The sequence below is a fragment of the Megascapheus bottae genome, chromosome 13, assembly GCF_031878675.1.
Source record: "Megascapheus bottae isolate mThoBot1 chromosome 13, mThoBot2.hap1, whole genome shotgun sequence".
In the NCBI taxonomy this organism is placed as follows: domain Eukaryota; kingdom Metazoa; phylum Chordata; class Mammalia; order Rodentia; family Geomyidae; genus Megascapheus; species Megascapheus bottae.
In genome coordinates, this window is record NC_143521.1 from 35,695,711 (window position 1) to 35,767,799 (window position 72,089).

At 34.8% G+C, this 72,089-nt stretch overlaps 1 long non-coding RNA gene and 1 other non-coding gene across 2 annotated transcripts; both read left to right on the forward strand.

The window, feature by feature from the left end:
- Positions 1-19,596: 19,596 nt before the first annotated feature.
- LOC150055814 (uncharacterized) lies at positions 19,597-24,927 on the forward strand. Its single transcript, XR_016537466.1, has 4 exons — positions 19,597-19,670; positions 20,162-20,211; positions 21,339-21,465; positions 24,767-24,927. It is a non-coding gene; the product is annotated as an uncharacterized LOC150055814 (long non-coding RNA).
- A 15,162-nt stretch (positions 24,928-40,089) lies between these two features.
- LOC150055815 (U6 spliceosomal RNA) lies at positions 40,090-40,196 on the forward strand. The gene has a single exon (XR_016537514.1). It is a non-coding gene; the product is annotated as a U6 spliceosomal RNA (small nuclear RNA).
- Positions 40,197-72,089: the final 31,893 nt, after the last annotated feature.

A 72,089-nucleotide genomic window follows, 5' to 3' on the forward strand; every position in this document is an offset into this window, starting at 1 on the left:
ATACTATGGGCAATTTCAGGATTTTCTTTTCAAATAGAAAGGACTAAATATGAAATTAAAGAGTTCAAAGACTGAACCAAGTTGTTCTAAAGAAAACTGAATTGTTCCACTTTATCTCACCTATGGCTATCTGGGGATGATTTGAAGTGCTCTATCAAACCTGCTTAAGAATCCTTCAACAAATATTCAATAGAATTTGTTGGTGATTCCTGAGAGTGTCCGAATAGAAGACACATACCAGACTGGATTATGATGATTATTCATTGATTATAAGAAAATCAGCATTTTCAATTTTTTGGTGCCATATGTTTTTTTAATTACCTTGGTATTTAGGTAAAAAAATATAATTTTCATCCTTTTTTTTGTCGTTTGTATGGTTTGGGCTCTGGGGCTGGGCCCTGTCCCTGAGCTCTGCAGCTCAAGGCTACTGCCTTACACAGGAGCCACAGCTCCAATTACCATCTTCTAGTGATTAAATTGGAGATAAGGGTCTCACAAACTTCAGTGCCCTGGCTGGCTTTGAACTGTGATCCTCAGATCTCAGCTTCCTGAGTAGCTAGGATTACAGGCGTGAGCCACCACACCTGGCCTCATCCATGTTTTTTTCTTTTTCTGTGTTTCTGTAATTTTCTTTGCCGCTTTGTTATATTTCTCTCTCTCTCCCTACCCCCCCTCTTTTTCATTTATTTATTTATTGACAGTCCTGGGTTTGAGCTAAGGGCCTGTACACTGTCCTTGGACTTTCTCAAGGCTAGAGCTCTACCACTTGAGTCTCAGCACTACTTAGCACTGCTTCCAGTTTTTTTATTTTTCTATGTATGTGGTACCGAGGAATCGAACCTGGGTCTTCGTCCATGCTAGGCAATCACTCTACCACTAGGCCAAACTCCCGGCCCTATTTCACTTTATTTTTAATAAGATATGCTGTCTGTTTTTCATCTTAAATTGTATTTTATCTTTGTTCTGCCTTGTAATTGTTATAGATTCCTTCTTCACATCTGTTGTCTATTTTTATTTTTCTCAAACATATCAAAGCTCATTTAAAATTCTTTTTTGTTCATTGTATTGTATCCTTTCTTTGTTTTGCTGAGTCTCACGTGAGTTATTCTATTTTTCTTTTTTTAACTTCAAGGAATAAAGCATTTGTTAACTTTTTATCTAATATTTTAAAGTGGTCATTAAGGATTGTGTTTTGAATACTTCCTTAGAGAGATTTTTAAAATTTGATTTTCTGGGCCGGGAATTTGACCTAGTGATAGAGTGCTTGCCTAACATGCACAAAGACCCGGGCTTGATTCCTCGGTACCACATACATGCTGGAAGTGGTGCTGTAGCTCAAGTGGTAGACTTCTAGCCTCGAGAAATCACAATGACAGTGCTTTGGCCCTGAGTTCAGTCTCTATGACTGGCAAAACAAATGGATTTTCTAAGACTCCTGAAATTAACAATAAAACCATTAAGTTAAATTTCCAGTATCTGTTTGGTAACATAGATTATATGTATCACATTTAGATTTGTTATTGGGACAGCAGAGAAAATTTTTTCATATTACTGTTTCATAGTTTTCAAGACTTTTATGGAAAAGTATTTCCTACCTACTCTCTCTCCAAGGAGAGAATGATGTACCCTTCCCTCCCCAATGTAAGATTTATGATAACGAGGTATTCTTTTCTTTTTGATTAATTCTTTTTGACATTTGGGGAATTAAAATTTAGGTTTCTGCATCTATTACAGTAAAAAAAAGGCTCTATTTTGTTTCACTGGATGAACATTTTATTATGTTTACTTCCCCAAAATATTCAACATTTTAAGAGGAAGCAGTTGTTCTCAACATGGGAATTTACTATTTGATTGAGCACAATTAATACAAATTACAAGTGTAGTTAGAGATTGCTCACTGGTGAGAAAGGCGATATCTAACATGATTGTTTACACTTTAAGACATTTAATAGTTTGGTTTCTTTCACAATAATATTATTCTAACACTTTCAGGCGTGATTGTGAATATCCTCTCATTGATTATCTCATGAATGCGTAATGAATTCTAATGTATGTTTAATTGTGGTTTCATAGTTTTAAAACCACAGTTTTACCTGTATGAAAACAGTATCAGGTATCACAAGATTTAGTTAATTTTTGTTCTTGTAAATACCAGCAGTGTCTGGTATTGCTTGTCAATCCTACAATGGTTTCTCAAGTAACACTTTATATTTCCTTATTTAATTAATAGTTCAGCTCACTCCTTCTGTATGTATACTATTTACAGTCAAGTTGTAAAGCAGAGTTAGAGTAACGAACACACCTTGGCTTTATGATTGCTATTCAGATGTTATGTTCAATATTTTAAAAATACTGAGTCTAGATTTATTGGAAAGTATAAAACTGCTACATTTTGATCGTATTATTCTCTGATGAGATGCTTCATAACAATACTGTTGAGTATTGGTTCCATGGATGCGGGAAACAGAATCTAATTTTGAGCAATGCTTGTTTCTTTGAAAGGAAATATTTTAAGTCAGCTCCATAAGAGGTTACTGTATATTAAGGGGCACCCTTTGGATTCTGCCTTTTCTACTTTAAATATATATATATGTAAATATATATATATATGTCAATCTCTGTCAGCCAGCACCCTGATGCACTTAATGCATCAGGAATGTTAAAATGTTTAAGTCTAAATGAGAGTTACAACTGGTTAGTTCAAAGCAACTGTTGCAAATTTTATATCGTCTTTTTTTAAGGAAGATTTATTGAACTGAATAGGAAACTTGGCACAAAGACACTTGAATGCATGGATTCAACTTGTATGTTAAAAGTACATGTTGGAAGACATTTTAAAGTATATTTTATATAAAAGCAAATAAAACTCAAAAACTTACATAACACTTTCTACCTATGTGACTCATGGAATGTAGTTTGCCATATTTGTTTGGACAAATGTAGCAGTAAGTCACAGGCTTGTTAGGATTTTGTTTCATTAATTGTTTTACCTGAGCTTCATTTACATCTCTCTTTCTGTCCAGTGAGCTTTGTTATCACTCTGTCACTTCTATACTTTCTGCAAAATATGTTCATCATGTTTCATCACCCTGATTTGTTTTACCCTTCATGTACCGTTTCCCTACTTAACAAATATTTTGTTTTAGCACAACAATGGTCAAGACACTTGTTTCTTTAAATATTTGATTAAAAGGCAGAACGAGAATGTCACGAATAGAGAACAAAAATTTTAAAAAATGTAAACGTATTTACAAAAGTAAACACATAAATCACAGATTCCTGAGCTTAAACCCTACAAGTGAGAAAAATCACAAGGTGATATATTTGAATGCCTTAGGGACAACAACAGCCAAAGAAAAAGACTATATCTAACAATTTTGATAGAGAGAAAATCTCCAGGTGAGGAATAAAGTTGACATTTTAATTATGATGTAACATGGAGTTGTAATTCAAGGCTCATGCCTGCTTGGAATTTGGAATCCATTCTGTACATGGTTGCCAAAATCATTAACATGGTTTGGAAATTACTATCTTTCACTGAATGAATATCCTAGGCCATGAGTATGCATTTCTTCTCTTTCTTTGATTCTATGAAATTTAATACCTGGTCTTTTAATGATTTTTTGCTTTTCCCTTATTGTTGTCTAGCACAATAAATTCTTCATTCTTATCATCCATCTCTAATGATCTTCCATTTCATTTAAGCTGCTCATAATACTAGCCAAAAGTGGCTTTTATTGGATTTATTAAGCTTTTTTCTTTCTAACATTTCTGTTTATTTTTTCACAATTTCCATTTCCAGGCTGAAGTTCTCATCCATGTTTTTGACTTTCTTCTCTAATCCAAGGGTAGATTCGCTGAGTTGTATTTATCTATTTATTTGGCTCCTAACTTAATGTCATTGATCATTTTGAAAGTGGAATTTTGAATTCCTTCACTTAAATTTCAGCCACTTTCTCATCTTCTGTTACTGAGTTATGAAGTTTTGGAAATGTGACATTACCTGCTTCTTCATATTGGATGCATTGCTTCATTGCCCTTCCTGTATCTCTCTCTCCACATACATGATATCTATCAGATTCTGAAAGGAATGACACACAGCAGAGGTCAGATCCCACCTTGGTGATTAAGAAAAGCAAAAGCTCTTAGAATGTAGAGAAGAATTAAAAATACAATATCATTACCAGGAATATATTAAATTATATAGGGCAGTGGGCTGGGAATCTGGCCTAGTGGTAGAGTGCTTGCCTAGCATGCATGAAGCCCTGGGTTCTATTCCTTGTAACTACATACACAGAAAAAGCCAAAAGTGAAGTGATACTGTGGCTTAAGTAGCAGAGCTCTAGCACTGAGAAAGCTCAAGGACAGTGCTCAGGCCCTGAGTTCACCCCCAGGACTGACCAAAAAATTTACATAGGGCGTAGGAACAGAGGAGATTCATTTTCTAATATGCCACACAATTTCTGGATATTAAATTCAAGAACGGGATAACATTTAATCAATAATGTACAAGGCATTGTACTTAATGCTTATTGGATTATTTCCTGTCTGCTTACCTCAAATTCCACATAACGAGATTTTAAATACAGTTTCATTATATCTATCCCCTTGACTTGCTTAGAAATTTAAATTTAATTCCATTTATCACTGAGTTAAAAGTATGATCGATTGTTGATCTTGGTTTGCAACTTTTCCTTAATTCACAATGTCAACATTTCTAAAGATAAAACTCTTTATTATCTTTTACCCTCGCCCTTTATGTCAGGGTTGACAACAATTAACTGGCACGATTATTTCTACTTAATTTTCTAATTTCAGTCAAGATCTCTTATAGCCTGCCAGTGCCAGAAGCCAAGGCAGTTACTTATGAGCAGAAAACACTTGTAGTAGTTGTTTTACTACCTTCTGGGAGAAGAAACCTCTTCGATATTTTATATAGATTTATTTATAAATTTACTAGAACAGAAAGCACATGTGCCCAAAAGAGTACGTGCCACTAAAATGTTATCAATGTCTAAGAGTAACAGAATGAAAGTTAGTACATCTATATACTTATTTATGCAGGCTGTGACATTAAAAATCAAAGGGAGAGCTTGCAGCAAAACAGACATAAACAGAATATGACCAAGCTAAAATGGGATTTATAGTTATGCAAAAGAAGAAATATATTATAGGTATATATGTATACTTTATATGGTTGTCTGTTCCTTTGGGTATAGTTTACTTTACAGAACTTAAGTAATTACTTAATATGGACTATTCCATATAGAGTTACTACTAGAAACTGTAAAACTCAAAAAGTAACCTCTGAGATAATCAGGTTCTCAAAATCAGCTCGAAAGTTGTTCTCCAGGATTACAATGATCATTGTGAAAATTCTTCATGATAATTGATCATCATGGCATTATGTCTGATTAACTGAAAATTTGCTACGATTTACCTTAATTATAGAAAACTTGACATTTGCATCTTTGCAAAGTAATGTCTCAGGAAATTAGATAATATAAAATTTCCAAACTATCCACAGTATATGTCCATGCTTAGTTAAACTAACTTGACAATAGGTTTCTAGCGGATTTATAATCAAATTATTCAGAGAAGGAACTCTTCCAGTTGAAAAGCATATTTAATCTCCCACAACACATGTTTTGTTTGAGGTCTTTATCTGTCAATATATTTTTTCCCAAGAAAAATAACATATGCTTCTTGGAGTTAATTCTTGATTTATTTTGAAATTATTTTTGTTTTCTATGACTTACACATTTTCTGAATGTGTTTACCAGTGTACTTTGAGGATTGTGTTGAATTTGAATTGAAATATTTGAGTAGACAATTAGTTTGTAGCCATTTTGGTGAGATGCAGCTTGGGTGTTATCTAATTAATGAACAATCTATAACATTGATTCCTGGAGGAGAAATATAGCAAAATAATTCTTTAACTCTTGAGGCTTTAAAAAGTACTAAATTATTATTAGCATGATTAAAAAAAGCATTTGAAATTTTACCACCTGCACTGCATAGTAACAATTTCAAGTGGCTCCCATATTTTGATTGGTAATAGAACATTAGTAGAATTACCAGGAACACTAAAAACTTATTTTGAATAATCAACAGTTATCAGAATGTGTTCATACTTTCTTTTATTTATTTTTTAATATTTTTATTGTAATTAATAAAAGGGTTACATGATATTTGCCAGATAGAAGGTGCATTAATTCACATACATTGATACCCTTTCACAAGTCTTGGTCCCCATTACCCTCCCCCCCACCCCTCATCTTGTTTTCCCCCCTTCCCTATCCAATTTCAAATAACCACATACAAATATATCTAATATATCAGATAACAAAGTGAGATACTGTAACAATATGATATAACCAAGGGACAGCAAAAGAGATGAGAGATAACATAGTACATTAAGAACAACAATCATTCATTATATGGCTTTTGTTTCAATATCCTGGAGGTCCTTTCAATTGGCTTCATACTAAATGGCCTTATGTATCAACGTTTGGTTCTATTGCAAATCTCTGCTAGTAGAGCCCAAGGTTTCTACTTTTATGACAAATGAGGGAAACCATTGAGCCTATTTTGTCACCCTGCACTAGAATTAACTCCAAATGGATCAAAGACCTGGAGGTACAAGCTGACACACTGAAAACTTCACAAGAAGGAATAGGAGATACACTAGGCCTTCTTGGCACAGGTCGAAACTTTCTTAATAAGGACCAAGAATCACAACAAATCAGAGAAAGGCTGGATACGTGGGACTGCATTAAACTGCAGAGCTTTTGTGTGGCAAAGGACATAGCTAGTAAATTAATTAGGAAGCCTACAGAGTGGGAGAAGATCTTCACCAACCAAACAACCGACAAAGGCCTCATATCTAAAATATATCAACAGCTCAAAAAATTGAATCAATCCAAAACTAATCTCCAAAGTAACAACCATCCCATTAAAAAATGGGCCAAAGACTTAAGAGAGTCTTCTCTGAAGAAGAAACAAAAGTGGCCTATAGACACATGAAGAAATGCTCAACATCTCTGGTCATATAAGAAATGCAAATCAAAACAACGCTAAGATTCCACCTCACTCCAGTTAGAATGGCCAGGATCAGGAAAACGAATAGCAGATGCTGGAGGGGATGTGGCCAGGAGGGATCCCTACTACACTGTTGGTGGGAGTGCAAACTCGTTCAACCACTATGGAAAGCAGTATGGCAGGTCCTCAAAAGGCTAAACATAGAGCTCCCCTATGACCCAGCAATTCCACTACTTGGCATTTACCCAACCACCCAGAAACAAGGACATACTAAACCCACTAGCACAACAATGTTCATTGCAGCACTATTCACCATAGCAAAGATATGGAACCAACCTAGATGTCCCTCAGTTGATGACTGGATCAACAAGATATGGTATTTGTACACAGTGGAATTCTATGCTGCTGTCAGAAAAAACGACATCGAGCCATTTGTTAGGAAATGGAAAGACTTAGAAAAAATCATATTAAGTGTGTTAATACTTTCTGTTCTCAAGTACCACATTTTTTTTTCAGTCTTGATTCAGTTGACAAGATGCGTCCATTGTATATAGTGGCCTTATTTTAGAAAATAGACCCTTAAATTCATTGGTAAATAATCTTCATAGAGAAACTTATTCTGATATCTCATTTTAATGATTAATTTCTTCTCTCTCTCGACAGATTATATACTATTATTGTAGTAAAAGCGTGAAAACATCTCGCAGTCATATTCTTTATATTCTTTTTTTCTTTATTTTTTTTTTTGGCCATGGGACTTGAACTTTGCCTGAGCACTGTCCCTGGGCTCTTCCACTCAAGGTTACTGCCCTACCCTTGCACCAAGCCCCATTTCCTGTTTTCTAGAGGTTAATTGGAGATAAGAGGGATAAGATGTCGTTTTGTGCCCGGGCTAGCTTTGAAACTTGATCCTTAGATCTCAGTCTCCTGAGTAGCTGGGATTACAGGTGTGAGTCCCTGTGACCAGCTGAAGGGTATATAATATATATAATACATGTTTACATACAATATATGCTATATATACATATATACTGTACATATATACATATACATATTCATATGTATTATATACGTGTGTGTGTTTGTGTGTCTGTCTGTGTGTGTGTGTGTGTGTGTGTGTGCTTTGCTTGGCCTAAAACAAATAATATAAGCTAAGAAATTCTGAAATGATTCTGTATTCACAAAGCTTTCTTTGTGTAGGAGAAGTTATGAGAGATTTTAGTAAATAAAATACTCAGTGAAATAATAGATAATCCTGTCATTAGAATAAATATTTAGGTAATGGCTATTGCTTAATTTAGGAGGGAAGGTGCTGGTGGTCCTCTAATCCATCCATATGTACCCAAATCCTTTGGAAAATTAATTTTTGTATTAATCACACTCAGTTTTTTGCAACTGCCAGCACAGGATGGACTTTCCTCTAACAGGCTGGATGAATGTCCTCTCACTTAGAGCTGGGTTTCCATGGCAACATTTTCTGCATGCATTCAAATGAAGCTTTCCTTCAAGATTTTTTTCTCCTGTTCTACATGGTAGACTAATCATTTCTGTATGAAAAACACATAACTTGATCTTTCAAAAGCTAAGAACTTGTAGTAGTCTCCAGTTGTCCATTTTGTACTATGTTTAATAATACACACACACACACACACACACACACACACACACACACAGATACATGCTAATAATGTATTCAGATTTTCCATATTTCACAATAATCCTCAACATCTATATATTGCCAATTGAAGTTATAAAGAAAGTTTTCCAAATTCCATGACAAAATAAACAGTCTTAATTAATCATGAAGGAATAAAGACAATTATCTTTCTAGTCTCTGTAGATAATGATATCATAAAAATTATTGCCATTTGGAAAGACAGCCAAAACAACCAAATGAAGGGAAAACACCATAGAGAGACAAAGAATAAACAAAATAACCATCTCTGGATTTTATTTATTTATTTATTTATTTATTTATTTTATATTTTAGTGGGTCATGGGGCTTGAAGTCCTTCTGGGCTCTGTCCCAGAGCTCTTCAGCTCAAGGCTACCGCCCTACCCTGGAATCAAAAATAATGCAATTAGAGATTGCCATAGCTCTCTAGATCATTTTTGAAAGAAAACAAGAAGAATTCAGTGTCTAGTGTGTTGTTAGCATGTCTTCAAGAGAATTAACCCTTCATCTTTCCTGGAAAACATCAGATTCACTTGCTCATGAGAACAAGGAAGACAGAGCTGAGGATGTGCACAATTTTGAGGATTGATGCATTTAGTCACATAAATATACATCCACACATATAGACACATGTGTCTGTACATATGTATGTATGCATATATATCCACATAAACATTCTCTCTTTTTTCCCTTATTAATGGTTATTAATGTGATTTACCCTAGACCATGCAGACAGGAGCAATACTTTAAAACATAAAAAAATAGAAACCCCTAGAACAACATGCTATCTGCTCTTTTGTACAATCTTAGGCTGTTATACAAAAAACAAGCAAACTTTCTCTGACTAACATATCTATAATAATTTCTATGTGAATTTATAGCATATATTCTACTCCAAAAACATTTATGATTCAGATTAAATACTTCTATAATGTATTTAATTGTCATGTCATAAAAAGGGATTCTTGGGACAATCTCATATATTTTGAGCCAATGTGTCCAACTTTCTTGGACTTTGCAACAATGAGAAATCTGAAATGTTAGTTAATATTTATGAAAAACTATGATAAACTCTTTCAAAACATTAACAGTCAATCCAGACAGCAATCCTGAGGCATAAAAATTGTAAATATTCCTACCATAAGTAAAATCAAGAATTATTTGAGATTGTGGAGTTCCTCAAGTTTGATCCAATATTCCCATGCTGGCTTGGGTCTGGAGGCCTTCTGTGTTCTTACAGTGATACCCCGTTTTTTTTATCTTACTTCATTTGATTTTGACTCTTTCTGAAGTATATTTCTACATTAGATTTAAATTAGATTGTAAACAAATTTGGATTCTATAAAGGCAGCTTGTACATTTATTGAAAATATATATGTAATGGTTGATGCTTAGAATATAATGAACACTGTACATATATTATTTCAATGGTGATTGGCAGGTTCGAGGCAGATCACGTGTCCAAAACCCAACTGTGTGACCGTATTTTTTCCCAACACCACATTAATGTCAGTAAAACTAGAATTGTTACTTGAAATGTGCCCATGTGGGAATATTTATGTTTCAGAAACAGATAAAAGCCAGCAATCAGGCCTTTTGTTTGTTTGAGAGAAACAGCAATATAATGCCACTTTTCAGAAAAGTAAAAGCAAATTGTATAATCCATTTGTATACAGAAGGATCAAACGCTGTCTGAAGATACAAACATGAAAATGAAACTGTAACACAGGATAGAATAAGAGTGTTATTAGCAATCATGAAGTTATGGTTAAAACATTGCTGGTCAATTTAGTTTACTTTTGCAAAAGACAACAAAAATAAAAGTGAAGTATTGCCTTTAATCTAGAACTCTACTCCCAGTTAATATGATAGCCTGGAATAAAATTGTATGTTTTTGATAAAATGACCTAATACAAGGAAGGCTTCAATTATTTGTTCTTGTTCACATGTTATCTGTGATAAATCAAACTACACATGGAAAATAACTTGGTAGTGTACATGACAGTGAAATAAATCAAGAAATGATTTATATGGTAAATTTCTTAGTAAAGACTTCTTACTCATACCTTCAGTCTTGTAACAGTAATTATTGATTTTGTATAGTACAGGAATTTGCTCTTAATAAAATGCAAATATATTTGAAAGTAATTTCTTCTGTTGTATCTTATCTATGTTTATTTTTTATAGATTAGCATGATTAATAGTCCATGTCTTGATCAGCATTATAAATTTTGGTTAATAAGCACTTTAGAAATAATACACATAGAGCAGAAGATGGCTCCGAGACAATAGGGATGCTGCCTAGCTCTCTCTCACAAAAAGAGAGAACCAGGGAGTCCCACGAGCCCATTACCTTAAGAAATCCACAACAACAAACTCAAAAAGCAACGGAGAAGGACTCAAACCGGAAAAGAAATCCGGATAAAGCTCATATCCAACTTTCTCAAAGAATTCAGAGTGCGAGGACCCCTCCCCCACCCCTTGCCGCCAGCGGCTCCAAGCCACAAAAAGCCCTGGCGCCCTGGGCCGGGCAGCCCCGACCACTGCAGAAACCAGCATAGGACCGGGCCAGCGAGCCACAGAAGCAGCGGAACCCAGACGCAGAACCAGAACAGCAAGCAGTGGAACCCACACGCAGACCACAGGCGGCGGACATCCCAGGGGAGTGAAAGACTCCCCAACACTGTGGAGCACCCACAGCCAAACGCAGAGGCATGAGTAGCGCAGCGGGTCCCCAAACCCATCGGGAAAGCAGAGCTGGTGCCAATCAATAGAACTTAACTCAGACCCCTCCACCCCGCCCGAGAAAGACTGGCAGGAGCAGCTGGGCAAGGAATTTAGAATCCTGTCGCTTCCCTCAACAGCCCCCTCCCCCAGGGCATTGACTGGAGACTGACAGGCCGGCGGACTAAGACCCACTACCCTACCAGGGGAGTGGGAGCTATCCCAGCTCCCACCCGCCCACCAGGATCCTCTCCCAGGCCACAGGGTCTGGAGAGTGGGGGGCGCTGAGACCCTGACTTACAACAGCTAGTGGGGTGTGGGAAATAGGAGCCAGCATCTGTCCCCCTCAAATCTTGACCGGGCATCCTCCAGCTGGGAAGCCTGAGCAAGACAGGACCAAGGGGACCCCACAGTCACAGACTCCTGGCCAAAGTGGCAGAAACACAGCAGGGAACTGAAAGGCCAACGAGCAGCCAGGCTCACCTTCTGAGAATCAGAAAGGCCTGGCTCTGCCCTTGGAGCCCACATCCTCCACTGGGCCGCGCCCCTGGGAACAGAGCAGACATCTGCTGGTCCTGCTGAGAGTCCCTGGAAACTTCCAAACCCCAGACACTTGGCCGGGGCCCCACCCCTGGAAGCAGTACAGGAAAAGCAACCATCTGCCCAGCACGCTCATACTGAAGCTCGCAGATCCATCCATGGCCCACTGGTTGGGCTGAGAGCTAGTCGTGCAGCAACATATAAGTTTTATCTAATACACTCCAAACTTTGTACTCAAACACGCTACCTGCTTTCCAACTTAGGGCAGTTATCCTTACGCTATAACTTTCCTTCATTACTATAATATTCTTACACCCCTACGTTATTCCTCTTGTACCTACCCTGTTCTCTCTCATACTATTTTTCTATCTCTGGTCCTCTGTTCATCTTTCAAACCTTATAATGCATGAATCTACACTTGATGGCTGTTGAGCAATATTGTATATCTAGGTGTTCAATTATATTCTAGGTCCAGAGGGACTTAAATACAATAGAGATTGGATTGAGAGACTTATTGTTTGGGTCATAAATTGGTTATCAGTGGATGTATTAGACTGGTCTGTAAGTGCACAAAAAGAAAGAGTGATAATACCAATCAAAAATTGTGAACATCTAGTATCTGCCAGCTAAAGAGGTCTAGGTTGGTTATATCTGAAAAACTATAATCGGGTTTAGTATTAATCTTGCTCCCATTTTCAAATGAGCAGAACAAAAAACTCAAGAAAAATGTCAAATCAAGGAATAACACCCCCCACCCAATATAAATGGACAATGGCACAGTCATTGGCAAACCTACAGGAGAGTCTTCCAAGTGCTATACAAGTGCAATGGATAAACATAATTAATGAAAATGTGAAAATATAAAGAAAGAGATAAAGGAGGAAGCCATAGCTAAACAAGAGGAAACCATAAACAAGGTGATAAGTGAAAAAGGAGAAGCCATAAAGGAGGCCATAATAAAGGTTTTTCAAAGAAAAATGGATGAATTCATAGAATCCACAAACAAAGAGGTGACCGAACTCCAGCAAATGTCCAAAGAAAATAAAGCTACTGAGCTAACCACTCAAGTGGAAATAAAGGAGCTAAAGAAATCCATACATGAGCTAAATGAAGAGATGCAAGGCATCAAAAATGAGCAACTAGAAGCAAGGGAGATGAAGAATAAAGTAGATAGACAATGCAGAAGAGAGAATTTCCGGGGCTGAAGATAATTTACTTGTTATAGAGAAAGAACAGAAAATGAGTCAATCCAAATCTAGTAAATATGAGAGAGCACTTCAGGAGGTCCAAAATACAATTAGGAAGCCTAATTTAAGGCTAATTGGTATGGAGGAGGGTCTGGAGAAAGAGGTCAATGGTATTGGAAATATACTTCAGGGAATCATCTCAGAGAATTTCCCAAATATCCAGAAGGACAGGCCCATCCAGATACAAGAAGCTTTTAGAACCCCAAATAGAACTGACCAGAAAAGAACATCTCACCACCACATTATAATCTGAACTGGATCAATAGAGACCAAAGAAAGGTTCCTAAAGGCAGCCAGGGGAAGGGATCAATCACCTGTAAAGGCAAACCAATCAGAATAACCCCAGATTTCTCAGCAGAGACCATGGAAGGAAGAAGTGACTGGAACCATATATGTCATGCCCTTAAGTCAAATAACTACGAACCAAGAATACTGCTCCCAGCTAAGCTCTCATTCATAACTGAGGGAACAATAAAACATTCCATTCCAGGAAAAAGCTGCAACGTTATTTAGCAACCAAACCAACATTACAAAAAATTCTCAAAGATGTTCTACACATAGAAAACCAACATAAATGCAATACAGAGAAAGAAATGGCACCTAAACATCATACCATCTAAGGACCACAAGAACTATCAAGACACAGGCCCTAATGAAAGCTTTCAAAAATGGTAGAAACTAATAAATATCTCTCAATCCTAACTCTCAATATCAATGGACTTAACTTTCCAATTAAACGGCATAGTCTCTCTAGTTGGATCACAAAGCAAGATCCATCGTTCTGCTGTCTTCAAGAGACACATATTACCCAAAAAACAAACATTTTTTGAAAATGAGAAGTTGGAATAAACTCTATGAAGCTAACAGCCCCCATAAACAGGCTGGAGTTGCCATCCTCATATCAGATAAAATAGACTTCAAACTAAAATTAGTGAGAAAAGACAAAGAAGGTTACTAAATACTACTAAAGGGATCTTTCCTCCAGGAAGACATAACAATCCTAAATATCTACACATCCAATCCCGGAGCTCCGAACTTCATCAAGTAAACTTTACTTTCACTGAAACCATACATGGCTCTAAACACAGTGATTGTTGGTGACTTTAACACAGCACTCTCACCTATGGACAGATCAACAAGGCAAAAACTCAACACAGAAACCTTAGAATTGAACAACCATATAGACCAACTAGATCTAACAGACATCTGCAGAATATTCCACCCAGCAACAACACAATATACGTTTCTTTCAGCAGCACATGGAACATTTTCCAAAATAGACCACATTTTAGGATATAAAACAAACATGGACAGATTCAGAAACACTGAAATTATTCCCTGCACGCTCTCAGACCACAAGGGCATCAAATTGGAACTGAACACACATCTCCACCAACGAAATCCCTGTAACTCATGGAGATTGAACAACACATTGTTGAATCACCAATGGGTCATCGAAGAGATCAGAACAGAAATCCAACAGTTTATGAAATTTAACAATAAGAAGCACACAAAATACCAGCTCCTTTGGGACACGGCAAAGGCAGTACTCAGAGGAAAATTTATAGCTCTGAGTGCCTATAACAACAAGTTGGAAAAATCACAAACCAACAAGTTAATGTGTCACCTTAAGCTCCTGGAAAAAGAGCAACAAACCAATCTTAATCTCAGTAGAAGGAAGCAAATTATTAAAATCAAAGCAGCATTAAATGATTTGGAATCCAAAAAAACTATAGAAAGAATCAACAAAACAAGGAGTTGGTTCTTTGAAAGAATTAACAAAATTGACAAACCCTTAGCAAATCTTACCAAAAAAAGAAGAGAGCATACCGAAATAAACAAAATTGCAGACTAAAATGGTAAGATCACGACAAAAATTACCAAGATCCAGAGTGTCATGAGGGAATACTTCTCAAACCTTTATGCCAACAAATTTGAGAATCTAGAAGAAATAGATGAATTCCTAGCCAATGTTAACATACCCACACTGAACCAAGAAGAACTATCCCAACTAAACAGGCCTATTTCAAGCACTGAAATAGAAATGGCACTAAGAGATCTTCCACCTGAGAAAAGCCCAGGGCCAGATGGATTTACAGCTGAATTCTATAAGGTCTTCAAAGCAGACATCACACCAATACTCCTCAAGATCTTCAATGAAATTGAAAATGAAGGTTCTTTACCAAACTCATTCTATGAAGCCAGTATAACCCTCATCCCCAAACCAGACCAGAGATTCATCAAAGAAAGAGAACTATAGACACATTTCTTTCATGAACATCGATGGAAAACTTCTCAACAAAAAACTGGCCAACTGTCTACAACAACTCATCAAAAAAATTATACACTATGATCAAACATGATTCATCACAGGGAGGCAAAGCTGGTTCAACATACACAAATAAATTAATATAATTCAACACATCAACAGGAGCAAGGACAAAAATCACATGATTGTCTCAATAGATGCGGAAAAGGCATTTGACAAGATCCAACACCCCTTTATATCAAAAGCTCTGGAGAAACTAGGAATCCATGGAACATTCCTCAATATAATAAAGGCTGTGTATGACAAACCCACAGCTGGTATTATACTTAATGGTGAAAAGCTAAAGCCATTCCCTCTAAAATCAGGAACTAGACAAGGATGCCCACTCTCTCCACTCCTCTTTAACATAGTTTTATAATTCCTAGCCACTGCAATAAGGCAAGAAGCAAGCATAAAGGGGATCCAAGTAGGGAAAGAAGAAGTAAAACTTTCCCTCTTTGCAGATGACATGATTCTGTATTTAAAGAATCCTATAGACTCTACCCCCAAGCTCCTTGTACTGATTCAAAACTTTGGAAGGGTAGCAGGCTATAAAATTAACCCTCAAAAATCAACTGCCTTCCTGTACCCCAACAGTGAGAAGAACGAGGGAACAATCAGGAAAGCAACTCCTTTCGCAATAGCCTCAAAGAAAATAAAATACTAGGAATTAGCTTAACTAAGAATGTAAAGGACCTTTTTGATGAAAACTTTAAAACCTTGAAAAAGGAAATTAAAGCAGAACTAAGGAAATGGAAAAACCTCCTACGCTCCTGGATTGGGAAAATCAACATCGTGAAAATGACAATCTTCCCAAGGGCTATATACAAATTAAACGCAATACCCATCAATATCCCAATGTCATTCTTTAAAGAAATAGAAGAGGCAATCCAAAAGTTCATATGGAATACTAAAAGACCCAATATAGCAAAAACAATTCTTTGCAGAATGAACAGTGAAGGAGGAATTTCAATACCAAACTTTAGACTCTATTACAGAGCTATAATACTCAGAACAGCTTGGTACTGGCACAAGAACAGGCCTGAAGACCAATGGAATAGAACTGCGGACCAGATATTAAACCACAGACCTATGGCCACCTAATCTTTGACACGGGAGCCAAAAAAATAGAATGGAGGAAAGACAGCCTCTTCAACAAGTTGTGCTGGCAGAACTGGTTAAGCACCTGCAGAAAACTAAAGTTGGATCCTTGTTTGGCACCTTGCACTAGAATTAACTCCAAATGGATCAAAACCAGGAGGTAAAAGCTGACACACTGAAACCTTTACAAGAAGGAATAGGAGATACACTAGGCCTCCTTGGCACAGGTGGAAACTTTCTTAATAAGGACCAAGAATCACAACAAATCAGAGAACGGCTGGATAAGTGGGACTGCATTAAACTGCAGAGCTTTTGTATGGCAAAGGACATAGCTAGTAAATTAATTAGGAAGCCTACAGAGTGGGAGAATATTTTCACCAACCATACATCGGACAAAGGCCTCATATCTAAAATATATCAACAACTCAAAAAATTGAATCAATCCAAAACTAATCTCCAAAGTAACAACCATCCCATTAAAAAATGGGCCAAAGACTTAAGAGAGTCTTCTCTGAAGAAGAAACAAAAATGGCCTATAGACACATGAAGAAATGCTCAACATCTCTGGTCATATAAGAAATGCAAATCAAAACAACGGTAAAATTCCACCTCACTCCAGTTAGAATGGCCAGGATCAGGAAAACGAATAGCAGATGCTGGAGGGGATGTGGCCAGGAGGGATCCCTACTACACTGTTGGTGGGAGTGCAAACTCGTTCAACCACTATGGAAGCAGTATGGCAGTGCCTGGAAAGGCTAAACATAGAGCTCCCCTATGACCCAGCAATTCCTCTACTTGGCATTTACCTAATCATCTAGAAAAAAAGACATACTAAATCCACCAGCACAACAATGTTCATTGCAGCCCTATTTACCATAGCAAAGGTATGGAACCAACCTAGATGTCCCTTAGTTGATGAGTGGATCAACAAGATGTGGTATTTGTACACAATGGAATTCTATGCTGCTGTCAAAAAAAACAACAGAGCCCCATTTGTTAGGAAATGGATAGACTTAGAAAAAAGCATATTAAGTGAAGCAAGCCAGAGTCAAAGGAACTTAGGCTCAATGGTTTCCCTCAATTTTCATAATCAGTAGAAACCCTGGGCTCTACTAGCAGAGATTTGCAATAGAGCCAAACGTTGATACATAAGGCCATTTAGTATGAAGCTAATTGAAAGGACCTCCAGGATATTGAAACAAAAGCCATATAATGAATGATCGTTGTCCTTAATGTACTATGTTATCTCTCATCTCTTTTGCTGTCCCTTGGTTATATCATAATGTTACAGTATCTCACTTTGTTATCTGATATATTGTATATATTTGTTTTTGGTTATCTGAAATCGTATAGGGAACGAGGGAAAACAAGATGAGGGGTAGGGGTGGGGGGAGGGTAATGGGGACCAAGACATGTGAAAGGGTATCAATGTATGTGAATTAATGCACCTCCTATCTGGCAAATATCATGTAATCCTTTTATTAATTTCAATAAAAAATATTAAAAAATTCTTGTTTGTTAAATGTGTCATTTAAAATATGATGTAAAAATCAATGTTAATAAATTATTTAATAAAAAATAATTTTTATTAATTTGTATGCCCTTCCTAGATGGACTTGTAAGCATTGTTTCCTTGACATTATATCAACTCATTAGGATATAAATTCCATGAGAATAAGCATTTTATCAGTTTAGTTGAGTAATATTTATCCCGTGTATATGCAAATGATAGTTAATATTCTGTATTTGCAGATTTATATGCTGATTGTCTCTTCAGTTTGAGCAGGAAGCTATATTATGATAATAGTTTGCCTGTATGGTTGATTCATAATGTTTCAAATTTGATTATTTTCAATGACTGAAAATGACCATGAAGTTTAAAATGTGATTAAATGGTAGGAAAGTGGTAAAAGAAGAGGTAATTGAAGACACGTAAAACTATATCATAAATGTAATAGGTTCAAACTACTCAATAACCTCTGAAAGTATTGATAATGTTTGAGCTCAGAATGAGCACAAGAAACAAAGGTGGCATGTCATACATTTAATATCCTCATAAGAGGGTATCATGCTATTGTATATTGCTTATGTTATTATGTGAATTTTATAATTTATAATTTCTTTATAGAAAGCCTCTTATACATCTATTTCCTAGTTCTTGGTTTGATGGTTATTTTTATTAGTAGCCAATGCAAAAGTGCTGCTAATCACAAAAGACTTGAAGTTTTAGTACAGATAAATTATCGGTTGGTTGCCTACAAGGTTTCTAGGTATAATTAAGTTGTCCAAAGTTTATGAACAACTTCACAAAGATATAATAACACTTTTTTACATTTTGTGAGTAATAATTATGCTAATGAGACATAAGCTTTGCTATGCAGTTTCTATGTGTTTAGATTTATTATTGAGAGAAGATATAATTTTTATTCATCACAGTGTCAGAGCAAGATCTACATTCTTGATTCTCATATCGCTTTTTAAAAAAGCAGAATAAGTATTAATTTCTGGTAAACACATTCCTAAGTTGGATGATTCTTAAAACTGGAATCACAATTCCTTTATAAGTATATCAATTCCTATGTACCTTGATCCCTAAATCTATAAAAAAAAATAGTCCAGTTTTAGATCTCTCTATTTCTTACCAAAATAATAAAGTACTTTCTGGAGGCTTTTTAAAAATTTACTCCATAACAAGAGAGTATTGGATGATAAATAGCTCTATTTCCCTGTGCTTGACCTAATATGCCAATTGGAATTGCAGAATCCAATATTCAACTTAGAGGGAAAGAACACAATATTTTTTAACAATCACATGTGTCTCACAGTATTGAGTCCCTGAACCAATATTAGAAAGTTCTTTCCTTCAGATTTCTGGCTCTATGAGAAAAATTAACTTCTTCTATTTAAACCACTATTTTCCAGGCATTTTATTCCTTACAAGGACTGTACATTTAAATGATCCACCATCAGTGTGCTTCTAGCTTTCTAATCTGTTTTTCTCAGATCTCCTGAGCTGCCACATCTTTCCCACAAGGTAAATATTTGTTGACTAATGAACCAAAAGGTTGATTCATTTTAACAAATTCCTCTTTGGCATCTGTAATTGAATAGTCCATTTTAAATAGACAGTGGTTCTTAATTGTCCCATTGCCTGAATACTTACTTACAATCTTTAAATTTTAAAATAGGATCTGATCCCTACCAATGTGATGAATCAGAATCAGATTTCCAGTCATTCTTTCTGGACAGTCCATTTGCAGGTCACCAAATGTAAAATTCATTTTCTATCATAGTGCTCCAATCAACAATTCCACATTACTTCTAATTCTTTGCTTTTTACTCATCACTAGTAGCCACTAAACCACAGATACAAACAGCAAGATTGCAGTGGTGGTGGTAGTTTTGTATGAATATTTGAAAACCACCCTTATCATCAATTCCATGTGTCTATGCATGATCATTTCTTCCCTCTGGAACCATTTTCTGATCTTTGCTGAGCATGTCTCCTCCCTTTATTTCTTTCAGGATTTGGCTTAAAGAGACAATTCATACAGAAAGCTTTCCAGTAAATTCAGGTACCTCAGTTGTTTTCCATCTTAATCCATTATTTGATCAGTTGGTTATATTTATTATAGAAGATTACTTTTTAAATTAATGTAATTGAAAATATGAAGCAATACAGGGATCTAGATAATCTCCAGTGATTCTGATCCTTGTCACTGCATGAGGCTTCTGAAATGTGAGAGAAGCCATCTTGTGACCCATCACTACTACCTGTGTCTCCAGACAGCATCAGTAATAATTTCCAAAAGATGTTCATACTCCAGTCCCTGCAAATTGTCACTGATATCTAATATGGAAAAGGAGAATTTTCACATAATATTAAAGGAAGAGCTTGAGAAGAGATTATTCTCCGTTATTTGAACTTCACACAAATACAGCCATAGAGAGACAAGTCTCAGTTGTACAAGGTGTTACAGTGTAATCAAGAAGTTGGAGTGATGAGAAGTTAAGGTAATGAGAGGAAAGAGATTAAACACGAGGTGTATTTACATCAACAGTCAACTAGTACAACACCTGTCTTGAGTCCTTTCCAATTTATACAAGAGTTAGAAGTAATTTAGGGAAATTATTATTTTATAGAAATGTAGAGGCCTTTGTGAAGGAATTGTAGGAAACAGAAATCCAAAGTATGAGTGGAAATTCAGGCTCCTTATAACTATGCTGAGAAAACCACCAACCAGAATTTCAGAAGTGGTCACCAAGGATTCATGTAAGATTTCATGTTAAGATCTACAGTGCTACGGAAGGGGTAAAAACAAGATGAGGGGTGGATGGGGAGGGAAATGGGGACCAAGACATGTGAAAGGGTATCAATGTATGGGAATTAATGCGCCATCTACCTGGCGTATATCATGTAACCCTTCTATTAATTACAATACAAAATACATGAAAAAAATAAAATCAATTGGTCTTCCAAAAAAAATGTTAACTAAGCTTTTGCATCAACTTTGGTACCCAGGCATCTGTAAGTAGGTATCTGAGAACTGAAATGAAAATGAAAAAGTGGATTTGGAGACTCAGAATTCAAAAAACACACAACCATGGACTTTCAGTTAGCTGCCAAAGCAACCAGTTTTCCCCTGTTTTGAGAACCACAAAGATCTCTAACATGTGGTTCCTGCTTTACATCGCTTTTTAGGGTGAAAACTTAAGCGTTTCAATTTAAATCAGGTTCCAGCACATTCAAAATGACAAAATAAAATCAACCCCAAATCAAAACATTCAGATAGGAAGAATAAGTACTGCTGTAATACAGGAAAAGAAAGGTGAGTATAGTTTACAATTTAACTATAGTGTATAAAAACTAGAAGGTTCCCAATGGAAGGAAATAATAAGTCTTCAAGATTATATCTGGGCCTGGAGTTTGGCCTAGTGGTTGAGTGCTTGCCTAGCATGCACGAAGACCTGGGTTTAATTCCTTGGTACCACATACATAGAAAAAAGCCAGAAGTGGTGCTGAGGCTCAAGTGGTAGAGCTCTAGCCTTGAGAAAGGCCAAGGACAGTGCTCAGGCCCTGAGCTCAAGGCCAGGACTGGCAAAAAAAAAAAGATTATATTTAACTGCTGCCTTTTGATGTGTAAAATCTCTACTTCTAGAACTGATCCAAACAGAATGAAATAACTTAAATACTTCAATGATTACAAAGGTTGTAGGAGGGCCGGGAGTTTGGCCTAGCAGTAGAGTGCTTGCCTAGCATGCATGAAGACCTGGGTTCAATTCCTTGGCACCACATACATAGAAAAAAGCTGGAAGGGATGCTGAGATTCAAGTGGTAGAGTTCTAGCCTTGAAAAAGGACAGTGCTCAGGCCCTGAGCGCAAGCCCAGGACTGGTAGAAAAAAAAAGTTGTAGGAGAATAAATCAGATGCTGGTGGCTCACACCTATAATTCTAGTAAATAAGTGCAGCGAATATAGCTTAGTCACTCATAGTTACTCAGGAAGTTGAGATCTAAGTTATTATAGTTTGAACCTATCCCACACAGACAACTTCTCAAGACTCATTTTTTTCCAGATAATCACCAAATGGCAGAAGTGAAGGTGTGATTCAAATAGTAGAGCACCAATTTTGAGTTTAAAACATGCCCTGAGTCCAAACCCTCTGTATCTGCACAAAAAAGAAGAATTTTTAGACAATAAAAAGCAACCAAATATGGGCCTGCCACCTTAAATGTTTTCTTTATTTTGTAATCTATAAAGGCTTCTTTGCAAAGAGTAATTTTAACAGAGATTGTAAGAAAAAAATAGGAAACTATGAGTTATAAATTAGATTATAGATAGTAGCTTATTTCTATTTAACTTAGAAACATTTAAAAAAACTCCAGAATTCTCAATTAATACTTAATATATTTATATATAAAGTGATATCTAATTTCATATTAATATTTGAAAGATAATTTATTTACATCTCTATAAAATATATTATCAGCCTCCGCAATGTATGTAAGCTTATAACAAAGTTGATCTGGACTATGCAAGCAATTCTAAACTCCACAATATCTAATTTCTTGAGTAATTGTACTTTCCTCTTATCCTGTGCTTGGTATAGAAAAAAGAAAACAGCTGGTGCTTCTCTTCTGGAAAAGAAAAACCTCTTAAAATTCTTGAATTCTACTATTGAGCAAGTCCAGGTTGCTTTTATTTAAAGTCGTCTACTTTCCAAAGACCACCTGGAACATTTGAAATATCCTACCAGTTAAAATTATGCTAAGGTTACTACTTTAGAAAGCCCCTCAGAAATTCAGCCATCAGACTTATAATGTAAAGAGTTACTTTCTTAACCAAACTAGTCTATATGATAATAATAATAATAATAATAGTAATAATAATAAACTCTACTCTCTGAATGAAGTCATTTCTAAGCCAGGAGTCTGTGATATTCTTTCTATCTAGTGGAATTGATACATGGATATTTCTTGTACTCATAAAAAGGAAAAGTCCAAGAATACAAACAATTGCCAGTAACCAAATATCAATGCGGAATTTTATCATCCTACTGGAACACAAGTGTAACAAATTCAAATATATATGTAGACAATTTAAATCAAATTGATTAGTATTTGGATATAATCATTCATGGGCATGAAATGCCAGTTAATCAGGTAATGACTTCATTAAACATGGTTAATCACACACTACCTTGAACTCATTTTCTAAACATAGAATTAATTATTCAAATTATAGCAATTAAGACACACCAGTCAATGACTGGATTCATTTTTTAAACTACCTAGGCAAGCTTGCCAAAAACAATCCACTCATCATTTGCAGGAATTGGAGTGTGTACTGAATATCTAATAGAGAAAATAGAGTTCTAGCTAAATAGTACCACAGAAACAAAATATAGACACATATTTTATCTAACTCACATAAATTCTGAGAAGTAAATAAGCACAGAAAATAAAGTGTAATCTTCCAAAAAACAGTACTATAGTGATTATACAGGAAATCATTTATAATTTATTTTACAAATATAGAGTATGCCTGTTTTTTACAGGATAGTACTCAATGTATTTTCCTTATTCCACATATAATCCAGCAATACCTATGGAACCATTCATGATGTGTGATAAGAGGCAGCTCAAAATCTGCTTGAAAGATTGGGGATGCAGCTCATAGCATAAGAAAGCTGCACAAGATATTCTACAGTCACTGAAGGGAGACTGCTAGGCTTTCTGATTTGAGGCACAGATATGGAAATGTTATTTTATTGTTGTTCAATTACTGAAATTAAATTACATTCTGTTTCATGACACTCTCAGTCTTTTCTTTCTTTATTCCTTGAGTTCCTTTGAGTATTTTTTTTTTTTGTCGTGGTGCTTGAACTCAGGATCTTGGCCTCTCTGTTCCTGAACTTTTCTATTCTACCACTTTGAGCCACAAGTGCAGTTCCTTGGGTGTTTTCAATGAAAAGAAAATTATCACTCCTAAATAAATAGTCTTACTTCTCAAGAAAGTTGTTTTTATTTGTCTTGTTAATTGATCTTAGACCAAAGGTATCAGCAGGACGCTGGTGGTTCATGACTCTAATCCTACTCAGGAGGCTTAGATCTTAGGATCAGGGTTCAAAGCCAGCCTGGGCACAAAAGTCTATGAGACCCTTATCTGCAATTAACCACCAGAAAACCAGAAGTGGCACTGTGGCTCAAATGGTAGATCCCAGCCTTGAGCTGAAGAGCTCAGGGACAATGCATAGGCCCAAAAATCAAGCCCCAAAACCGAAAAAAAAAAACAAAAACAAAAACAAAAAAAACCCCTAGGATCAGTTGATACAGAAGACAGGCTTCTTATCCAAACTAAATTTACACAATTACGATTTATATTTAATAACAAAATATAAAATAAGTCAGTTTGTCAGTTTAACCAAGTGTAAATTCAAAAATGCTTAAAAACTATAGACAAAGAGTAAGAATGGTCTTCATTTTTAACTATTGATCACTCTAATGACTCTCTTTATGAATTGTATTTTACCTAAATCCCACTGTGTTTAAAAGAGGCATGTTTTGAGACCGATTTTATGTTTCAGTCACATGAGACTGCACCATGTTAAACAAGTATTCCGTATTCCAGGCTTCAACTTCAATTAAAAGAACATGCAGAGGCTTCTTCCTCCTGATCATCCAGAACTGAGGGGTGCAAGACTTGGATTCTCTCCTATGAACACATCACTTCCCATTGGCCTTTATCCCCTTATCTCCTGGCAACAGCTGGTGGCAGCATAGCCACTGTGCCTTGAGGGAAGCTTTCTTCCCATCTGTTTCAGGCCATTTACCTCGAAAATAAAATGGGAGCTTGAGCTGCTCTGTTTACAGCATCTTATCCACAATATAATTTAAATCCCTTTGGTTAAGGGGAAGTAGTCTCTGTCTTTTGAGGCTAGTTTTACTTTTAAAACCAGCAGAAGAAGATCTTTACACCATTGAAGTGGCTATGTGCAAGGCAAAATTGAAAATATATAACAACCTGTATCTGACTTTGTTACCTGGTATATTGTATATATGTTTATTTGAAATAGGAAAGGGAAGTGGGGGGAAACAAGATGATTGGGAGGGGGTGAGGGGAGGGAAATGGGGACAAAAACACTAGAGGGGGTATCAATGTGTGAGAAGTAATGCACCTACTATCTGACAAATGTAACTATAACCCCTTTATACATTATCCCAACAATAAAAAAAGAAAATAAATAACACCTATATCACCAAAAACAATTAAGGCTGATGTGTAATTATATGTGAGTGTACAGTATATGGGGAAGGGCTCCTGAGGCCAATATTTTATCTTCACTGAGGAAAAGAAGGAATTTACAGTTTATTATAAGCTCTTTGAAATCAGTGTCTCTGTGCTGTTTCTCTTGACAGAAAGAAGCAAGGTACCATATTGGCAGCAACCAAGCCTTTTAAAGCTTTTTCATATTTTCACACATGGCTCACAAGCCAAGACCAGGATACTAATTGATCTTTTAAAAATATTTTCTCCTGTGCACTGTGTGTGTGTGTGTGTATGAGTATTTGTGTGTGTGTGAGAGAGAGAATTTTGTATTGTTTTCTAATAAACTAAATATTCATGAAGTTTAATTTTTAATAGTTTTCATATGGTAGATGTACTTTTGATTTTTCCCAAGTGAAGTCATATCAGGGCTGAGCTCCTGACTCTAGGCTTTCCCTTAGCATGGTTGGCTTCCCCCTTGAACCATACTTGTAGTCTGACATGTTCCTGGCGAATTGGAGAGGTGCCTTGTGTACTTTTCTGCTCAGGCTGTTTTCCAACCTGGATTGGTTGAGTTAAATTTCTTGAGTAGATAAGCTTAGGAGCATGAACCACTAGCCCTACCTTCAAGTGGAATATTTTATGTTTAGATTGAAAATGAATGTTAATTTTATTCTTCTGCTCATTTGTAAGTTTAGTTATTTTTTCATGAAGCAACTTAAAAATAAATTTTTTTGTTTGTTTATTTCCTGTTTTAAGTAAAAGGGGATTTTATCCATTGCTTTCTCATGGGTGTTACTAAAATTGTCTTTGAATCTTCTTCTATTGTAAAGAAACTACAGTGAACCACAAAGTAGAAGTCTAACATAATATCAAAATTAGCATCAAAATGGAGCTATTGCTTCTATATTTACTACATGCAACCAGTCTTACTATGCAATAATGGAATTATCACTTGCTTAAGCAAAAGAAACAAAATATATTTTCTTCATTCTCTTCAGAAAAGTGAATGTACTGTTTTTGACCATCAATTTTATTATATTGATTTCCTTGTAAAATTTTATTTTACGACCATATTTTTCATTAATAGAGTTTTACAATAAGTCTTGACCTTTGATATCAACCCTGCTTTTCGATCCTGCTCTACTTTTAGATGATTTTCCCTATGAATCCTATTATTGAAATGGAATTAAAATCCTCAATCTATCAAGTCTATCTGTTTTTACCTTGGATATTCTGTAGTCTTTGTGCAAGGTAAAAATTGTTTATAATTTTTATATCTTCCTAATCTATACATGTTTATCACTAGGAAATATAGTAGGTTTTTGTTGTTAAAATCTTTTTCATACAACTATAGAGGTTTCTGAGGGTTGCTATTATTCATATTCTAATTTTTAATCTACTTCAATTTCAATCTTGGATTCAAAATTGTTTTCCTTGTAGGGTTCTAAGTAGTTCAAATTATTGTTACAATCAATGTCAAAAATTTATTTAATTAAATTTTAATTGACATATATATTATTATATTTGGATTTCTTATGTCTACATATATTTCAATTTTGTTCCTGTACTCTTCCTTTATAACCTTTCATCTTAACTATTTTATCTATATTTTACCTATAATGGTTAATATTTTAAATATTTTACTTGTGATTTTTAATTATTTTATATAGTTAATTCAGTTATTGTAATTATTTTTACAATGAGTATGGTTTACAAAGCTGTAATTCAAGCCTTAACTATTCTACAATTCTACTCCTGAATTTGAGTGTTTATTAATCCACTAGACTTTTCTGCTCTTCTTTAAACTCAGAAAACTGAGTTGGAATGTATATTCTCAAATGTGTCCTTCTTCTTGCTCCTGTATTGTTTTCAGTGAACAGTAGTTCATTAAAAGGAACCACTAGAATGGACTTGATTGTTTTTTGACATTTTATTTCTTCTGATTAGTTGTTGCCTTCAGCTAGCAGTATTTCACTAAGGAGTGTTAAATCTATTCTCATGAAAGCGATCAGTCTATAATTTTCTTTCTCTGATTAATCCTTGTTTGTTTGTAAGATAGGGGAGGCAGACATAGAGAAAGAGGAAAGGAAGGTAAATAATATAAAAGTCTACATTCCTATAGATGAGAAAGAAAAAGGTATAATAATATTTATTGTTTGCACAGCATAGGCAAAGCTTAGTAAAATTGGAGTTATGAAAGAGACTGCAAATTTTCATTATATGGTCATGTGAAGTACCTCATGGAAGCTGATTTTTCCACGTAGTCCTTCTCACTTTTTAAAATACATATGTGCATATATATTTATTAAATTGGTAAAATATGCATACTTGCCTTGCTCATTGATTCCTACCTCCAGGAATAATCGCAGGCACAATGTAACCTATGAATGAATATTTGAAAGCTGTATGTATTACATTGAATTGGACTTCAGTCACATTTGAAAAATCCTTAAGTTAAAACAAATCTAAGCAATACCCAGGCTCATATATTGTGAAATAAAAGCTTGCCACATAATCTGTTATTTCAGATGCAAACATATTCTTGACTCATATATCAGTTTCACAGGCTAAAACCATTGTGTGGAGAGGTTGAAGCAACAGCAGGAGAAACATATGCAAGTTTTCTCCCTGCTGTTTGAGGACAGAAACAATGCATAAACAGAGATGAGAACATCAGGATCATAGAGATATCCTACCAGCAGAATTTACTTTAGGTTATAATGAACACTTGGGTCATGGCTATTTTTCTAACCAACAGTGATTTGAACATTTAATTTTCTAACATGAGTATAATTTGTTTAAGTATTATTAGAGGATTTTAAGAGAAAATATCAGACTTCCATTTATGTTATGTCTATCCAAGCATATTTCTGAAACACATTTTCTACTTCTAATGAAACTGAAAGCTATTAATTATTGATGGCTAATTAAATGTCAGGCATATTTTCATATTTAACCTTCAGGAAAATTGCACATGGCCAATCTTATTATCTCTATTTTATGGTTGAGTAAACAAGGAAGGGGAAGATAAAATAATTTGTCTCAAAAATGGTATGCAATTATACCTGACATCATTCAAATCTCAGGGTTTTAGTTATTGTTCTATACTTATTTTTAACATGAAAAAATAGATTTTATTTTATAAAATTATTTTTATTTTATAAGATTCTTACCTATATAGCTTTTATTATAAAAGGTATTATGTCTACATTTAAAAGAAACAAGCATGGCTTAAGTTCTATAATTTCAAGAAGTTCAAAGTAATTTGTTTATATCAAAATTGAAGTACTATAAATTAAATTAACAAATAAAATTAATTGAAATTATAAATTTAAATGTTTAAGAATTGCTAGAATTTCAATTCCTCCAAAAATAGATTTCTTTTCTAATAAAATGAGGAATGCTAATTATAAAAACCTGTACATGGTAAAAATAACCAAAATCACCAAACAAATGGTCAACCAATGTCACTATGTGAGAAATATTTCTGTACTTTTGTTTATACCTTGCCAAATATAATCCTTTCAGTGCACTCTTGTAATTCTAGACTTTGTAAATGAAATTTTATTGAATTTTACTCATCTTTTTCGTGTTCATACCAACTCAGTTTAGAAGATTTAAATTTGAAACAATGTTTCCTAAAGGTTATATTTTCTCCCTTTATTCCAGTCACATTTCCAGATGTGTTTCCTTTTATATGAGAAAACATGTGGTGGGGAAAGGGAAGGGTCTTTGGCTTGCTTCTTTATTCACTGAAGCTAGAACTGTACATCTTCAAAGCTGTCCACATCATTGATGACATATTGCAGAATTGTCAATAGAAAAGCCAAGGTTATGATCAGGATTGAAAAGATAGTATGATCTGAAATTTTTTTGGTTGATCAAGGAGGTAGTACTCAAACACTTGAGCCACTGTGCCACTTCAGGCTTGATCTATGATAAGTTGCAGATAATATTTCCATAGCTTTCCTGCTCTACCTGGCTTCAAACCTCGATCCTCAGATCTCAGCCTCCTAAGTTGCTAGAATTACAGGTGTGAGCCACTGGCACTCAGCTAAAATTTGAACTTCCATGTATATCATTCATACACACATAGGGATAATCTATCCACTTATAGATAATTTTATGTGCATTAATTGATCCATTTTAGCATGGTGTCTCACTGAGAATTCAGTTTCTTTTCAAGAAAGATGTTTAATTCTGCTTTCACCTGATTTAAGAGATAAATATAATGAATAAATCTATATGAATGCATCATTTCTTTCCATACTTTTTATATTCCTTTTTTTTAAATTCTGTTGATCATGGGGCTTGAACTCTGGGCCTGGGCACTGTCTCTCGAGCTCTTCAGCTCAAGGCTATTGCCCTACGCCTGGAGCCACAGTGTCACTTCACATTTTCTAGGGGTTAATTAGAGATAAGAGTCTCATGGATGTTAGTGCCCCAACTGGCTTTGAACCATGATCCTAAGATCTCAGCCTCCTGAGTAGCTACAATTACAGGTGTGAGCTGCTCCCAGCTTTCTTTTATATTTAATTTTTATATAAAATTTTTACTTTCCAATAGTTGTTTCCTTGAAGTGGTTATTCTGCAAATATATAACAGTCTGCTCATTCCAAATGAAGATTGGTATGTCAGTAGATACTTAAAATAGCTCTCATTTGGAGCATCTGCAAATTTCTTTGTTGTTACTTCTACCACCATGGTATAATGTGACATCACTGAATGATGACACAGAAGAGAGGCCACTAATACACTTATATGGCATTATCATCATTCAGAAGTTGAAGTACTCCATAATCAATCTCATGACCACAGATACAGAGGTGATGACTTCTGAATGCACATTAATTTTTTGTGGCAGAATTTAGTTAAATTTTAACTACATGAAATGTAATTGTTTAATTGTGTCTTTCCTCTTCCTTGGAACTTTAGTACTTTGCTTCTGTTAGCTAAAATGACCAGTATCCATGCCTACAAGTTTAAAGTTGTTTTATACTTCACCTAAGAGCTTGGCTTTTTTCTTTGATTTTTTCCCATATATTTTATTGTAATTAATAAAGGGGTTACAGTTATATTCGCCTGATAGAAATTGCATTACTTCACATACCTTGATACCCCTTCTCATGTTTTTGTGTAGCAAATCAATCCAGATCTGTTTATTGCTACTACAATGTGCTAAGACCTGCATTGGTTAATTTTGGACTTGTTAGGATTAATTCTGTGTGAGGCTGGATGGAAATGCAGAAAATTTAGAAAACACAGAAGATCAAGTATATTGGTTTTTATTTATTACTCATAGTTTATTATAAGTAGCATTACAAAGTACTTCAGAAATTTTCTGCTGAAGATATTATTCCATTTTCTTTTGGCTTACTTGCATTTCTAATTCTGAAAGAATAAAGTGTTACTTAATCTTAAACTAGTCTACGGAATAAAAGTTACATTGTTCTTTTTTTACAGAATCATTACTATAGAAATCTCAAATATAACTACAGTCAGTAGTATGTGATATTGTTTTTAAATTATATTCTTGCATCATGTATTTGCCACACATTTAAGACACATGAAAAAATATGAGTCATGGTTACATTGAAATCAGTTTTAATAACCAAATTAAAAACATGATTAATAATTAGTGACTAATTAAATTAATAATTAGAGAAAAGGAAATCAAGTATATTACATTCCTAAATACCACAAAGTAGATGCAGCATTGAAGAACATTTCAACTCGAATATCTTATCAATATGTAGCCATTGTACATCTTTTAATAATATTTTATATAACATTTTAAATTTTATAAATGTAAATCAGTTTAAAAAATGAGACTTTATGTTCTATATAACACCTTCACTACTACAGTTTATTTCTTTAGATCTATAAAAAACTACAACTAAGAGTCAGATTATAGCCTATCTTCTGAGATGTCCTTTTTTGAGGGCCTGCATATCTCCTCTTGCAGATCCAACTCAAGACACAGTTTACAGTTTAAGGCTGCTCTATTCAAGCAAGGTGAAGAAGGTAGGACTTGGAGGCCAGGATAGAAGGGATTCAACACTGTTTCCTCAGTTTTTTCCATATTCCAGTAATGAAACTGGAACATTTCTTTCTATTAGTTTTGTCTTAATATTTATTTACAACTTTGCTATGAGACATTCTGCTAAAGATAAGTTTCATATTAGTGAGAAAATAAAGAGTTACATTTGCCTACATTAGGGTAGGTTTTTCATTTTGCAACGCAGATTTATTATAGCAATAATTAGTATTGTAGGCCAAGTGGTTATTATAACAGCAATAGTACGGATGTATAAACACTAAAGATAAAATCTCTGTATCACTTTATATTTACTTATGCATTGTCTTATGGTACCTTTAAAGAGGTTAGATTTATCTATATAAGTATGTTACTAGTTTGATTAACTTTAAATGGATATTTACTGAAGTTAAACTTAGTCACTTATTTCAACATATTAATAAAAACCCTTGTTTCATAATAATTTTGATAAGATCAGTAAAAACATAAATTCTGGAATTTTTTCCATTAAAATATATAGTTAAATGAAAAGAGGCAAGGTTAGTACTCTACCACTTAAGCCATAGGGCCAGATTTTTTCATGACACTTAAGTAGCATAAAAAAGAATATGTGATTGAGAAAAATCATAGTCTGAAAATTCTAAGTATTTACTATCTACCTTTTTATAGGAAAAGTATGCTAACTCATAATGTGAACATCAAATAAGCTGTGGTATATAAATGATAAAAAGATGGTTTTAAAGTTGATATTGTCCCATTAGCATGTTTCTAGAGATTCACAAAAGCAAAGGCTTCTTATGTAGTAACAAAGTCTAACTTTCTTGCCTTCCTTATTAGTCATATTATGAATGAGGGAAGTGACATTGTCCAAAAAGAAATGTACTCTTTACCCGATTTATGTCAGTATGAGCCCTCTGTATATTACCTTAATAATAACAATAAAATATTTTTTTAATTTAAAGTAATAATTTTGTGGATAAACTGTTCATTTCGATATCAATGCTTTTTTGTAACTATACAAATTGCAGACTTGTGAAACTTAAATGTAGTACCTCATACTCTAACCTCTTGAGGATTTCTTTTATATGTATAGTTTTCTTGAAAAGTTTAGCATGATAACTTAATCCACAGAGAGCCCATTCATACCCTGTCATATTGCCATCTTCATTTACATAATATTGACACTTCAGGTGTTTTATGAATATTTCATTTGCTTCTGTAGCTCACCCAATGTGGCTCAGAACCCAAAGAATCGTTAATAATGGAAGGGACTCCCTTGCTTTAGCTGAGCTCCCTGTGTCAATCTGGCAGGAGTGCACTGTAACATATGGGTCTCACCACAAGCATTTAAATTCAACCTACTGTTTTCCGACACAACTAGAAGTGGTGGAGAATTCCAATTCTAGATGCCTGCATAGAAAATACACTCTCTTGAGGTTCTGAAACACAAATCTGCACATTCATCATAACTGTGCCCCACCTGTTGTAAACTGAGGTTTGGTATCCTCTGATGCTGTGTAGGTAAATGATTCTTTCTAAAATTAATAAAATAGTTGATATATCTTTGATTCTCAACTTTAAGGTGGAATGTCAATGTACATGGCTCCTTCATTTGTAAAAATAGTACAATAAAGCTGGGCACAAGTGGCACAAGCCTGTAATCTTAGCTACTCAAGAAGCCGAGATCTGTGGAACTTAGTTCAAAGTCATCCTGAGTAGAAAAGTCCTTGTGAGAGTTTTATCTGCAATTAAACCACAAATAGCCAGAGGTGGAGCTGTGGATCAAAGTGGTAAAACACTAGTCTTGAGCAAAAGAGCTCAGGGATAAGGCCTAGGCCCTGAGATCAAGCCCCAGACATAAAAAAAAAAAAAATAAAAAGTACAGGCTGTAAAAAAACAGTACAGGGCCAAGAGCATGGCCTAATGGTAGAGTGCTTGTATAGCATGCATGAAGCCCTAGTATCAATTCCCTGGTACCACATACACAGAAAAAGCCAGAAGTGGAGTTGTGGTTCAAGTGGATGAGTGCAGCCTTGAAAAAGCCTAAGGACAATGCCTAGGCTTTGAGTTCAAATCCCAGGACTGGAAAAATAGTACAATAGTAGCCATCCAGTATAGGGGACTTCTGAAGAGAAAAGAAATAATTTCACTATGAAATTAAAAAAAGAATGCATAAGAAAGTATGTATATGAAGTTGTGAGGAGGGTGGGGGGAGGGAAATGGGAAACAGAACATGAGAAAGGGTATCAATATTTGTGAAGTAATGTACCTTCTATCAGATGAATATAATGTAACCCTTCTATTAATTACAATAAAAATATATATAAAAGAAAGTATGTATATATTTATTGTATGAATATGCCCTGGACTGTTGACAAGTAATTATTACCAAGTCTGAAATATTTTTGTTAAGCATTTCAGAAAATCACATATATATTCACATATTCCATGTGTCTATTTAAATACATTCACTATTTCCAACCATATATGCCAATTTTTATCATCATCATGAACCACAAACATACAATACTTAATACAGACCTCTCAGCTTCACTAATTTTAGAAAGATTTCTGCCTGAAAACAAGAATCTAAGTTTGTTTTTCTTAAAATACTTTAAATTATGTTTATGCTTTCTTTCTTCTCTGTTCTCTTCTGTTCTCTTTCAAGTTTTACAAATCAAGAACATCATTTCTAGGGGCCAGATAGATAGCTATCCCTCTGAAATATAATGCGATTTACCTATCAAAACTTATAGTACTCTTTTTTCCCAATCTTTGTGGTAAAGTAGGGCCATAGTTTAAATATCCAATATCAGTTGGTAATAGCCATATTATTTTGACCAAATTCTTCCCATAATGCCATCTGCTACCTGCACAGAAGTGCATGCCAACCTCTAAAAAGATTCTACTCTTCCCAGCCAAGTGGAATCCATTTTTCTCTCCTAATTCAATAGTCTTAATTAGAGCTTTTGCCAATGCAAATTTGAGACTATAATTTCTAACATACAACACACACGCTAAGATATGTAGAAGAACACACATAATGTAAAGAATGATTAAGCAAAAATAGTTGCATTAACTTGAGGAAAGCTAAATGAAAAGTCAGTATAAATTTATACTCTCTTACAAGATTTGTGTGTTTGGAGTTATTTCAAAATAAAAGGTGAAATAATCATGCAAGAATGTACACAAGTTATGTTATAATGAGTGAAAAGTTGTAACACTGAGTTTCTTAGGCAGAGTAGTTGCTTTGCTTCACTTAGCATGACATATTGCTAAGAGAAACACTAAGAAATAATTATGGTTTGACATTGCACATAAGTAATTATTTCTACCAGACTGGAAGCAAATATGATTCTTTTGCACAAATGTAAAATAGCTTTCATCTTGAAAGCTAATTAGTAATATAAACTAGTTTAAGTATTTTACATGAAATTCAAAGGTACAGATCAAATGACCCTAGAGACTTACTTACACAAAACCGTGCCATGATCCAGCACACACTCGAAGAGTAATTTGTTCTCTGGTATCCCTAGAGATTTAATTCCTGGCTGATAATTCTGAGAAGTATGCAACTTGCCTATCTCAATCCTGGACTTCTTTTCTGTTTTAATTTTATTATCGAGGTAAATATAAGGGGATTACTGTTATATCCACCAGGTGGTAGGTGCATTACTTCTCACATATTGATAACCCTTCTCATGTTTTTGTCCCTATTTCCCACCCCTTATCTCCTCCCAATCATCTTGTTTTCCCCCCTTCCCTTCCCTATTTTAAATAAACAAATAAACATATATACAATATACCAGGTAACAAAGTCAGATACGGTAACAATGTGAAATATGAGATCACTCATAAGGGGGATAAAAAAGAAAAAAAAAGAACATAGTATATCAAAAACAACAATCTTAAAGATAAACCTCTTGTTTAGAGATCCTTCCATTTAGTTTCATCCTGTACGACCATATAGCTTTTGAGCTATTATGATCCTCTGCTAGGAGAGTACTAGATGTATACTAATTATTACAAATAAGGGAAACCATGGAGCTTATATTTCTTTGGGACTGGTTTACTTCACTTAATAAGATTTTTCACAAGAGTTTCTATTTCCTTACAAATGTCCTGGACTTCTTTAAAAGGAAATCATTTTTCCCATAAATTTTACCCATTAGTCTTTGCTCCATAAACGGAAATAACTTGAAGTAAGTTCATCAACAAAGTTAAATACTTAACACATTTTTGCTCTGCCTTCTCAAAAAGCATGTTTTTCATCCCCCTTTAATTATTCTGGCTACAACCTTTGTGCTATTGCTTCTACAATACCTATATTAGCAGACCAGGTCTCTAGAGTGGTGCGACAAATGCAAAATACTGGAGGTGATGATGCATGGTACTTACATCCAATCTGCAGAGAAATGACCAACAGTGTCCTGAAAGATATAGATATGCACTCTGGGTCACAACAATGAGGAAAGACATGTATTTTTGGTTCAAAGTAATGGAACGCTGTGTCTTCATTAAATTCATTCTCTGAAGCAATCCTATAGCCCTTGTATCCTTGTAGCTACCCTGTTTGCTCTCCTGGTCTCTCCAGCAAATCCATCAGTACATACCTTTGTTGGTTGAGTCAGCCAATGACAGTTCCTTTCCTTAAGTCTAAAAGTTCTAACCAAGAGAGAAAAAGAGTAGCTTTCCTCTCATCTGTAGATGTTTGATCTAAAATTTAAACATATCTGAAATTGTATATGAGTTACATATATATATTCATAAATGTGCTAACTGAAGAATGGTATACACAGGAGAGGATTCTAATGGTATAATCCTTAAAAATAAATTCATTTACAGATTAGCAAATTGAATAGTAGGAAGCATGTTGTGGGGGAGTGAGGTCCACGGGACACACAGAAATGGAGAAGGGAAATGTGGTTAATGCAGGCATAGTATTCAATGTACATATGTGAAAATGGAACCAGGAAAACCGCAGGCATGGCTGGGGTTAAGAGAGAATAATGGAAGAGTTGACATTGATCAATATGCATTGTATTCATGAACTGGTAAACTGAACTGAAAAATTTTTTCACACCTATATAAAATACTAAAAAGAATTCCCTCCACAAACTGAAACTAAAAGCAGCTTTGATCAAAATTCTTGTTTATTTTCAAGTGATAACCTGATTGTGCAACATTTGTAAAAGCTATGAAAAAATGTTGAATGATGTACATAGAAACAGACCCAGCCCAATTTCCATAGTGTTTTTTTTAAGTCAAATCATAAGATTGTTATTTTGAGTTTATTTAAATGATGTACTGAATCAATAATTTTTTGGTCGTGGGGCTTGAACTCCGTCTGGGCATTGTCCCTTAGCACTTCAGCTCAGGGATATCACCCTAAACCTTGAGACGCAGCACCACTTCCAGAATGAAATATTTTAAGCCATAGCTTCTTTTTTTGGATGCATTTTTATTGTAATTAATAGAAGGGTTTCATTATACTCACCAGAGAGAAGGTGCATTATTTCACAAACATTGATACCCTTTCTCATGTTTTGGTCCCCATTTTCCTCACTCCCTCACCCCTCATCTTGTTCCCCCTTCCCTATCCTATTTCAAATAACAAAATAAACATATATACAATATATCAGACAACAATATGAGATAACCAAAGGACAGCAAAAGCGATGAGAACTAACGGTACATTAAGAACTACACAATATATGGTTTTTGTTTCTATATCCTGGAGGTCCTCTCATTTAGAGTCATCCTATATGGCATTATGTATCCAGGTTTTGCTCTATTGAAAACCTCTACTAGGAGAGCCAAAGGTTTCTACTTATTATGACAAATGAGGGAAACCATTGAGCCTATGTTCCATTGAGACTGGCTTACTTCACTTAATATGATTTTTTCTAAGTCTTTTCATTTCCTTACAAATGGAGCAGTGTAGTTCTTTCTGATGGCAGCATAGAATTCCATTGTGTATAAGTACCACATTTTGTTGATCCACTCATCAACTGAGGGGCATCTGAGTTGATTCCATTTTTCTTTAAGACTTTGGCCCATCTTTTTACTGGGATGGTTGTTTCTTTGGAGATTAGTTTTGGAGTGACTCAATTTTTTGAGCTGTTGACATATTTTAGATATGAGGCCTTTGTCTGCTGTAAGTGAAGATCTTCTCCTACTCTGTAGGCTTTCTAGTTAATTTGCTAGCTATGCCCTTTGACATACAGAAGCTCTGCAGTTTAATTCAGGCCCACTTATCCAGACTTTCTTCAATTTGTTGTGTTTCTTGGTTCTTATTAAGAAAGTTTTGACCTGTGCCAAGGAGACCTAGTGTATCTCCTATTCCTTCTTGTAAAGGTTTCAGAGTGTCGGCTTTTACCTCCAGGTCTTTGATCCATTTGAAGTTAATCTTGGTGCAGGGTGACAAAGAAGGATCCAACTTTAGTTGTCTGCAGGTGCTTAACCAGTTCTGCCAGCACCACTTGTTGAAGAGGCTATCTTTCTTCCATTCTATTTTTTGGCTCCCTTATCAAAGATTAGGTGGCCATAGTTCTGTGGGTTGCTATCTGGATCTTCATTTCTATTCCACTGGTCCTCAGGCCTGTTCGTCTTCCAATACAAAGCTGTTTTAGTCACTATAGCTCTGTAATAGTCTAAAGTTTGGTATTGAAACTCCTCCTGCGCTGTTCTTTCTGCTAAGAAGTGTTTTTGCTATACGGGGTCTTTTATTATTCGATATGAAATTTTGGATTACCTCTTCTATTTCTTTAAAGAATGACATTGGGATATTGATGGGTATTGTGTTGTATTTGTAGATAGCCCTTGGCAAGACTGCCATTTTCACAATGTTAGTTCTTCCAATCCAGGAGCATGGGAGGTTTTTCCATTTCTTCAGTTCTGCTTTAATTTCCTTTTTTATGGTTTTAAAGTCATCATCAAAAGGTCATTTACATTCTTAAAGTTAATTCCTAAGTACTTTATTTTCTTTGAAGCTATTACAAAAGGAGTTGCTTTCCTGATTGTTGCCTCGTTCCTCTCATTGTTGGCATGTAGGAAGACAGTTGATTTTTAAGGGTTAATTTTATACCATGCTACCTTGCCAAAGTTTTGAATCAGCTCAAGCAGTTTGGGAGTGGAGTCTATATGGTTTTTAAATATAGAATCATGTCATCTGCAAAGAGGGAAAGTTTCACTTCCTCTTTCCCTATTTGGGGCCCCTTTATGCTTGCTTCTTGCCTTATTGCTCAGGCTAGGAAATCTAATACTATGTTAAGGAGGAGTGGAGAAAGTGGGCATCCTTGTCTCGTTCTTGATTTTAGAGGAAATTTAAGCCACAACTTCTATACACCACAAGAAATCAGAGTATAAACAAAATATTATACGATAAAACTGTGTGGTTGATGCAAACCAAGGAAGGAAATTATCCCTAATAAACCCCCAACTATAGGTCCTTATCAAAATTTTATCAAAACAACATAAAAAGTGGAGAGAAAAAAACCAATATGCAATATGCAAATATTTGAAATTACATTTTCATTTGTGTGAGAAGAATGTATTCGGTTTTCACTTGAGCATCACCTGCCTCTTGAGCAATACTCCTATGATTATCTGTCTTTAGATCTCAACTGAGTGTTTATGGCTATTCAAGGAACTTTTCCTAATTCTATTATATGAAAATTCACTATATAAAATGAAAGGAATAATTATGTATCTTTTTATATGAATTGATTAACTTGTAGTTTTATGGACATATTGTAGTTATTGCAAATGAGGAAAACCTCATCTGTTTCTTTGGGACTGGCTCATTTCAAACACTATAATTTTTTCTGAGTCTCTCCATAGCTTTACAAATGGACAATGCCATTATTTCTAATGGAAGAATATAATTACATTGGGTATATATACTATATTTTCTTGATCCATCAATCTACTGAGAAGCATCTGTTTGATTGCACATCTTAGCTATAGTAAATAATACTGTAATGGGCATGGTTGTACCAGTGGCTTTAGTGCAGGCTTGTTTGTTGTCACTTGCTTAAATGACCAGTTGTGGGACTGCTGGATCATAGGGAAGTTCTGTGTTCAGTCTTTTGAGGAGCCTCCATAGTGCTTTCCAGAGAATTTGGACACAAATCAACAACACTCTAAGCATTTACACAGTGAGAACAAAGGAGAATATTCTTACGAGAAGCTCCCAGTGGCTCAATAGCTGTGTGAATATAGCAATATAAAATGATGCTTATCAAAATGAGCACCAAGAAATGAAGACAAGCAAGTTTTAACTGCACAGTTTTCAGTTATGTTTTCGTTTCTTTACTTTTTAATTTGGCTTATTCCTTGTTATCACTTCTTTTTATTTCTGTATACTTTATCTTTTTCTTATATGTAAGTTTATCTAATTTGGGGAAGGGAATGGAAATTACAGAAACCATGGTACAAAGAGTAAACTAATTCAACAGTGATACTCACTGGACACAGTGTTGGAAATAAACTTTACAACTTGGGGGTCAGGGGAGTTTTAGGGGTTAAGAGAAATTGAGGGAGAGGGTAACACTGCTCAAAAAGAAATATACTCATTACCTGATTTATCTATAACAGCTCCAGACATCACCGCTTCAATAAATTTTAAATTAAAACATGAACTTATGTGCTTGATTTGGCAGCATATATACTAAAATCGGAATGACACCGAGAAGATTAGCATAGTCCCTGTGCAAGGATGACCTGCAAATTCGTGAAGTGTTCCATATTTTTTTAGTAATGCACTACTATCTGGCGAATGGAACTGTAATCCTTCTATACATTACGCCGACAATGAAAAATAAAATATAAAACATGAAGAACAGTAAAAACACAATAAAGATAATCATTGTTTCTTGCTTATTAATTAATCTAGAACTTTACTTTTGGAAGAATTAAATTGGACTCACATTTATCAATGTAATACAACTGCAGAAAATTTTAATATCTGCCTAAGATTTTCATGAACTTTTTTAGGAACTTGAATCAACAAAAATATTTTGATTTTCTAGATAAATTGCCTGCAATTGCTTTCCTACTAAAGTTACAGATTTATTTTCTAATGAAAATTAATTAATTACCCATGGTTCAAATCAAAAAGCTTTAGGATTTGATTACTATTTATGGCAAGATTGACAAAGTTTTCTTTCTTTTTTATTTTTATAAGCATATAAAAATTATACAAGAGAATTTTATTGTGCTATTTCTATGCATGCATTAAATCATTTGATCAAAAATTGAACTTATTACATCTGGATTTACCTTATTGTAAGCACTGATAGTGCTACCCCAACCATAAAAATATCAGTCTTGTTTATCCACACTAGTTTAAAATAGCTCTAATCTAACAAAAGTATTATGCTTAGGTGATGGATCACCCTTAATTTTTAAGTCTTTGAGATAGCAGAAATTGTGGAAACATTTGAATTTGAAATCAAATTGAAGAACTTCCCAACTGTAAGACTTAGACATAAACTCTGAGTCCCTCTGTCTCTCAACTTCTATTGTATTTCTAAGCTGCTTTGTTAAATGGCAACTCCTTTGTACAGCTACCTAAAGATAATAGTAATAAAAATAAAATAAAGATAAAATACAAAACTAAAACAAAGCTAAGACACAGTGGCTAACTATAAAATAAAGCTTTTTCCCCTTTGTGCCCTTTTACCTTTTTTCATATCTCAGTCTGTACTTACTCCTTTATTGGATGCTTCCTAGCTATGACTCACCCTTGCTAGAAGGCTGCTTGGGGAATACTGGAGAACTGGTTCATGTAATCCTCTCTGTGAAACAGCAACAACTTCTCTAACAAGATGCAAGGATTTATGTAAGCAAAATATTGGAACTAAGAGATAGTACATATAAGGCACTCTGATAATCACTTGTATGACATTTCCATTAATATTATTTAGGGTTTGTTTTTGTTATCTAGTTTATTTCCCACTAGAAAACATGGGTAGATGTCAAAGATTTAAAAATATAGAGTAGAGAAGCTTCAAATTGAGAAATTCTATTAACATGTTTCATTATTTATTACCAGTGAATTGAGAAAATTTAATATTATTTGACTTAGTATAAGTACAGCATACAGATTTCCAGGATGCCAAATTTAAGAGCTGATAGTGTGATAATGCCTCCGTTTGTCACAGAATCCTTTAAATTGAAATAAGCACTGATATCTGAAACATGTATCTATAGACTCTAGACTTCATGTTTCAAATATTCTTTTTAATCAACAATATATTTGCTTAATGCTAAGATGACTATCTCCTTATTTTTCTCTCAGTAGCATTTATTTTTTTAATTCCAGAAACTCTGAGAAAATGCAACCTGAAATGACTTACCTTCAGGTTTATTCCATCTTTCAAAGTTGCTTGAGGATTCATTTGTATGCAGACATTCTCAAAAGAAAGGTATGTACTTTCTCTTTCTGATAAAGAATCTGCTATACTTTTAAAAGTTTAAGTGAGTACAGGTGATAACAACATTTCTATTGACTGTTTTAACCTCTTCCTAATTTTTCTTCAGTTCTTTAAATGCCTATTCTTTCTTCAGTGAATAGGGAAAACAGAAATTGTTAAATTTTTGTTCATGTAAAACGGTATCATTTCACTATACAGTATTCTTTAAGAAATGGTAATATTAGAATGAGGTACATTGTTTAATAAACTGAAACGAAGCACCAAGAGCTACAATATAATTGCTTTGATAAATATAAAAGTGTTTAAACAAAATATTAGAATTTTTAGAACTAATATGGGAAAAGGGCAAGGAGGAAGGAGTCAGAATCCTCTCAGTATCATTGTTCGGCCTTATAATGTGGGAACTAAAAGAAGAATGGTATTCATTCTCAATGTATTGTGCTCATGTTGAATCAAGGTTAGTTTAATTATCTCTGGGAAGATAAACTACAGGAGCTCAAGAATAAGCTTTGTGGCACAGAAAGGGATTTAAGAAGTAATGGTTAAAAAGAGCGGAGGGAGGGGGAGGGAAATGGGAACCATGTCATGAGAAAGGGTATCAATGTTTGTGAAGTAATACACCTTCTATCTGGTGAATGTAATGTAACCCTTCTATTAATTTCAATAAAAAATAAATTAATAAAAAAAGAAGTAATGGTTAAAACTGATTGGTAAAAACATAACAGAAAATCAGAGCATTAAACAAGAACATATTGAGCAAAGTGAAGAGTTAATACATTATAATGAATGCTAAGATATGAAGTCAAACTAAATGACTACTCATGGATGAAGTGATAAAGAAAATAAATAGACAATAGAACTTTATTTACCATAAAAAAACAAAAATCCTGTTATTTGCACTAAATGGATAAAATTAGATGATATTATGATAAATGAAATACACAAGTACAAAAAAATCAAAAGAACCACATATTCTCTCTCATGCATGGAAGTTAAAAAATAATATATCAGCCAGAATGTAAAATAGTGATGGAGAGGTCAGAATGACAGGAATGATTTCCTAAAAGATGTCAGAATAACTCCATTATTATGTACAACTAATACATAGTAATTAAATATAAAACAGGAAAACAAATAGTTATTCTCAGTGATGATATAATACATTAAGGGAAAAACTCCAAGAGAAAAAAAGTTGTGATTGGGACAGCGGTTAAGAAAATAGCAAAGAAAGAGAATGGAGTTTTGAAGTGCTGAATAAAATAGAATGTTGATTCCCAGAAACAAGGAGAAAGGATGCTGAAGAATGAGGCATTAATAGAGAAGAATAATGTAGGGAGTGAAGATATTCATGGGAAGTGCCTAGATATAAAATGTAACAAGACATGGATCAGAATATTAATTATTCTGGGGTATTTAATGAAAGGACAGTGGCAAGAGAGTGATGTGAGGATAGAAAGGTCAATTTTATAATATGTAAGAATGAAAATATTGTTCTGAAACCAAATAACCTCTACAAATCCTAATGAAGAGCAATGATGGATACAATGTCTACAAACAATAATGAAGAAGTCAAAATACCCATAACAATGCTGGAATTAATGTAGCCAAAAGGAAACTCTATTGCACTCTTTGTGGGGCTGTAAACTTGTTCAGTCACTCGGAAAAACAGTATGGAGGTTCCCCCAAAACACTAAACATAGAGCTTCCCTACCAGCAGTTCCACCCCTGGGCATTTAACCAATAGAGCATAAACCAGGCCACATTAAAGCTAACAGCACAACTATGTTCTTTGCAGCATTATTACCATAGCCAAGATATTGAATCAATCCTTCAACGGATGTATATACACACATATACATACATATATATGCATAATGAATTCTCATCAATCAGAAGGAATGATATGGTACCATTGATAAGGAAATGGAAATATATATGGAAAAATATAAAATTATATTAACCAAAGCAAGCCGGACCCCAAGATACATAGGTTGTATGGTTTCTCTCAGTTTTGGTAGTTAGAATATACGTATAATTCTACAAGTAATTACACTGGGTGAAATATAATAGACTCTATAGAAAACACAAATAGTATAATTACTTTAAAAGACTAAATCAAAACCCAACAAAATAAGTACTAGGCAATCAGTGCTTGGGACAGGGTAAGGCGGGACCAGAGGAAGAAGGATGGAAAAATGAAGAGTAGAAGAGGGGAAAATGAAGGCAAGAATTCATTGTATTTATCACAGAATTGAGAAATACAAAAGAAGGGGTGAGTCAAAGGGGGATGAAAATGTTGAAGTGAGGACACAGATCAAGATGTATTGTACACATGAGATGATTTGTTAAAAGGCAAATAAGTAAATAAATGCAATAAAATGAAAATAAGTAAGGTAAGGAGTAGGATGGGAGGTGCTGATGCAAAATATGAAAAGGGTAACATTGATCAAGATGCACTGTATTCATAAAATTGAAAAGCAAGTCCTTGGTACAATGACATAAAAGTAATAAAATATTAAAAATAAGTTAGTAAAAATATTAAAAAAATAATTCTGTGGCATTGGGAGTTGGTAATTTGAAGACCAAATGGAAAGTTAAGCAATTATGCTTTATTATGTTGTGAGGGTGTTTTTAATGAAAATATGAAAATTAAATATAAGGATATTCTGCTTATTATTAAGTGGAAAAATTTTATGAATTGTAAATTTTAAATGTAGTGAACTTTGAAAAGTAAACCAAATGGCCTCCTGGGGACAGTTGAAAGTCAGGTTGCATCTAAACACATGTATATTCAGGTTTTTGAATGGAGATCTCACAGGAGACAAAACCACTAATGTAAAAGACAAATTGGTTTGAGAGGGTCTAGGAATCCAGTATTAAATGGAAGGTTTTTTTAATGCAAGTCTAATTCAGCACCTCTCAGAATAATGTGGACCCTTGGATTTCATTTACACATCTTACAACTTTTTCAGCTAAAATTTTCCCTTGTTGAAAATCTCCGAGAGGTGTGTGTGTGTGTGTGTGTGTGTGTGTGTGTGTGTACGTGTGTGGTTTAATAACTTGCCATATCATTCACCCATTTAGTTGAAATGTTCTTTTAGTGTTGTTTACAATTATATCCATTATTTACTGAGTGTCCGTGGAATGCCAGGATTATTTACCTGTTTTATCTGAAAACATGAGAATCTATTGATATTGTTATTATCTTACAAGCAAGTAAAATGGGTAAAATGAATTAAGTTGTGTGATAATAGAGACTGAAGTACAGCTTCAGAAATCATGCTTTAAATCATTGTAAAATCATTCTGTCTTTTCCTTTCATGCTCTGTAATTTCTTGAAAACCAGAGTAGAATAACTTTTGCTTCATGTAGTTGATGCTTCTATCAGTGGATTGTGCACTGTAGATGTTCAATAATAAATATTAAATAGTAACTGAATAGTTGATGAATAATCAGTAAATAACTTGCTTTTGTTTTATGTAACTTTATGGTTTTAAAATACAGTATTTTAATAACAACATATGTATGTATAACCCATCCTGTTTAAATAACACTGAATTATTTTGAATAGAAATTCAAATATAGATAAGTTATATTCTTCATCTTTTGTTAACAAAACTATATTGGCTACACAGCTTATTATGTTTTTGTGTGTTTTGATGGTGTTTTGTGCCAGTTCTGGGGCTTGAATTCAGGGCCTGGTCACTATTTATCAGTTCTACTGCCCAAGGATCTTTGAGCCACAGATCTTCCTTATTTTTGGTTGTTCATTGGAGACAAGAATCTCCAAGACTTTCCTGCCTGGCCTGTATTTGAAATGGGATTGTAAGATTTCTGTCTCCCAAGTGGCTAGGATTACAAGTGTGAGCCATCAGTCCCTTGCTTGTTTATTCTTTTAATTAATATTTATTTTTTTCATAGAAATTGTCTCTGTTACTGTTTCTGTAAGCATATCTTATTTGAACATGTGATCATTAGAATATTTTCCAGGTACCTTATTACATGTCACTCATATCTATAAATATATAAATTAGGGACACAAAGGCAAAACCAGGAGAAAAAAATAAATGAATTTGTTTATGTAATCTCATTTATCTATACTTATTTTATATTTGGGGGGTGTTGAAATCAGAACCTCATGCTCCCTCTGTTTCCTTGCTCATCTTGACTCTGCCACATATATTCCTGCTTTTTCCTGGTTGTTTTGGAAACAGAGTCTCACTCACTTTTCTATCTGGATTGGCTTTGAACATGAGTAGCTAGGGTTATATTTATAAGTCTGTTTTACGTCTATATACATATCTGCGCTTATTTTATAGAACAGCTCTCATCAAAGATTTATTCAGTAACAAGCATTTTATAGGTTGCAAAACCTGTTGTACATAGTCCAATATATGTCAAATTTTTCTTTCAATAATACAATATGTCAAAAAGACAGGTAGCTAATGACTTGTAATACTAGCTACGTTGGAGCTCGAGAATGGGAGGATGATGGTTTGGGGCTGGCTAAGATAGAAAGGCTCAGAAGAGCCCTTGCCCCTCGGCATGCGGAGCTGGACACACTGGTGTGCATGCTGAGCTACCGGGAAGGCTGATGGATTCCAGGCTAGACTGGGCTGAAAATTCTGAGAACTCATCTCAACGAAGGAAAACTGGATGATGTGACATGGACCCTTCATCCCAGCTACGGTGGGATGCCCAAAGTAGGAAGATTCTGGCCTTCATCTATTCTTAAAAAAAATCTCATCAAATTAACATATACATTGTGCATGAATTTGAGTGCCTCCACTCAAAATAATGCTTTGAAGATTTACACATCTTACTGAGATTATCTGGAAAATGTTCCTTCTTCTGAGTGAATAAATTCATTGCATGAATATGAAGTTCATTCATTACCACATGACAGACACTTATTTTGTAGCCAGATGTGGTGGTTCTGAATAATGCCATTATGAACAATTACTTGTGGGAAGTTTGAATACAAATGTTTATTTCTCTTCAATAAATACTTCAGATTGGAATTGCTCGGTCACATGGTAAGTGCAAGCTTAATATTATAGGGAACCATGCATCTTTTCCCAAGATGACTTGTTGTCTTATTAGAGCCCATGTTACTTGAAAATTGCATTTGCTCTTGGTTCCTGGCAAGAGAAAGCATGAAGACTTCTCTAACTGAGTTAAAGAGTAGAATGAAAAAAGTGACTCATTAGAGACTCTTGCAGGTGATGTGACTCAGTATATTTAGAACTGTTTACTAACTTAGGTATTATCAAAAAGTCAGTGTTGTGTATGATTAGCTAGCATCTGTTTTATTCTCTTCTGCAGGCAAAATGACTTAGGGATTCCAAATTCCTCACTCAGTGTTTAACTCAGAATTTTATTCCATAACTAGTGGTACTATTACTTGATTTTCCTCTGGAAATGTGATTCACAAATATGTCAATAAATTCTATTGCTTTATTAGCTGATAGGCATCAGATGTTTTGTGACATTATGAGCATGCTCTCAAACATAGAGACAACATTCATCCTGGAATCATGAATGAGAATTTTGCCAAGAATAAGCCAACACCAAAGAAAGGAAGATGTGAAATGAGGGACAATAAACCAGCTCCTGAATACACTGAGTCTTCACAGATCAAGTGTACAAAATAGAACTTTGACACAAGGGATGCATTTCTTTCACTTTTCCTCCAGTCTTAGGAAGGTTTTCCATCACAACTGAAAGTCTACTGACAAATATTTTACGATATGTAATTAAAACAAATACAAATTCAGCTTTCCCACTGTCTAAATGAGTAACATTTTAAAGATAATTATTTCCTTAATTTATCTCAATTTACTGTAAAACATAAGTTGGTAAATTATAAAGAATTTAACATGAGTACATCTGACTGTAGGACTAAATAAGGGTAAGAAGAAATGTGAGGTTGAGAAACTGAAATTGTATAAAATCTGTCAGAACAGCTTTTAAAGGGTTATTAGCTCAAAGAATTCATATTTTGAGAGGGGTTAGCACATTTATTTAAGCACTATTTTTGTTATAGCACCTTAGGGAAAGAAGCTAGAAATTCTTCACAATATTTCTAAAATATGTAGATTTTGGTCTAGATTGAAATAGGGAGAAAAAAGAATAGAAATGCAAAACAACTCACTTAAGGAATACTTCAAAAACATGAAGCAGTCCTCCAGTTCAATAAAATAAAAATATAATGCCAGGTGTCAGGGGACCATAGCTGCTCAGAAGGAGTACAGACCCTTAGGAAATTGGAGGATCACCATTTGAAGCCACACTAACTAGGAAAGTCACAAGACCCTCATCTCCAATGAACCATCAAAAGCTGGAAGTGGATGTGTCCCAAAACGTAGAATGCTACCCTTGAGAAAACAAGCCCCAGAACTAGTCACCAAACAAAAAAATTGATTTAATTCAAGTTATAAACTAACACTGTACATGGTTACTGCATAGGAAAACACATCAGTTCTTTCTTAAATGAAAATTTAACACTTGAATTATACTTTGGTTAGAGTTTATAAATGTATATCATCTGATTTGTTCTTCTTAGTCAGTTAAAGATTCTATTAAGGGGCTTTGCTTCACAGCCTGGGGCTTTAGAATAATATTTTAAAGCAATATACTGGACCTGTATTTGGTAGAACTGTGCAGAAGGTACATCCCGGAGTTGAGGTCAGATTAAGTGTACAATAAATCCAATGGCATGAATTCAACAAAAAACACTATTCTAAAAATACTCAGGTATTTTTCCACATCCATATACCAGAGAAAAATAATACTTATCGTTACAAATATTAAGAAAGCTAAAGCATCAAAAGTAATCTAAATTTATTATTCAAATTATTTTACAATTTTATAATAGTTTATAATTATTAAAGTGGTTAATATTTGTTATTAAATGAAACTCCTGTTTCTGGGGAATATTTAGCTGAGGGAATTGTTGAGTTATCTAGAAAAATAATTCTAGCTATAATGTTGAATAAGCCATACTAAATAAGTTTTTCTTTCACATTCTTATTCCCGTGGAAATAAATAACTCAAGTTTTGATTTAGAAGATAGTTGAAAGGCTGACTCACTTTTTCTTTCAAGGAAATACAGATTTCTATCCCTGGTATTTTTATTATGATTGCAAACTGATTTGATTCTATGTTGCTTTGTTGCTTTTACAAATAAGGAGAACAAGGATAATAGTCCTGGGGTGATTTACAAGTTTGTTTTGTACCAACAACTAATAAAAACACAGGCTGTAAAGTATTTGGGAGAAATAAAATCCAAGGCTAATGCATAATTATAGTGCAGAAGATACTGTGTTGTACAGGACATCCGAAATAGTCCAGGTGTTCGGCACTAAAAAAATGTTTTAAAGCTAATTACACTACAACAGCTATAATTCTTAAAAAAAATAAAAATCTCAGAAGAATGTTGTAAACACTGTGGGACTTTATTCATTATTAAAATATGCAAAATGTAAATAGCTCATACCTCAAGCTAAAAATTCTAGGAACTAAAAAGTTGATTGCAAATCACTAGTTTATATTAGGCTATCAGGGAATCAAAATATTACTCATGCTAAGAAGTCTTCCGTTTTATTTTTTAACTAGGATCTAAGAGAGTCAATTATCTAAACCAAGAAAGAAAGAAAGAAAATTATTAGCTCAATGTGCTCTACTTTCTCTGCTTGTGTGTTTTCAGCTTTAGCTCCTGATCTAACTATGAATTAGGCTAAGAAGTACAAAATTCCTTTTTTTTTAAAAAAAAAAAAAGGTCTTGTTCTCACTTAAAGGTTGGGTCTGCTTCCTCATCTCTTATCTCCCACATCTTATCTCCTGAAAATTCATCTGTAGTGAGCATTTATTTCATGTTACAATGTTTATCCTAGAATTCTACTATTTTCAGATCTAAAGAGTTGACTTACCCTATGCCTCTGCACATGAGACTTAATCACCAGCTTTCAACACCACATTCTTTGACAGGTCTTGGTATTTTTTTATTGAATCACTATCGCCCCATCCAAGGAGGGGAATATGATAATGCAGTAGAAGACTTTTAAGGGCCTCTGGGCTTAGTCTTATACCAGTTAATGGAAACTTTATCTCAAATAAGTAGTAATCTCAATGATGAAAACTCTTCAGAAAATAAGTTCAATGTCACCACACCAATCCCGAATCCACAAGTCAACCAAGGCCTCTCCTTAGGCCTTAGGAAATATAATGCAGTGAGTGGAAAGTGGATCTTACCAGCACTAAACACATGATCAATTGCAGCAAAAAAAGACTGCCATCATTTTGTGTCTTGTGTATACTGCATATCTGTGTACATGTGTGTATATGGAGTAAAGCATTTATGTATGTGTTTATACAAACTCTTCCTGTGCTCATGTTTCGCTTTTGAGTATGACTAATAAGGAAAATAACCCTAGGACTTGACAACATAGGCAAATATATTGAGTTTAGCGGGAGGATGGAGAAGGCGACGAGAGGGTTTAGAAATACCCAAACAGTTTTCTTCAATGGGAACATGCCTAGAACAGCATAAGTACTTCCTAAAGTAGAACATCATTGTACTGGCTTGCCTTTATTTTGATATGAGTAATAACTTCTATGGCTACCCCATAAGCTTGCTATTCTTTTTTTTGTTGGCAGTCGTGGGACTTGAACTCTTGGCCTAGGCATTGTCTCTCAGCTCTTCAGCTCAAGGCTACTGCCCTACTCCTTGAGCCAGATCGCCACTTCTCATTCTCTAGTTGTTACTGGAGATAAGAGTCTCATGGACTTTAGTGTCTTGGTTAGCTTTGAACCTCGATCCTTAGATCTTAGCCTCCTGAATAGCTAGGATTACAGGCGTGAGCCACCATGCCCTGCACTTTCATTTTATATTACAGTTAATACAATGAAACATTCTGCTATGAATGACTGAAAGTAGAGGTCAAGAATGTTGTTATAGGTAAAGCCCAAGTATTGCAAAAAATATACTTTGCATCTTTAAGGAAATTCAACTCTAACTTAAAGACCCACCACTTTCCAAAGCCAGAACTATGCAATGTTGTAGTCTTACATTTGTAAAGTTTCAGATTTAGGAGGCAGAGCTTGTGGCTTTTCCATCTCTCATTGTAGATCATTATTTTTTTCTCTCTTTCTGAAAATCCTTCTCTCCTAATTGTACCTTCACTTCTTTTTCATATTCAGACTCAAACATCTTGTTCCCTTTTCCTACTGTTACTAGAAATCGGCCTCAGTTTTGGTTTTGGCTTTTTTAGGGAAATAATAAAGAAAAAGGTGTCTATCAGCCAAATAAGTCTGATAACATTAAAGTAAATCAGCAGGGAAACAAAGATTGGATATCACCTACTAAGACAGAAAATAATATTCTCTACTTGTTTTGCAGAAAGAAATGCTTGTGATGTGTAATAAATTATTCCTCTTCATTACTACATTGGATTTATATAATGATCTTGTAATGTCCTTCAGTAAAATCCAAAGGAATAATTTAGTATAAGAAGAAATTATTCTTAGGTTAAAACAATGAAAGAATAGGATTTTTAATGTCTTGAATAAATGAATAAATGCATTATCTTCTTGCACTCACTATGTGGCTGGACTCACAGAGATTGTATATTCCATTAATGACCAGGAAAACTCATAAAAATTACCTATAGCCTAATAAGGACTAAAATTGCAGCTTAATGAATATGTAGCTTCTCCCTAATAAAAAATATCTTCATTTTATTTTACTTTCAAAAATACATATATTAAATTATTTAAAATTTAAATTGATCATACTGCATAACTGCTATGTGGGAGTATATTTTTTCATTTGATAGTATTTCAAATAATCAGTATTTGTAATGCTATTTTCAAGAAAGTAACATATTTAATATATCTAATACATATTATTATCAAGATTTTAATATGTATCTATAATTTACTTACATGACTGGGTTAATGTGGTTTTTGGCTTTCTTGCATAAAATCTCAAATTTAATCTAATATGTATATGATTATGTCTTACTTATAATTTTATAACACTGTCTTCTTCAATAGTTGTTTGTGTTTTTGCCAGAATTTTTACAATGATTGTTGATATAAAGTTAGATAATGGTAGATTCGTGTACAAGGAAACACCAGTTTCCCCATGATTTAACAGACTAGAAGATTTTCTAATAGATCCTTGATAGGTGGATATATTGTTCACTTCACCTATATGACAATATACAAGTACATATTTTTTCATCTTGTGCTTTTACACGCCTTAGCCTTTTTGGTTTTAATTTAAGAGGTAGATTATCCAGATGAATAATCACGAATGTTTTTAGGCATTGATTGTATGTGAAAACAGCAATTAGCTATTTATGTATTTTGTTACACAAAGCCTTAGCTGAGAAATTCGTGCTCAGAGTGCGCACACACTTTGAAGAAGGGGAGAGAGAGCAGAGGAGGCACTACATCCTGGTTTCAGACATATGTGAAACTGAGAACTTCTGCCTGCCATGCTGTCAGGAATTTGTCACATAGACACAGATTGGTCCTTGCACAAGTTGTGCTTTCAGGTTAGTGAAAAGCCCCTTCTAATAGTGACACTACTTCACTGGAAAAGAGAGCCAGAATTAAATGCACTGTACATTGTTTTGCTCACTGCTCTAAGATTAAAATTAATACTCCGATTTACTGTTTATTGACCTTTAGTGTGAGTTTTGTAACTTCTTAGTAAATTTTACTAAATCCACATTAACCTGCCTGCAAGTTTCATAGTCTATTTCCTGCACTGATTTGTGAACATAATTAAAAACTAACAAGGAATTAAGAAGAGAATATTCACTAACTTTTATATTCCTGTGAATTCAGGAGATCTTGAAATCCTGCTTTACTTCATTTGATTCAATGCCCTAAACATAACTTCAGGGACATATATATATATATGAGAAAGGATAATCCAAAAGTTGATGACCTCCACATGAAAACATGTCTGAGAAAAACCTGTCATGGATGTTCATGACTATGTTATTCATAACTACCAAAATTTACCATCAGATAACATGCATTTCACTAGGTGAACTGACATACACTGTGATGTATCTATAAAAGGGAATCTTAGTTAATATAACAAGAAATGTGCTACCAAGTCATGGGGGGAAATTATTTGCGAGTGTATAAACTAGAAAAAACATGGATAAATTCTGTGCAAATTTTTAGGCAATTTTTTTCTCTTTTTCAAAAATAGCAATAGATATTTAAACTCTTTTATGTTGTATATTTAATTCCATATTTCATTCACATAAAGATTGTATAAGAATTCCCCAGCTGGTTTAAAATTAAAATAATTGCCACTTATGCAGACTACAATAGTGCAGTAAGTCTACTTACAAATGTTTGCTACAGTGTATATTTACCAATATTTGACAATTCTTAATTTTGGAGTCAAATTACAAGTAGCAATTAAGCTCACTATACTTAACTATATAGTTACTATACTGACTTCTCAAATACACAATACAATCTCACTCTGTTACTCCACCAACATACATTTCTTCACATTGTCTAACATATACTTGGAGTAGTCTTGTTTCACTACTCCAGTTAATGAAAAAGTGCTATAATTGTATTGTTTCAGTTTTACTTAGTTACACATGAATTTGAATGCAAACACATGGACTGTTCAAAAATTTATTTTGGGAAAATTATTATGTACAGTTTGATATTTATCCAGTAGATCATAACTTATTTATTTCCAATATTCCTATAAAGGCAGAATGAATTGGCTTTTCCAGTATATTGTCACATTCTCTAACTTGTTTACCTTGCTCTATTTAGTTTTTAATATAGCTATCTCTACCTACACTTTCCTCACCTGTGGTCTGATTTTGAGCCGCAAAGTCAGACACAGTTTATACATCAACATGAAGTATTGTTTCAACATATCTAGTCCAAATATTGACTAGCAATTTATATATGTATTTTTACTGAAGCATTGCTCCATTTAAAAACTGGAGATATTGCCAGGTACCAGTGGCTCACACCTGTAATCCTAGCTACTCAGGGAGCTAAAATTTGAGGATTTTGGTTCTAAGCTGGTCTTAGCAAGAAAATCCATGACTCTTATCTCCAATTAACCACCAGAAAGTGGCAATGTGGCTTGACATGATAGAGCCCTAGCCTTGAGCAAAAATGCTCAGGGACAATGCCCAGGTTCTTTTTTCAAGCCCCACCACCAACAAAAAATAAATAAAAACACTCCTGGAGATGTTTTAAAGTACAGATTATTTTACTTTGAATATTAATGTATGTACCAATTCCATCCTAAAACAATAGGAAAAATAAAAAATACTAACAAAAATCAAATCTAGCAGTATTTCAAGCTCATAGAATTAGAATAAAGCAAACTCTTGGACCTAGAGAATTTTTCAGCCATTGTTTTTACTAACTCCATGTCTAATATATTTAGCATTGTTTTGGAAATTCCCAAATCAAAAACTCTACTGAAAATAACTTATTTTTAAATCTTTAAGCTTTTTAAATAATTTTTTATTGTGATTAATAGAAGGGATACATTATATTCACCAGATAGAAGGTGCATTACTTCACAAACATTGATACCCTTTCTCATGATATAGTCCCCATTTCCCCCCACCCTCCTCCCACTTATCTTGATTTCCCCCTTCCCTATTCAATTTCAAATAACCAATTAAGCACATATAAAATATATCAGATAACAAGGTGAAAAATTGTAACAATATGAGATAGCTAAGGGATGGCAAAAGAGATGAGCGATAACATAGTACATTAAGGACCACAGTCACTCATTATATGGCTTTTGTTTCTATATCCTGGAGGTCCTTACATTTAGTGTCGTATAGTTTGGCCTAATGTCTCTAGATTTTGTTCTATTGTAAATTTTTATTGAATATTTAAATAATCCAGATATCATCTAGCGTCAATATTTGTCTCAAAAAACTTATCTGCTACATATATTTATTCATGTGTGCATTGTTTCCACATTTAATTTCTTTCATCTAACTAGAAAATTAGGAGATTCATTTTAATAAATTATTCAAATACATGTTATTGTTGCCTTTGAAACACCAAACTGTATGAAGAATCAGATGTTGCTGAAATGTTATATGGGGCATAAATATTCAAAAATAAAATTTACAAGTGATAATTTCAATAAAAATAAATTATCTAATTGCACTCATTAGATCCTCAAAATACCATCTGGAATCAAGATCAATGACTACTTGTTTTCTTGTTTGTCAAACTAACACATTTCTAGCCCATAGTATATAAGTAAATGCCTTTGTATGGAAAGTTCAAGATTATTACTTACCAGACTTTTTTTCTGAAATATTTCAATTACAAGTGATAGCCAAGAAAACACAAGTTCTTTTTTCATATATTTTTATTGTATTTAATAGAAGGGTTACATTATATTCACCAGATAGAAGGTGCATTACTTCACATACCTTGACACCCTTTCTCATGTCTTGGTCTCCATGTCCCTTGAAAACAAAAGTTCTTAAGAAACAAAAATGTGAAGAATTCTAACAGACATAGACATAGACGTAGTGTTCCTTGCTTAAGCAAAAGATATTAGCACCTAACTAATGGCTCACATCTGTTATCTCAGGGACTCAGGAGGGAGAAAACTGGAAGATTATGGTTCAATGCTCACACTAGAAGCAGTATCTGTGAGACACCACTCCACTGATCTAACAAAATGCCAGACTCAAGACATGGCTCAAGTAGTAGAGTGCTAGCCATGAGCAAGGAAGTAGGATGAGAGCCTAAGGCACTGAGTGGAAGCTCAGTACAAAAAGGAAGAAAGAAAAGAAAGAATGTATAAGGAAGGGGGAGGGAGGGAGGAAGGGAGAGAAGGTAAGGAGGAAGAAAAGGAGGGAGGGAGGAAGGAAAAAACAGGGGGTTAGGAAAATAGAGGAGAAAGAAACAGGCCAGGCAAAGACTCTTTATTGAAGAATAGCAAGGGGCAGAAACCTTCCCATGGGACTGGAGTTTGGTAGAGAGGTGGGGTTGGAGCTGGGCTTTTACTGGTTCTGAGCAAGGAAAACAGAAGTTATGGAAATGGCTATTAGAGGTTACAGGAAAGGCTATAAAAATAAATAAATAAAGGGAAAAAGGAAAACAAAAAGAAATTTCTCCAGCTAGAAATATTACTGCAATATACTAATATATAGGCCAACAAGAAATCAATTGAAATTGATATGAATCACCTGAAATTATTCTCTTAATTTTCATTTACTTATTTTCAATACTCATTTACTTATTTCCAAGAGATTTGGGGGTATTTATTTTATGCCAAGATGAATAGTTAACGTTGACCCTTTCTTCTAGAAGATTTATAGACAGTTTTAGAAAGGTTACTGTAGATAAATTTGAGCTAGTTCTTTGGTCATGAAAAAAAATAAGAAAGCTCGTTCCTTCATGACCAGAGAATAATCCCATAGGGCAAGGTCAGTGCTGTTGATCAGTACGTGTGGGATGGTTGGAGAGTGCAGAGGATGTGTCTTCCTGAAGACAGAGGGAGGTCTGGAACAGAGATGGTTGATTACAGGACATAACCATCAAATGAAAGGTGAAGGATGTCCCTGGAGGATATAGGGTCAGGTATACCGGTTGAGGTAAAGATTAAACTGCTCCAAGCAAAGGGAGTAGCATGTGGAAAGAGCAGCAAGTCAAAAAAATGTTTTTTCCCTTCTTTTTCCCCATGTTGGATTTTAAGACTCTCCTTCCTCTGTTACAGGGCAAAATACGCAGCAAACAACACCCACCATGGAGGTAGAATTCTGGATGTCAGAACTGCTACTTCCTTGGAAAGTTAAATAATTCTATGAGAAAATAAAAGCCACACCATTTTCACACTCTCCCCTTTCTCCCTTTTTATGCAATCTGAAGACGTAACAGATCGGTGAAGTCCAAATTTCATGTGAAGAAAGGAGCAGGAAAGTAAATTTTTCTTTTTCTTTTGCCAGTCCTGGGGTTGAATCAGGGCCTGGGCACTGTCCTTGGGCTTTCTCAAGGCTAGCACTCTACCACTTGAGCCACAACACCACTTCTGACTTTTCTGTGTATCTAGTACTGAGGAATCAAACTTGGGGCTTCATGCATGCTAGGTGAGGCCAAACTCCCAGCCCCAGGAAAGTGAATTTCTGATTTCTACTTAGAGGAGGCAAAGATTCAATGGAAATTCCATACATATTGGAAATATATCTCCAGAGTTAAAAATTCAATCATAGTTTGAAAAGTATAAGCTGAAGAACAAAAGTCAATGCAGTTATAGTAACAGATTATTTTTCTAAGCATAACTTTATATTACATGTTTTCTTTGTAAACTGAAAATGGCATTGCCCCTTACATTAACTTTTCTTATTAGAATAAAAGCTTGGCTTATCCCTCATAGAAATCCATGAAAGTCCACTTAGCTTTCTGACCACTTTATCACTTAACTATCCTGTTGTGCCTAGTTAAATCCAGAGAAATGCTATGGGTCTTGAAAAGAGTCTAAAGTTGGCAGAGAGTGTCAGCTGTTATACACTATTCTCGTCTGCTGAGATAAATGCAGAAAGAGGATGAGAATGGAAACTTTGAAGAATGAGAAGATTGTGACTGAGAGAGAGAGAACAGCAAATAAGAAGCTGTTGTTGGAAGAAAAGGACTAGATAGAAACATTGAAAAGGATGATGAGGTCATGACACAATCAGCGGTGAGCAATTTAGACTCTAAATTGAGTGAAACTATCAGGTTAATAACTACTGCACAGTTTGGGTATTTAGAGTTCAGTTTCACAGGTTTCCAGGAAAATGGATTTCTTTTGCTCTCAGAGTTTGGATGAAAGACCCTACTTCTAAGGACTAAGATGTTTCCTTAAGATTAGTACAAGCAAGTAACCAAAATAATCAACTTCTATTAGAAACTGTGACTATTGAAAAAAGTAGGTTAGCCTTTCAAAAGAGGTGGACACCTTTAAAAGGGAACATGAAAATGTGTTGTAAGAAAAAGAAGGCAGATTGTGGGATTTGGGGTGTTTCACATACCATATGGAAAAGAGGATAAATTCAATAACCTGGCATAATGGTAGGCATTTCTGCAGAAAATCGAGCTCTACCCTAATTAAATAGAGCACACAGATGCCAAGTTCACAGAAGCAATACTGACCATAAAAGTCAAAATTGAACCTGGGTCAGTTACCTTATTATAATGACCTACATTTCCATCTATGTTGTTACAAATGACAAAATACTGTATAGTCTCTTTTACCATGGACGACAATCCATCTAAAGACACAGAGTAGAGAGACAGGTGCCAGATGCTGGTTGGGTGGGTGGGATGAGAAAAGAGAAGACATGAACCAAAGGGTAAAAAGTCCATTTAGACTAGAGGAATAAGTTTTATTGTAGGGCTAGAACATCCAGTGTACAAATGATAATAAGTGCTGCCTGTTTCAAAAGGGCCGTTGGAAAAACAGTTTTTACATTCTCACCCCAACATGTAAGCTAGAGAGATTACAGGTTCATTAGATTCACTATTCATAGGCCAAAGTCTTTGCATGCTATGAATATATACAAGTATTTGTGAATGAAAAACAAAGTTGAGAAATGATGAGAGAAATATAAAACGATTTCAGATGATAGTAAAACAAGAGCCAGGAGTTTGGCCTAGTGGGAGAGTGCTTGCCTAGAGATAGTAAAACAATCTTATTTTCCCTTAAAAGAGCTGTCTTTAAGCTGTTTTGTCACATCAGAAACAGAGCAGACTAGAGCAGTTAAGTAAAGCAATCTTATTTCCAGAGCTGAGACACCTATTGTTTAAAAATAATAAAAAAAAAGATCAACAATAGAGGGTTCAGCTGAATAGGTCAGGAGGAATACATGAGAAACAAACAAGTGATAAGTTTAAAAAGACAAGATTGTCATTTATATTTGTGGTTATAGAAAGGCATAGTAAAGTCATTGAAATTAAACCAGGCATAATGCAGGTACTGAACTGGGTGCAGTGTCAAACTGTTATAATATCAGGTATTTAGGAGGCAGAGATAAGAAGATAGAAATTTGGGTTTAGCACCTGGGAATATTAGCAAAATGCTATCCAAAACATAAGCCATGGGATGACATTCCATAACTGTAATCCTAGCTACTCAAACATGCAGATAGGAAGAAAATGGTTATTCAAAGTTGGCCCTGGAAAAAGCACAAGACTCTGTGGAAGATTAACTAAAGTTAAAACAGACTGGTAGTGTGGCTAAAGTGGTAAAACATTTCCATAACTAATAGGAGTCCCTGAATTCAGTCTCTATAAACCTCGAAACAAAACAAAAATACATATAGAAAAAGAAACCTAAGCCTGCCTCCAGTAACTCATGCCTATAACCGTAGCTCCTCAGGAAGGTAATATCAGAGGATTGTGGCTGGAACCAGTCTGAACAGGCAGTCCATGACACTCTTATCTCCAATTATCCACCAGAAACCATCTGGAAGTGGCCCAGTGGCTCAAAGTGCTAGCCTTCAGAGAGAAAACTGAGGGAGAGTGTTCAGGCCTCACAATAAACAATAAAAGGCAAAGCAGAGGAAGATAAAGCAGAGAGAAAACAAATGTAGATCTGATCACATTACTTCCTGGTTTTCCATCCTCCACGGGTTCCAATAAACTCTATGATTAAAAAAGAAATATCAGAATTCTTAGCATACATACCTTCCAAAAGTTGTCATGAGTTTGTGTATAGTTTCATCTCTAGCCAATTGTGCTGAATGTTATACTTCTTTAAGCTCTTTAGAGTATGATATTTTCTCTGTAAGCTTTGAAATCATATTGTATATGAGAGATGAAAGACAAAAGAGGATTAGACTAGGCATAGCCATAACCAGGAAGAGCTGTGAGACAGCTGTGAACCAATGGGCAAGGGTCATACTCCATTAACCTTCATTGTGATCTCAAGGTGATTCACTATGGTTATTAAATTCTATAGTCACTCCCTGCTAAAAGAAATTAGGAGTGGAATCCCCAGTTGACATGGAATGTGACAGTAGACTATCTAGACAGAATGTAGAGCAGACTAGCAAAATCATCATGAGTGACAGCTCCAGGACACAGTCACACATTAACATGTAGCACCTTAGGACTGAAGCAACAAATTGTTAAATATTTCATATAGGTTAGTAACTATAAGGAAGCTAAGCAGTGAACTTGGATGAAGGCCCTAAACAAGCAGCTATTATTAGAGAAATCATTAATTTAGGTTATGTTTACCCTTTTATCATAAACTCTCATTATTTCTTTGAACCAAAATCCTCTAATTACTAATCAACATTGCATGCACTGAAAAAAATATATTTACATTTGTGATGTGTAAATTGCAACATTCTTCTAACGTTAGCTCTAGTGTGACTTACTATTTTAATAACAAGTTTGCTAAGTTTTTTTTTCTCCAATGGATATAGAGGAGCTCATTAGTGAATTTGCTAATTAGTCTTTGGCTTTAATAGATTAGCACATTGAGGAGGGAGACAGAATAATCTATTTTGCCACAGGACTATTGTTGCCTTCCATAACAAAAAAAAATATTCCCTGGGCTTCCAATGACATTATTTCTAGTGAACATCTTTGAGAAATAAATTGTAGCATGACTTTTGTTTTTAAATTTAAATTCCTATAATCACATTAGAACTAGAACAATGGACTAATGATCCTGACAGTTACTTTAATTATTCATTTCAAAATAAACATTAAATGTTTTGAAAATTACATCTGGCATAATATTAGTTTAATTGACTTATATAAAATGGACAATGATCACATTGTCACTCTGATATAGTGGTTTACATTCATTTATTTGTTTACTTATTTTATTATCTTGGAAAATCCCTAATAATCTGCACATTTTGGACCCAGGATTGGACGTCTCATGAGCCAATTTATGTGGCTGTATACAGTTTGATTTATATTCACATTGGAAACTCTATAATGCTTTGTACCAATCACACTACTACTTTGCTTTTCTATTTGTTCCATTTGTGTATTATCTAAGGAACCCGCAGGAAACACAAGCGCTACAACTGGTAATCAGCAGCTTTAGGAATAAAATAGACTAAGATAAGGAAATTATGGTGAGAATTCCACTACCGTGGTTCGCTCCTGGTGTTGTTGAAAGAAAAGATTTCCAAAGCTCAATGAGAACCAGAACATTAGAGGAATGACCCAGCAAAGAAAACAGTATGGGCTCTCATGCCATTCTCCTCCAGTCTTTCAGGAGCTTCTATTAACCCTGCCCAACCTAAAAGGAGTCAACAAGGGAAATGTTAAAGATATGGTCCTCAGCACAGAGCCTTCCCACAAAAGAGCATGGATTAGATGGACGCAACCATCAAATTAGTAACATAAGAGGGTATTGTGCAATGCTAAGTGTTTCTAGCACAGAATTTCTATTTGCACAAGCAATTCCGGTGCACAGGAAACTATAGAACACTAGCTTTGTATACTAATGATCCAACGTGACCATACCATTTTTCTTTCCCACTTGAAGAGAATAAGAGTTTCCTCAGTTCCACCTCCTCAGCAACATTTGGTGTCCTCCATGTTCTGAATTTTGGTCAAGGTAATATTCTAACATGTGTGGAAAGTTGACATCTTCTGAGTTTCCATTGAGTTCTGTTCTGGTTTTCATTTTAAATGTCTCCCAATAGTTCATGCCCTGAAGACTTATTCATTCCGTGCAGCAGTGTTCTGTGGGCAAACGTTTCTGAAACATGAGGGCTCAGAGTGGAATGGATTCAGAGTTTAAGAGGATTGGGGGAAGTGATTGAAATGTTAGGAGGTGGAGTCCACTGGAAGAGTGGCTCACTGGCAGTGTGCTCTTGAGCAAATCCTTTGGAACTTAGATCCTTCCTATCTGTATTCTTGGTTCTTGGATATCATAAACAGATAAGCTTTAACTCTAACACCTTCTCCCATCGTTTTCTTTCTTACTTTAACCTAGTTCCAGAAACAATAGAGCCAGGTAACTTTGGGTTCCAACATGTGAAACTATAAGCTAAAGTAACTTTTATCAAGATAGATTTCCCCAGTTATATTGTAATAGCAATGTAATAGCAGAGTTCCATATTATTCTAGCACATGATTTTGGATTATTTTGCATAACAAGTATCCTATACCTGAACACTTGAGTTTCTCCTTTGCTTTTTCACTTTTCTTATAACTTGGTGAAACATGTGTTTGTAGATACCAGAGTCTATCTCTGACCATTTCCTTGGGTTGAAGCACTACAAATTTATTTGCTAGAATTAAAATACACAGTATTTTAAGGCATAGAAAAACATTGCTAGAATTTATTCTGGAGAATATATGTATATTTATGTCTTTATTAGCAGATAATTCATATATTTGATTTTTAATGACATAAATTTATCTAAATTGTTTCCTTAGTATCTGAGTTCCATCCCATAGAACAGTAAGTTGCACTGAGAATGTGATAGAAAGGTTAGGTGTTCCAGTTATGTATAAATATGATTCTGCAAAGATCCTTTTGCTGACAAGATCAGATCATCGAACAAATGGCTGACAGTATATTAAGAATACGAGAGCTGATATAGTGACACTTGAATAGTGAAATTAACTGTGATAGATTAATTATAACTATTTTGGAGATTAACTGTGAGCTGATCCAATTTATAAGGCAAGATATCCTAAGATTTTGTTTTTCTTTAGGAAAATAATTGATAGAGTTATTTATTTGCTACAATAAATGGGAGAAAAATGGTCTCCTGAAGAAAGACACTGCTACATGCACTCCTGCTGACAAGGCCAAAACTAGCAAACAAATACACTAGGGCTCAGCTGGCTAAATGATTAACTTAGCAAAAGTAGAAGTTGCTGACACTCTAATAAGCAAAGATTCATTTGCCAAAGATCTGTTATTTCCTATGCAGAAGATTATGTAAGTTTCAACACTATATTAGTTTTCCTTAAATTTGTTGCCTCTCCTGGTGATTGGAAGTTCTTAAAAATTCTTAAAATAAGTAAGATTATATTTCATATTTGCTTTATTTGTAAGCTAACCACTAAGATGAGATGGTACTCAATTCAAAGTCTTTATAACTATAAAAAATGATATGCTTGGCATTTCAAATTGGCTTTGACTCATGCTTGGGTATAAAATATGGACCAAACCAGTAATGTTCTAGGAAATATTTTCAAATCTTCTAACTTACTCTTGTAAGGGGAGTTTTCTTTCATTTTTATGTCATTTCATTAAACTTCAGAGAACCATAATTTTATGAAGCAAGTTGTAAAATTGTGGTACCTTTCCCTGGGATTTAGATGTTTGTTTTTACTCTTTTTAACATGACTTTAAAAGTGTATTCTAAGATGAATAACTCCTGTATGCACAATGCCGTAAATGCAAGATTAATCTAGGCTTCTTAAAGTAGCATTCGTTCCTGCTTAAAGGCATTCTTAAAGAAGAAACTCATGTCTTCCACTCACATTTCCTTCAATGTTATCCCTTCATAAGTAGATCCTCTCCATTGTTATCACACAAATCCTAGACACATTGTTTTCTCTTTTTTCATAGCAGTTGTTTCATACTTTATCATTTTAAAGTTCCATTTTTGCTTCCTTTCTCTTCTCTGCGTACTTGTACAAATGACGCTCCATTTAACAAAGCAGATTATAAATTCAATGCATCTAGAACAACTTCACCCCTTTCCCCATTCTCACCTATCCATTCCTACCCATCCCTGCCTCACTTTTCTTAATTTTGTAAATTATGCATGCAATTCTTCTACGCATTTTCCCCCTTTTTTCCTCTTTTTACCAAATTCCCTTTGGCCTTGCTTCACCTGTTGCTTTAATTTATTTGCAGTATTTTACTTCAGTGAGCTTTTATTTGATCAGTTGTGGAGCTTGAATTCAGGGCTTTGTCCCTGAGCTCTTCAGCTCAAGGCTAGCACTCTACCACTTGAGCACAGTGCCACTTCCTGTTTTCCAGTGGCTACATGGAGATAGGAGTCTCATGGACATTCATGCCTGGGCTTGTTTTGAACCTTGATACTCAGATCTCAGCCTCAAGTAGCTAGGATTACAGGCATGAGGCACAGGTACCCAGCTATTTTGCTGAATTTTTACTTTGTCTTTCTAAGGGTTTATACTATTTGCATACTTTCTTGAATGTACTACGTTTTAGTTAATACATCAATATATATTTACATACCACTTAGTGAACTTACTTATAATTTTATAAGCTAATTCTAGCTTTTACATGTGATAGAAAATATGCAAGCTTTGTCTCTCTGAGCCTGATTTACTTTACATAACCTTTTTTCCAGGTTTTTCTATTTATTTACAAATAATAAAATACTGTTCTTTCTAATGGAAAGAAAATTTCCATTGCATACACACAGAAATAGTAATGACAACAGCTTAATACTGACACAAAAGCAGGCCCAAAGATCTATGAAATAGAACATACAGAAGTAAACCTACTACCTATAAGCATCTAATATTTAATAAAGGAGTCAATAAATACACTTGAAAAAAAGACAACTTTTTCAGCAAGTGGAGCTCAAGCTGAGCACCAGCGGCTCAAGCTGAGATCTGAAGATGACAGTTCAAAGCCAGCGAGGGAAGAAAAGTCTGTGAGACTCTTACCTCCAATAAACAACTCAGAAAAAGCCAGAAGTGTCTCTGTGTCTCAAGAACTAGTACTAGCACAAAAGTGTTCAGGAGCAGTGCCCAGGCCCAGAGTTCAAGTGCCAGGACTGGCAAATATAAATCAATCAATCAATCAATCAATAAATAAAAAAGTGCTGGACAAACTTGATATCTGGGTGCAGAAAATTGATTTTTCACCTTGCACCTGTATGAATTCAAAATGGATGAAGGACCTCAATGAAACCATGAAAATCATGCCGGGCACTGGTGGCTCACATCTGTAACCCCAGTTACCCAGGAGACTGAGGATCACAGTTCAAAGCTAGCCCAGTCAGAAAGTGCATGAGATTCTTATCTCCAAGTTAACTGCCAAAAAACTGGGAGTGGCACTGTGGCTCAAAGTAGTAGAGCACTAGCCTTGAGCTGAAGAGCTCAGGGACAGCACCCAGGCCCAGAATGCATGCCCCACATCTAACCCAGAAAACAAAACAAAACAAAATAACAAACATGCAAACTAACAAACAAACCTGAAACCATAAAACTGTTTCAGGAAGGAATAGGAGAAACATTAGGAATCCTTCACATAGTAAAACATTTCTCAGTAAAGTTCAAGAAACACAGGAAATCCAAGAAAGACATGATGAATTCAATTGCATCAAATTAAATGTTTCAGCACAACAAAAGAAACAGCCAACAAATTACAAAGTCAGCCTCCAGAATGGCAGATTTTCCAGTTATACATCAAACAGTGGCCTAATATCCAGAATATATAGCTAACTTAAACAATTAAACCCTCTCTGGTGCCTATGGGTCCTGCCTTTCATCCTAGCTACAAGAGGAGACTGAAATCAGAGGATCTTGGCTCAAGACTAGCCCCTGCAGGAAAGTCTATTCGACTCATCTCCAATTAGCCACTGGAAAACTAGTAGTCAAGCTGTGACTCAAAGTGTTAGAGCACTAGGCTGTAGCACAAAAGCACAGGGAGAATCAGGCTGAGTTCAAGCCCCACAACCAACAAGAACAACAAAAAACATTAAGCCTTCGAAGAATCAATAATTCAACTATTAAATTGCTTATGGTTTAAAATGATTGGAATTATCTAACAAAACCATAGCAGTAAAACAATTTTAAATTGTGAATTATGCGAACTTTCAAGGTAACCTAAAATATGAGTCTTCCTTAAAATTTGTGTCATTTAACAATGCTAGAAATATTTCACATATGAAGGGAAAAGTGAGAGAGTAAAATGCAATTATAAACCTAAGATGCTGACAAAACAAAGTATTTATTCATTATAGTCTTGCTACTTACATTAAAATATGATCTATGTATTGATTTCCTTTAAAAATAGCCTTCATGATTAACTGAAGTTTGAAACTGCATTGGAATGTGTGAAATTAATTTTAGAGTGAGAGCCCAAGTACAGGCTATAATGCCAAGAAGTTGACATACATTTTAAATATTCAATCTAAAAGCTTTTATGACTGTTTGAACATGGTTGTCCTTCAGATAAAGAAATGAATCTTCAAAGATAAAACATTTAGAAGCACTTAAAATAACAAGTTACATTTAGAGCCGTTTAACTAGCAGTACTTTCAATTGGATAATGGATTACTTGTACAAGTATAGGCCTTGCCGGCACGGTGGCTCTCCTCCTGTAATCCTAGCTATTCAGGAGACTGAGATCTGAGGATTATGGCTCAAAGCCAGCCAGTCACTAAAGAACTTGAGTCTCTTATCTGCAATTAATCACTAGAAAGCAGAAAGTAGGGCTATGGTTCCAGTGGTAGGACAGTAGCCTTGAGCTGAAGAGCTCAGGCACAGCAACCAAACCCAAAGTTCAAGCCCCTTGTGCTGTATCACAGTGTGTAATAGAAACGAGATGAGCCATGGTGGTTAAACCATCACTGAGAGATAAAACCATCCACTAATCATGCTTTATGACTGTATTTCTGATCCTTTCAAATAGATTTCTTTAGTTCTCTGGATTTGGAAATGTTTCTTCATTTTTCTATCATAGGTGGTAATTAGAGTGATAGAGGATATATTTCCACAAGATAACACTGACATTAAGCTCTTAATTATAGATATTTAATATTTAAATCATTAGAGTACATTAGAACAAGTGTTTTGTGAATTTATCACACCAACTATGGTACACTATACAAATTTCTAAAACCTAATTACTGACACCTAATCAAGTATTACCTGATAAACTTTCAAAAAATTGTTCAAACATGAGTGATATGCCACACTGGAAAAGAGTAAAAGGTTAATCAAAAATAACAGTGATTGAAAAATATGGATATCCAAATTAATTTCAAAATCTAATTACATATAGCTTTCAAACCTTAATGCAAGCATGCTTATCACAAATATACAAATAAGCAATACCTGTCATTCACTGTCAATTGTTATTATCTGAAACAATGACAAAAAATTGTCAGAGAACTCTGTTCAAAGTATACTTTTAGCAAGTCAACAGATAAAAGCTCAAATCCTTTTCCAAAATAGCTCTAGCAAGAAACAGCGAGGTAAATGATGGGAACAGTGGGAAAATAATGAAAACAAACTTTGTACCTTCCTTTTCATAGTGTTAATTTTCTTCCCTTGGTAAAGCAGAGTGGTTCTGTTAAAGTTAAAAGCCATACCTCCTTGGGAATATGAGAGAGAAGTCAAGCATCTTCATGTCAATCGCAATGCTGAAAGGATTCCTGGTCTACTTAGTGGTCCTCTAATATGACTTTAAAGAGAATTGAATGTCATCGCAGAGAAGATCTGGTCTGGCCAACTACAAGTGGAGAAAGGTTTCTGAAGAAATAAATCTTGCCAACACTTTGAACATGGACTTCTAGAGTCTAGCTGAAGCTAGCTAGTATGATGGATTAAGTGATGGAATCTCTTGTTAGTCAGCTTAGAACTACTATAATAGAAAAACACTAAGGCAAGTAACATACATGACAATTATTTGGCCTCAAGATTCTAGAAGCCAGGGCTACATGGCCCATGGTTTGGGAGTTCTAGCAAAGCAGCTCATCTTGGTGGGAGCAAGAAGCAAGCACACCCCTTACCTCATCAGCCAGGAGCAAAATGAGAAAGCAGGAAAGAGTGATGGGAAATGATCCCTCCAAAGATAGTCTTCCAATCACCTAAGGATCTCCCCAGGAACTGACTTTCAAAACTTTACAACACCTTTCAATGTCACCACCTAGGGACCAGCTTCATCACAGAGATCGTAATAGACATTCAACATCCAAACTATAGCAAGGTTCTTTGGCAAATTAATACACCCAGTTTTTGCTTAGACTTTTTTTATAAAAAATGTTTCTTAAAGAAATCTATCATTTATTGAACAGTTAGGGAATATTCACAGAACCTACAAAACCTAGTAATGCTCATATAACACTTATTTTGTTAAATTTTACAGCCCTGTTTTTTTATTAACTTCTGTTTCATGTGATTCTGTGTTTGCTATACTGAATGTCAAATTTATAATACATTTAACAGCAAGTTGAGAAGAGCTAAAAAAACCCAGACACAGGTATGCATTCTGAATCAAGGAATCAATAGCTATATGGTGTGAATCCATTTAACCTCTGTACCACCATCTGAAGAGTGGAGTCCCATTTAATCTGAGTGCTTTCTCAGATTAGAAGTAAAGTCCATACACAATATCTGATCTGTAACCATGTCTTATCACATCAGTGAGATAACAAATAGCTTTTAATAGGAAATGAGACTCTGTTACAAGACTTTCCATTTTTTTGTGTGTGTGGTTTTACATGTAAATAGAAAGTTAAGGGCTTTTACAGCCTCTACAACAAGTGGGGCTGGAAAAATTGGTTAAGCAACTTCAGAAAACTAAAGTTGGATTCTTCTATGTCACACTGCACCAGGATTAACTCCTAATGGGTCAAAGACCTCGAGATAAAAGCAGATACTTTGGAAATTTTACAAGAAGGAGTACGAGATACACTAGGTCTCCTTGACACAGGCTGAAACTTTCTTAATAAAGATCCAGAAACACAACAAATAAAAGAAAGTTTGAACTTGTAGGACTCATTAACTGCAGAGCTTCTGTATGGTAAAGGACATAGCTAACAAGCTAAATAGAAAGTCCACAGAGTGGGAGAAGATCTTACTAGTCATACAACAGACAAAGGTCTCAAATTAACATATACCTACAGCTAAAAAAATGGAATCTCTCCAAAACAAATCTCCAAAGAAACAACTGTCCCATTAAAAGATGGGCCAAAGACTTAAAGAGAATCTTCTCTGAAGAACTAAGAATGGCCTAGAGACACATGAAGAAACGCTCCACATCTCAGGCCATAGAAGAAATGCAAATCAAAACAACTACAAGATTCCACCTCACTCCAGTTAGAATGGCCATATCAAGAAATCTAATAACAGCAGATGCTGGAGGGGGATGTGGCCAGGAGGGATCACTACTACACTGCTGGTGGGAGTACAAATTCAGTCAACCACTATGGAAAGCAGTATGGCAGTTCCTCAAAAGACTAAACATAGAGCTCCCCTATGACCCAGCAATTCCACTCCTTGGCGTTTACCCAATCGTCCAGGAACAAGGACATATTAACCCACTAGCACAGTGATGTTCATTGCAGCACTATTTACCATAGCAAAGATATGGAACCAGCCCAGTTGCCCCTCAGTTGATGATTGGATTAACAAGATGTTGTACTTATACACAATGGAATTCTATGCTTCTATCAGAAAGAATGACATTGTGCCATTTATAAAGAAATGGAAAGACTCGGAAAAAAAATCTTTAAGTGAAGCAATCCAAACCCAAAGGAATATAGGCTCAATGATTTCCTTCATTTGAAATAATTAGTACACATTTAGGACTCTCCTAGCAGAGGATTACAATAGCGCAAAATCTAGATACATAAGGCCATATAGGATGAAACTAAATGAAAGGATCTCTAGGATATGCAAGCAAGAACTTTGTCTTTTATGATTGTTGTTCTTAATCTACTATTTCTCTTCTCTGTTGTTTCCCTTTGGTTAATCTCATATTGTTACAGTATCTGACTTTGTTACCTGGCATATTGTATATACTTTTATTTGTTTATTTGAAATAGGAAAGGGAAGGGGGTAAACAAGATGAATGGGAAGGGGTGGGAAGAGGGAAATGGGGACAAACATGAGTGTATCAGTGTGTGAGAAGTAATGCACATACTATCTGATGAATATAACTGTAACACCTGTATACATTATCCCATCAATAAAAAAGAAAGCTAAGTGCTTTTACCATCTAATGATCGTAAATCTTCACAATGAAAAATTCATTATAATTGACTCTATTGTGCTGTTCATAGATAGCTCATGTGGTTTCGGGGTATTTGACTATAGTTTTCTTTGTCATAATATTTCTGTTTAATTCATTGCTTTTGAGTCAGTAATTTCAGCTAAAAATTATTTTCATATTAGACACTGCTAAACAGATAATCAATCAATTTCAGTGAAATTATTGAAAGAATTATTGCTAAGTCTAGTTGATAGACAACATAAAACAGAAATATTTTTAGAAGTTTATTAAGGCAAATTGCCAGTCTTCTTTATTATTTTCATTTGCTGATTCACTCACTCAGTAAGAAGAAATAGATGAGTAATGTGTGCCCAGTGCTAAGAGGATACAGAGGCTACAATGATAAATCAAAATCAGAGTTAATAAAATATATCAATATGATTCATGTGGGGAAAATTAAGCTTTTCATGTTAGAATTAGCAGAAAATTACTAGAGAGTCTTGAGATAGAAGATTACAGCCAAGATGCCTCCAAATAGATAAGTGGGTAAGACGCTCATAGGCTACTCACATAAGACACATGTACACCATGGAGAATTACAGCCATAAAGAAAGATGAAATCATGACATTTGCAGAAAAATGGATGGGTCTGGAGAACCTTACATTGAGACAGCCAACATCATGTAGAAAGGAAAGTTGTGCTCAGAATGTCAAATATTTTGTTTTCACTAATTGCCTGGAAGCTAGATCTAAAAGATGCACATCCATATCCATGGATGTGTGCACACATGTACAATCACTAACTGTCAATGTTATTAGTATTGTTAATATTAATACTATAGATACTCGGCAATATTATTAATGCTCTTACTGATAGTAAACTATGTTACTAATATACTTGTATATGCAAATATGCCTTGATTCTTAAAATGGAATTGTGAAGCAGGAGGAGGGGAGGAAAAAAGGAAGTTAGAGAATGACTAATTTTATAATATCTTATAACTGTGTATGAGGACAACATAACAGATCACAACAAAAGCTCTGCTCATTAGGTACTAGAGTGGTAGGGGAGGAGAGAACAACAGGTCATTTTGATCAAAACAAGATGTAGGCATATTGGAAATAATGTGGTAAAGTCCTTTGGTGCAATTAATGCTCACTAAATGCACCCTATAATCCTAGCTACGTTTTAGGCTGAGTTCTAAGAATCATGGCTCAAAGAAGCTGGGAGTGGAATTGTAGCTCAAGTGGTAGAGTGCTAGCCTGAAGAAGAAAAGATCTCAAGGACAGTGTCCAGTCATTGTATTCAAGCTCCAGCATGATAGAGAGGGAGAGGGAGAGGGAGAGGGAGAGAAAGGGAGAGAGAGGGAGAGAGAGGGAGGGAGGGAGAGAGAGGGGGGAAGAAGGAGGAGGAAGAGGAGGAGGAGGAAAGGAAGGAAGGAAGGAAGGAAGGAAGGAAGGAAGGAAGGAAAGAAAGAAGAAGACAGAAAAAAATAGAGGTACTATTGAGGGAGAGTCCCAGTGGCAGAAGAGATGGCTAACACAGAAGCTGAAAATATGAAGATAGTCAAAGCAGTTTATTTCACGTATGAAAAATAAAACAATGAGATCTATTGAAAATGTTTTAGAAGGGGAAGGGGAAGGGTGATGGAAGGTAGCAGGTAGGTTAGGTTTCATTGCATAAATGTGTGGAAATGTCATATGAAACCACTGTACAACCAATGTATACATATAAAGATAAATCAGTCTGTGCTATGCTACTGAAGAGAGATTACTTTTAAATGACATGATTAAGATAGACAACTTTGAATGTATATAATTTAAACTGAATTCTGAAAGACAGTTCCTATTTAGAAATGTTGGATAAATAAAGTTTCATTCATTTGTTTGTTCCAGTACAGGAGTTTTGAAACTCAGTACCTCCCACTTGCTTAGATTGCTTGCTAACCTGATATTCTACTGCCGGGGCCAACCGGCAGCAAACCAGGGTTCGCAGATTGGGGTTCCTGAAATAGGGGACAAGGACTAGGAAGAAAAAGAAGAGAGACAGACACACCGGGTCCGGGATGTCCGCAGTCCAGGCAAAGACTGCCGAGACTGCTGCGTTTATTTTCCACTCCCTTTTCTTCCCTCCTCCTCTCCCAGGGAACCTCCAGGTGTTACATTCATATGGTAATTCTCAGGTCATTTACATAGAATAGGGCCAGAAAGCAATAAGACAATATAGCCATTGTCTGATGCAAGTCAAGGTACAGTTTGATTCCACTC